Below are 62,215 nucleotides of genomic sequence, written 5' to 3' on the forward strand. Positions count from 1 at the left end.
CAAAACTCATTCATGACCCCTAAGTTTCTTTAGATGATGCAAGGGGATATTTATGGACCTATCCAACTAACATATGGACCGTTTAGATAATTTATGGTGTTGGTTGATGTGTCAACAAGATGATCACATGTTTGCCTATTGTCCACACGTAACGCTGCATTTGCTAAACTCCTAGCACAAATTATTAAGCTAAAGGCTATCCACCCTGATTATCCAATTAAGTCGATTCGACTGGATAACACTGGGGCGTTTACGTCACAAACTTTTGACTATTATTGCATGTCAGTAGGGATTAATGCGGAATATCCTGTACCCCATGTTCACACTCAAAATGGCCTGGAAGAAGCTTTCATAAAGGGTTTTTAATTGATAACTTAGACTTTGGTTATGAGAACCAAACTGCCAGTATCTGCCTAAGGCTATGCAATATTGCACACAACTATGTTGGTCCACCTAAGGCCCACTGCTACCTAACCACATTCACCGTTAAAGTTGGTTACTGGATACAAGCCTGACATTTCACATTTATGGGTGTTTGGGTGCACCATTTATATGTCAATAGCACCAGCACTGCGTACTAAAATGGGTTTATAGAGAAAAATAGGAATCTATATCGGTTATGATTCACCATTAGTTGTTAGCTATTTAGAACCCTTGATAGGAGATCTCTTTACCGCATGTTTTGTGGATTGTCACTTTGATGAGATAATCTTCCCGCCGTAGGGGAGATAAGCATGCTAATGTTCCTGGAGAAAGCCGCGAATTGTTGTGGTATGCTCCCACTATGCCTCATTCAGATCTTCGCACTGCTAAGTTTGAAACTGAGGTGTGCCGAATTATAGATCTTTAGAGCATTGCTCAGAGCATGCCAAATACTTTTACCGAGCTAACAAAGATGACAAAATCACCTATACCAGCTGCAAACGCACCTGCAAAGATAGATGTACCTCGCATACATCAATAACTCGCCTGGGAAGGCCGAACCGTCCTCGAAATTAGGGACGTCGCACCTTCCACGCTGCTGGTACATTGGTAGCTAGGCAATTACCTGCTCCAACCCTGAAGCGTGGTAGGCCACTTGGTTCAAATGATTCACAACCCCGGAAGAGAACCCTAATTTGAATTCAACCATCGCTTACTCATCCATTCCAACACATTAGGTTATTCTAGATTACGTCGATGTCTTAGACGAAACATGCCAGCATGTTGAGAATCGTGATATTTCGGTCCACTATGCAGTATTGGATGAGGTTTAGAATCGGAATGAGATAATCGTCGACGGTGCATTTGCGTACTCAGCAGCTACTGAAATTATGCTTAACAATGACATTGAACCATATTCCATTGATGAATGCCAATGTAAAACCGATTGGTCAAACTGGAAACAATTAATCCATGTTGAACTTGATTCGCTCGCGAAACGCAAAGTGTTTGGACGTATTGTTCCTACAACACCATACGTAAAGCCCGTTGGCTACAAGTGGGATTTTGTGAGGAAGCGTAATGAGAAGAATGAAATAGTACGATACAAAGCACGCCTCATAATGCAAGGATTCTCTTAACACCCTGGGATTGATTACAAAGCACGCCTTGTAATGGATGTTATAACGTTTTGCTACCTAATTAGTTTGGTAGTTTTCGAAAAAATGAATATGCAACTTATGGACGTGGTAACCGTGTGTCTCTATGGGGATCTAGATACGGAAATATACATGAAAGTTCCAGAAGGACTTCCATTGACTGGTTCAAATAGTTCTAGACCACGAAACATTCTCTCAATTAGGTTGAAGAGGTCACTCTACAGATTGAAACAATCTGGGCGGATGTGGTATAACCGTCTTGAGTGAATATTTGACAAGTCAAGGTTATGTGAACAACGACTTATGCCCATGCGTTTTCATAAAGAAGTCACATTCCGGATTTGCAATCGTTGCAATTTATGTCGATGACATGTACCTCATCGGAACTCTTACAGAGCTTGAGGAAATTACTGCGCACTTGAAATCGGAATTTGAGATGAAAGATCTTGGGAAAACTCGATACTGTCTCGGCTTAGAGATCGAGCATTGTTCGGGAATTCTAGTACATCAATCGGACTAGACCGAAAAGGTGTTGCGACGTTTTAATGAGGATAAAATGAAGCCTTCAAGTACACCTATGGTCGTTTGTACTCTAGATGCTAAACAAGATCCCTTCTGTCTAAAGGAGGATGAGGAAGAGATTTTGGAACCCGAAGTTCCTTACCTAAGTGCAATTGGGGGGTTTATTGTACTTGGCTCAATACACTAAATCAAACATCTCATTCGCGTTAATCTTTTGGCTAGATACAGCAATGCGCCCACACGCAAACACTGGAATAGTTTTAAAGACATTTTCTGCTACCTTAAGGGTACGACGGATTTGGGATTGTTCTATACTCGCAAATCTTTGAGTGTTGCCGCCTCCTATGGTTCTTGGATTGATTCTCGCCTTGTTGTTTACGCAGATGCTGGATATCTGTCTGACCCACATAGGGCTCGTTCTCAAATGGGTTATGTCATTACCATTAGAGACACTGCTATATCTTAGAGGTTTACCAAGAAAACGCTAGTTGCGCCTTCTTTAAACCATGCTGAAATTCTCACCCTGCATGAAGTATCGCGTGAGTGCTTTTGGCTAAGAGCATTCATGGAACATATTCGAAGCACTAGTGGTCTTACTTCAGCCGTTCACCTTCCTACGACGCTCTTTGAAGACAATGCAGCATGTATCGAGCAGTTAAAGAAGGGATATATTAAAGGAGACAACACTAAGCATATAGCGCTGAAGTTCTTTTATTCTCACACCAACAACAGTAACAATATCAGAACATTGGAGTCAAGCAAATCCGTTCCCAGGACAACCTGGCCGATCTCTTCACCAAGTCATTGCCCAAGTCTACTTTTGAGAAGCTCGTCCAATGAATCGGTATGCGTAAATTAGCTGAGTTGAATCGCTTATAGTTCTCTAATTTTGAAGTTATGTCTAACTCAGGGGTAGTATCTAGAAGCATACTTACTTGATCTTAATGTACTATTTTTCCTACGGTTAGGACCATTTTTCCCACTGGGTTTTTGCTACCTAACGAGGTTTTAATGAGGCACCCATCCTGGGATGATCATACTTCGTTAAGTTCAATACTTTCGTCCTATTTGATGTTTGTTTTAGACATTATGCATACTTCTCACTTTTTTCCTTAGTCTATGGGTTTTCTCTAGGCCTTGGGTTTTACCATAGCGAGGTTTTGTGAGTTTTACTACCAATGCAAACTTTCTTAAATTTAAAACTCGTGTTCGCCCATTGTGTCGATGACTTCATCAACTATTCTACCTTCTCTGCTGAAGATCTATTGTGATGGTTTGTTGAGTATTTACACACTCAAGGGGGAGTGTTGCAGTCATATTTAGAATAGGAATGTGATTGTGTAAATCCTAGTAGATCTAGGAATATCTCTTATATTCCTATTAGGAGTTGATTATTGATTAAGAGTTGTAATCCTAAAAGGGTAAGGTTTTTGCCTATCATACTACTATAAATAAAGGCACAATGGGGGTGATACAAACACACCTCACAATTAAATCACTCTCTCTTCCCTCTCAATACCGCCGCCCCCTCTCTCTCTAATCCCTTAGATTAGTTCGATCAAATAGGCCTACAATAGATTTTAAGTTTTTATTTTTATTTTTTATTTTTTAAGTTGGCTTTGCTATTTGTTAGGATAGACTATTTTATTTTTCTTTTATTTTGCACACCTTGAGGACAAAGAGTAATTTAAGTTGGGGTTGGAGGGTATTTTTAGGTTTTTAATTTTTGTGTCAGTAAAATTTTCAACAATTTGAGTTAATATTCATAGATTATTTTAGTTAGAACAAATGGACAGAGTGAAAGTTAATCCCCCATTCGAGTCTTTTTTATTTATTTTTGCTTAGACACTAGTTCAAGTGTTATATTTTGAAAATTTGCACATTCACACCAACATGGTTTGTGGGGAGTCGGATTAGAACCTGTATACCTTTTTTTTTGTTTGATTAATTTTTTAATTTTTGTTCTATATAAATTAATTTTTAAATTGACACACCCCGACCAAGAATATCCACTAGGACTTCGAATCGAGTTGTGTTGGCCGACACTTGGAAGGTGACGAAGTCATAAAGTATAGTGATGTGGAAAATGTAAATTTTAACCTAAAAGTTCCTAAAGACAAGAGTGCGCTGTGAGCGAGAATTGACCCATTTCAAGCGTGATGTTAGAGCATAAGTAAAGTATAGTAGTGTGGGTAAGGATCAGACCTTCAGAGGTAGTCACCTATACTGAGATTCGCCAAGAATCCTCGTCGATACGAACTTTCAGCAGCTAAAACCTGGAGGGGCGAAAAACAGAAGGGTGAGTGGGCAAAAACATAGCTTTAGAAAATACATTTCTCTTTTCTGAAAATAATAACCCTTCACTGTAAAACCCGTATAGTTTCTAAAAAATAATACTACGTATATAAAAATCTTGTTCAAAAGCAATGTAAAACAAAGTATATGCCATGTCAAGTATCTCATCAGTAAATATGTAAGCGAGGTGATATAAATCAATGTAAAAATGATATGCCAGCCGGAGTCACCTAATGTGACCTGTACGGCTTTAAACCTGCACACGAGTCGGAACCACCTAATGTGGTATGTACGACAGGCTGGGTGTAAATAAGTACACTCAAGTGCTATGATCACGTGAAGGCTGTGCAAAGTATCGCAAGTCACCTACGAGTCGGAACCACCTAATGTGGTATGTACGACAAGTTGGCACCTGCCTCGAATCCAAGGTGAGCTTACGGTGCAAGAGGTGAATTATCACATGAAGGCTAGGCCCTGGCCACGGGTGGAGCACTAACACCAGGGTGCAGGACAATGAGCTCTATGTGCATCAACTCATAACCAACTACCATGCAACCATACCATCAATATGTACTCACCTGAACTTACCTGGGCCTCTACAGTATCATGCAATGTTATGAACAACTATACTAATGCATATGCTAAAATGTAAAGCAATTATGACATGGCATTTTAAACGAAATTCCATTTAAAATAGTTTATGGGAAATGTATATAGAAAACCAAAAGCCCACTCACCTGGAGTCCGCGCTACAACTCCCTAGTACGAATATCGAGGCGTCACGAACGATCGCTGCCTAGAACAAATATTCAGTCACGTCTCAGAATTCTTATCGATAAAACACATAACTTACATAAAACACATCCCTAAGGACGTTCTAAAATGATTTGAGACTCATCGACCAAAAGTCAACCGTTGGTCAAAGATCGACTGTAGGGTCCACAACGCTACGTAACTCGATCCAGAAGATCTGCATCTCAGATTTTTGATCTGTGACTTCCAAAGATACACACTATGCTTCTACAACATCATATTAAAATTTCATTATGATCCAATGCTTGGATCTCTGTCAATTGCAAATTCAAGTGGCAGTTAACGTTTTATTTTATGAACTTACAAATCCAATTCAGGAAGATCCGTACATCGGATTCTTGATCCGTAAGTTCCTAATGTCCTCAAATATTACGTACTATAACGTATTAAAGTTTGGTATCAATCCAACGATCGGATCGTCACTTCAAATAATAATCAACTGATGTGCCATAATGAAACTAGGTTCACAATAATCAATTCACATCATATGGATATCAAATATGAACTTAGGACATTTAATAGGACTTAGAACGACATCATCAGTCCGTTAGCCACACTCCGCCGCGGGTGACGGTCGGCCATCCCATCTCACTGGAAAATTTAACTATTTCTAAAATTTCTCAAATTTCATAGAAATAAAGATGTCAATGAGTGGAGCAACTTTCATACCTGTGAGTCTGTGACTAAGTCCAATTTGGCAGGGAAAAGCCCCAATTCAACGAAAATCCGCTGGAAACCCTATAAAAGGTGTGCTTCGATTCGTCGATTCCAAAGCTCCACCGCCCCAACCACCGGTTGGGTCTTGTTCTTGGGTCCAAGGGAAGGCTAGTGATGGTGGTATTCGTAAGAAATAGTTGCTCAATTGGTGGATCTTAAGCAATGGCATCCGCGACACCCACGGTTATTTCCTTCATGAATCTCAACCAATTCGTGTCGATTTTAGCTAGTAATGGATGGTGGGGTGTGGTGCTGAAGTTTGGAGGTGGTGAACGAGTGAAAATCACTTGAAAATTTGATGGGTATCACCAGAAAACTTCACCAGTTTGAAACCCGGTTGTTGTGGGTGTACGGGTCGGATTGGTTGGGTGCTCTGCACCTTCATCCTTTCCCCTCATTTCCTTCTCTCTGGTTGGTCACTCATTCTTTCTCTTCTTTCTGATTGAGTGTCTCACCCCTCATTTTCCTCTTTTATTTTTCATCTCCATCGCCCATCCTTTCTTCCTTTTAATCTAGACCACACACGTGGCTTCCAGATTTTGCTTCAAAATTCTGGAGCTTTCTTGAAATTAATTAATTTACTAAAATGTCCCCAACTTTAAACGTTAATAACTCCTTCATTATAACTCCAAATTGCGTTCCGTTTGTGCCCACGTGTTCGTAACAACAAGTAATACGAGGATATGCCCAGAAAACGAGTCTTACGTGACACGACATGGCAGTCAACAAAAGTCAACACTTTGTCTCGAAGGGCATTTTCATAAATTCACTTTTTAAAATTATATAAACTGTAAAATTGGGAACGGGTCATTACAACCTACCCTCCTTTAAAAAAAATTCGTCCCCGAAATTTAAAATACTTGCTAAATGTAAAATACTTGAAAATAGGGAGAAAATATGTATGTAAATACATACACAAGGAAGAAATCGAGTTAGAGTGGCTGTATAAAGAGAATGCCATTCGGTCGCGATCGGATTGCAATTATTCCTCTTTTATGCCTCGAAGCTCATACCTTCTTCCTTATTCGATAATGTAGTAGTATAATACCGTATAAACCGTAAGGTTAAAAACACCAATTATTGCATATTAACATAAGAAAAAAAAAATATACATGTAATAAAATATCAAAAATAGAGTTATATATATATATATATATATATATATAAACGTACGATTCAAGTATTTGTGTTTAGTTTAAAACCAAGAGTGGAAATAATTCACCCAAAATTTGTAATAATAGAATTACCCATGTAAATAAAATAAAGTAGTAGAAAAATATATGCACGAGAAATCAAAACTCAAAATGAAAATGGACCTCGCCAAACATTCGTCGTGTCACAAACTTCGAGGATGAGTCCAAACCATAGCTAACTGGTAAATGTTGCTGTAGATGAGTTGTCTTGCCCACTTGCTTAGTGAATCCAACAATTAAGCCATCGATCTTACAATCTATAGTCTTTAATGCCGATAACTCATCGTCTTCTCAATAAGCTAGTGAGAAGTTCTCGAGGATGCCAAAATATGGTTTTGCTCCTCATGTGCGAATATGCCTAGATCGTCCGATTCATGCCTCAGTCGCGATACCGTACTATCCTAGAGCACACCAAACTAGTTGTTAGAAGTGTTTCAGCGTCCATGTTTCCACAACAATAAGACCCTAGAGTGAAGCAGTGGAAATATATGTAGAGACGAACACTTATCGCAAAATATTTCCTTCGTGACTAATCGCTGGAGTTGCTCTTCAAATTGAAAAGATTTAACCTCTGAAATCCTGAATTAGAGAAACCATATCTCTGACGACATCCTTCCAATGGTTCCTGCTAGCATCGATATGAAACTGGCGCACGCATCTGCCGAGTTGACCTATCGTGAATTCCTCATTGATTGAGCGAGAAATCATGTCGAGAAGGCTAAAAGAACACTCAAGAATTTGAGAGTCAAAGCAAGTTAAGTATATCTAGATTGATTGCCTACCATCACACTACAAAAACAACTTTTGGAATATTTAATCACCAACGGTAAAGATCCATTCAACAGAGTATTTGACGGGTGATTGAAGAATTAATGATCACAACTAGATTTCAATATCCAAGCAATTCTTCGGAACAGTCTACTTGTCTTTGAACTAATACAAACTGCAGTAGAGTTGACACGTACCCAAAGTTGACTAGAATGTCTTCCCAGCACAAAGGAGTGAATATGAAGTCACGGTCAGAAAAGATGCCGATCGAAATGCCAGAAAATCCGATAAATTCAAGAATGGGTAATTTTACCAAGTGGTCTAAAATGTAGTCCCTCTGAACCAACGAAAAATGGGTTGACTTGTCAAATCGATCTATAAACATCGAAACATTATTGTAATCTCCACATGTACAAGATACCTCGTACCAGGAGCTTACGGTGATATTTCCCATTTGCATTTGGATACAAAAAGTGATTGTAACCATTCAATGATTTCTTGATGGGTTAGAGGTAACGTCATATCAATACTCATGAACTTCAACTGGAATAGGATAAGGAAGACTGAAAATGTTTAGGGGTAAAAACAACTCTTACTACGATGCTTAATGATTACATTTGCATAACTAGGATCATCCACGATAGTGGAATCATAAACGTCGATTTAGTTCTTCCAATGCTACTGTTAGAAACTTAGATCTTTCCAAAAGTAAGTGAAATTGGGAAGTTCTAAGGTTAATAAAGATTTTGGACATATTTCTCCACAGAGAAGTACCATTCGGTTTTTCAGATGGAAATGACAATTGTTGACTCTAGGTCATATATATGATGGTTCATTTTGAACGATTCTACCGTTGGGAAATGTAAGCAATACTCTACCATACTGCCTCTGCACAGTTGAAATATCCAAGGAACACATCATCATGGATTTTCAAAATGATCAACGTCATTGAAAAGTGTAAGCGGTGGTGAGGTGAGAACAACAATTCGGTTGCTAGAAACTTTATTCATAATCAACACCCCAAGCTTAACTAACTTTCCTTGGCCGATAAGTGAAGAAAAACACTATAGCTGAAAATTGCTAACCAATTGTCGATAAACTCGACAAGACTAAAGATATCTCAAGTCTCACAACACTTTGTGAGAATTTCGACCTTCTTCCTCTAAACTCTTTTTGGAAAGAAAGAGTATCGTCTGCGAAGATCACATCTCCCAAGATAAGTATCAATCAAAACTAATGTTTGAGAAATTTAGTCACACTATCGAAGCAGATAAGGAAGTTGTCGAAAAGACTACTACGAAGTCGTCAGGTTATGGAAGAAAACTCAAGTTACAAAGGGTGGGTCAGCTACATCATCAGCTCGAGGTAGGGGATAACGGTTTTTAATCGTCACCCAAGGAAGTTACTAAAATCTAGGTATGATCCTAAGGTTCGAAGTTCCCTAGATAAGGAGCTTGGTTGAATAAATTCCTAATCGGTAAGCTTTAGTAACTAAGTTCTTCCAAACAATAGGAGTTGCTCGAAAAGATGCAAGGGAACTACTGTAGTATGAGAAAGTGGATCGATGATAATATCTCAGGTAAGACTTTGGGATATGACGCTTGAATGTACGTCCTCAAAACGTACCATAATACTTCCTTTCACTACGCCACGTACTAATAGGTATTCATAACTTCCTCGATATTCCATTCACTCTAACAATGAGACATTAACCCGTACTTCGTTGCTACTGTCTACTTGTGAAGGTGATCGAAAAGGTGGCTAGTCGGAGAGGTTATGTTTACCTAGATAGGTGATAAGGTAAAAACAATTAGGAGTTTACTATCCTAATACAATGTTTACTCATAACTTTCTGAGATTTAGTTTCTTCAGCTCCAGCAGTCACTTGTTAATTAGTCCATTAGTCGCGCGCTAATTAATGGATAGTCCGGCTAGCTAGTGAGCGGTTCTTTCGAGCGAGAAGCGGGCCGGGCCCCACGGGCGGGCATCTCCCGCAACGCTCCTCCTTGCCCCCATCCAAGGGTCACCTTTGGATGTTGTCGTGACGCTTTGGTTACGAAGGTTGCCGGGGTCTGGGGGAAGTGCGATAATCAAGGTAGAAACCTTGCTGTTAACTGGATGCCCTAGCCCAGCGACCAAAGACTTGCATGCGGAGCTCAAGAAAACAAGTAAACTAACTTCACGGGTAAGGATCGTCTGTGCTATGACTTTTTCTTACTCGATAGTGAACTGCGCCGGCCAAAGGTGAAGGAGATTGAGTGGTTCTTCCTTTCATTTATAAGTGTTAGTTCTTCCATATTTAGATATGGCCAGATGACCAGTGTCAAAAGCTTCTTCTTGTGCAAAAGTAAAGCAGCGGAGAAGATCTTATGACATTTTGATATTATTTGTTACCCTGAAACTGTGAACTGACATTCTGGTATAAAGGTATCACTCCCAGATACTAGCACCTGTGTCCTGTATCAGAAATCATACTGATTGAATACTGGTTGATAGTTCCTGGATAACGGACAATATCATCAATTAGTAACACCACCATAGGCTGATTACATGCTAGAGCTCGCTTGGGTGGGTTGTTTTGGACGACTAATAAGGAACTGGTCATGTGAGAGGGTTCCATTATTTTAGAGGGAATACTCACTACTTTGAAGATTTTGTACTAATCATAGGTATAATAACTCGTACTTCGGTGCCTATACTCATCAAAATGACGAGTACATCACCAAAAGAAGTTTGGAAACTAGTATTGGTTAAGATGTCCCAAAGCCGGAAAGAGGAATTTATTAATAATCTACTTTAGAACGGCTTAAATGGAAGTCAATCTTTCTCCTGAAGATCCGAAATGATAATTAGTGCGTTTAAGAAGGCTAGTATTATAGGAAACCATAAGTGACTATCCCCCAGATGCTCTTACATCAAGTGCTACCCTTTAAGCACCACATTGTCACTCAAGACAATTCTGGAATCTTGATGAAGTAACTCCATAGGAATCCTAATAAATGGTATGCTAACGATTACTGCCAAGGAATCAAAATCAGTTCTAGTTTCCTATCTCGAAAAGATTGATAATGATGGCGTGAAAATAATGATGGCATTGATTTACAGTTCCCTAGTGATCCACCGATATCGATACATTAGCCCTGCTTTAGGGCCATCAACTTGTCCTAAATCTACATCTTTCCTTGGTAGGGGAGTTCTTCACTTTAAGTCCAAAAACGTTTGCCAAAGTGATCTTCTAAAATATTGACAAGTCGACAAAACTGCCCAAAACCTAGGAAAAGCTAACATATTTTTCGTATTCAACGAGGTGGCAAAATTCGGAAATTAGGTTCAAAAATCAAGAATGTTTACATCACGCATGTGATGAACGCACTACTACCCAACTTATGCTCTGATACCAAACTGACACACCCCAACCTGGAATGTCCACTAGGACTCCGAATCGAGCTGTGCTGGCCGACACCTGGAAGGTGACGAAGCTATAAAGTATAGTGATGTGGAAAATTTGAATAAATTTTAACCTAAAAGTTCCTAAAGACAAGAATGCACTGTGAGCGGGAATGGACCCATTTTACGCGCGACGTTAGAGCATAAGTAAAGTACAGTAGTGTGGGTAAGGATCATACCCTCAAAGGTGGCCACCTATACTGAGATTCGCCAAGAATCCTTGTCGATATGAACTTTTAGCAGCTAAAACCTGGAAGGGCGAAAAACAGAAGGGTGAGTTTGCAAAAACAAAGCTTGAAAACACATTTCTCTTTTCTGAAAATAATAACCCCTCACTGTAAAACCCGTATAGTTTCCCGAAAATGGATGCAAAATCCAACAGAAAATGGATGCAGTGGCGGATATAGTAAGCGACAGAATTGCCAACGTCAAGAAATGAATTTTCCGATACAAAATATTCTAAAACCAACAGAAATTGTGTCGGATATAACTGACAGAGAATATACTAATAATAAATAAATAAAAGCATTTTTGTTGGCTAAAATCGATAAAAAATACTAAAACCGACAGAACTTGTGTCGGATATAACCGACAGAGAATTTGTTAATAAGAATAAATAAAAGCATTATTGTCGGATAAAACTGACAGAAAATATATTAATAATAAAAAAAATATAAACCACTTTCTGCATTTTCCATATCCTTCCATATTCACTGCATTCATTGCACTTTCTGCATTTTCAACCTGTTTGACAACATGTTTCAAATCCTTCCACATTCACTGCACTTTCTGCATTTTCCATATTCAACCTATTTTCACATCCTTCCTCTCTAATGACAACATGTTTGGCAGGGAAAGAATTTGTATGGACTATTTATCTTAAACAACATCCATTATTGTTTGCTTCTTACAGTTATCTTAAATAAATGTGCATGAACTCATGTCTAGCACACGCATATACCTTGAGCAACAATTTTCCGTCGCTTCCTCCTATACTTCGTGACCTCGCTGGCCGTATTTGAGGTGTCTCGAGCAGCATTAGCACCATAATGATGTGCTAACCGTTCTGAGCGACGACATCACTCGTAACACCACCGCCAACAGCATCCAACCCATTGAAACAAACAACACAAAATTATTCAAGTTTTTCAATCAGCTCTCGCCCGGGTAACTACTAACTACTAACAAATTTTAGCAAGTTTAAATTCGTACCCACAGTTCCCCATATGAGAGACCGAAAGAGAGAGAGACATAAAGACAACGAAAGTGTTACCTTCTTCTTGTCCGACAACGATAAGAATTGGAGTCATCGGAGCGCTTCGCCATATTCGAGATAGCTAAAGCTAGGGTTTCTGAACTTTGGTTGCAAGTGTTGAACTGGAAGTAAATGAAGAGAGAAGAGAAGGAGAAGGAAATTAGGAGAGGAGAAAAGGGGGATGAGAAGGGAGAAGGCACTGGCGCAAGGAAGAGATGGAGGGTTTTCTTTTGGAAAATTTCATTATTGTCGATTAAAATCGACAGAAACATTTTTTTAAAATATAAAAGCCACATAAACATTTTCATTATTGTCGGTTAAAACCGACAGAAAAAAAATAAAAAATAAAAAAAAACAAAAACAAGGCGGCAAAAATCCCCCAACATTCCCTCCCAATATTTTAAATTCCCTCCCAAAATTTTAATTTCCCCCCCCAAAATTTTGTTACGATTTTAAAAAATAAAATAATAATTGTTTGGTTTAATAAATAAATAAATAAATAAATAATATGTATTTAAATAGAATACATTTTAAAATATTAAATAAATAATTGTTTGGTTTAATAGATAATAACCCATGTAAAATATGCAATAAAGAAACAAAAAGATAATTGTACAATGAAAATGTAATCACACAAACTAAATATTGTCTAATCAATACTTGAAAAACATAAATAAAAATTTAGCACAAATTACTTTTCCCACTAAAAATTTAGGCAAATTTAATGGAGATATTCATTCTACGAAACTAGTTTCAATGATCGAACCGTCAAACTTGTTTGTAGATACTACAAGATCGCATACGTAAAAAATCGTAAAAAATAAACATTCAGAGATTATGTAACAGAACAAAAGTTTTCGACGACTATAAACGAAAAATCATAATTTAACGGTTATTTTAGCTCCAATTTTAATGAATTTTTTACAGATATACACCTCAACCCTATAAGAATGCAATGAATAAATTTGATCTTCAATTTAAAAAATTTACACTAGTGGATACCACAAAGCTTATTTTATACTTAATGGAAGTATAACATTAACTCTTAAGTGTTTATTTAATCTACTGTTTTGACACGATACACATACTACAAAACTTTTTTCAATGATCTAACCGTCAAACTTGTTTGTACACACTCCGAGATTGTCACATCCCGACCCGGGCGGGATCATTTCCCGAGCCCGCTCCACCACCGTAGCACGATATTGTCTGCTTTGAGCTTACCATTCCCTCACGGTTTTGTTTTTGGGAACTCACGAGCAACTTCCCAGTGGGTCACCCATCATGGATTGCTCTAGCCCCCTTCTCGCTTAACTTCGGAGTTCCAACGGAACCCGAAGCCAGTGAGCTCCCAAAATGCCTCGTGCTAGGTAGATATGGGAATATGCATATAAGGATCACTCCCCTGGGCGATGTGGGATCTTACAATCCACCCCCCTTAGGGGCGCGACGTCCTCGTCGGCACACCATAGCCAGGGTTAGGCTTTGATACCAAACTGTCATATCCCGACCCGAGACGGACCACTTCCCAGGCCCGCTCCACCACCGTAGCACGATATTGTCCGCTTTGGGCTTACCATTCCCTCACGGTTTTGTTTTTGGGAACTCATGAGCAACTTCCCAGTGGGTTACCCATCATGGGATTGCTCTAGCCTCCTTCTCATTTAACTTCGGAGTTCCAACAGAACCCGAAGCCAGTGAGCTCCCAAAAGGCCTCGTGTTAGGTAGGGATGGGAATATACATATAAGGATCACTCCCCTGGGCGATGTGGAATGTCACAATCCACCTCTCTTAAGGGCCCGACGTCCTCGTCGGCACACCACGGCCAAGGCTAGGCTCTGATACCAAATTGTCACATCCCGACCCGGGACGGATCACTTCCCTGGGCGATGTGGGATTTTACAGAGATCACATACGTAAAAAATCACAAAAAACAAACATTCAGAGATTAGGTAACAGAACAAAAGTTTTTGACGGTTATAAATGAAAAATCATAATTTAACGATTATTTTAACTTCAATTTTGATATTTTTTTACAGCTACACTCCTCGACCCTATAAGAATTCATTAAATGAATTCGATCTTCAATTTAAAATATTTACACTGGTGGATACCACAAGTCTTACTTTATACTTGATGGAAGTATAATATTAACTCTAAGTGTTTGTTTAATCTATTGTTTTGACGCGATATGCATTCTACAAAACTTTTTTCAATGATCCAAACGTCAAACTTATTTGTACACACTCTGAGATTGCATACGTAAAAAATTGTAAAAAACAAACATTCAGCGATTACGTAACGGAACAGAAGTTTTCGACGGTTATAAACAAAAAATCTCAATTTAACGGTTATTTTAACTCCGATTTTAATTATTTTTTACAGCTACACTCCTCGACCCTAGAAAAATGCAATGAATAAATTTGATCTTCAATTTAAAATATTTACACTAGTGGATACCACAAAAACTTATTTTATACTTAATAGAAGTATAATAACATTAACTCTTAAGTGTTTATTTAATCTACCGTTGTAACGCGATACACATTATACGAAACTTTTTTCAAGGATCTAACCATCAAATTTGTTTGTACACACTCTAAGAACGCATACGTAAAAAATCACAAAAAACAAACATTCAAAGATTAGGTAACAGAACAAAAGTTTTCGACGTTATAATCGAAAAATCACAATTTAACGGTTATTTTATCTCCGATTTTGATGATTTTTTTACAGCTACACTCCTTGACCCTATAAGAATGCATTGAACGAATTTGATCTTCAATTTAAAATATTTACACTGGTGGATACCACAAGTCTTACTTTATACTTGATGGAAGTATAATATTAACTTTAATTGTTTGTTTAATCTACCGTTTTGAAACGATATGCATTCTACAAAACTTTTTTCAACGATCAAACCATCAAACTTATTTGTACACACTCCAAGATTGCATACATAAAAAAATTGTAAAAAATAAACATTCAGAGATTACGTAACGGAACAAAAGTTTTCAACGGTTATAAACGAAAAATCACAATTTAACAGTTATTTTAGCTCCGATTTTAATGATTTTTTACAATTACACTCCTCAACCCTATAAGAATGCAATGAATAAATTTGATCTTCAATTTAAAATATTTACACCAGTGAATACCACAAAATCTTATTTTATACTTAATGGAAGTATAACATTAACTCTTAAGTGTTTATTTAATCTACTGTTTTGACACGATACACATTCTACGAAAACTTTTTTCAATGATTTAACCGTCAAACTTGTTTGTACACACTCCAAGATCGCATACGTAAAAAAATAAAAAACAACAAACATTCAGAGATTAGGTACCAGAACAAAAGTTTTTGACGATTATAAACGAAAAATCACAATTTAACGGTTATTTTAGCTCCGATTTTGATGATTTTTTACAGCTACACTCCTCGACCCTATAAGAATGCAATGAATAAATTCGATCTTCAATTTAAAATATTTATGCTAGTGGATAAATCTTATTTTATACTTAATGGAAGTATAACATTATCTCTTAAGTGTTTGTTAAATCTATCAATTTGATAGGATATGCATTCTACGAAACTAGTTTCAATGATCCAACCATCAGATATGATTGTATATACTCCGAGATAGCATGTGTAAAAAATCGCAAAAAAAAAAAAAAAAAAAACATTAAGAGATTATTTTGGCGGCCGTTCAAAATTTTGCTTTGTTCGTGTCGATTATATCCAACAGGGCCATAAGTGAAAAAAAAATTGTTCATGTGTGTTTATGTGCCAGACAATGTCCTTTATGACGCATTGAAAAAAATTGTTTGAATTTCTTTGTATCTTGTTGCTTGCCTGTGAGGGAGCATAATCCTTATTACAAAAATGATAGAGCTTCAGATTGTAGTCTGTTATTATTCTCTCAGAAAATTTATGACTTGTGGGAATTGGGTTTATTAGACTTTAGGGTCAAGAGTGAAAAAAAAATAATATTTAAAATATGTGTTTATTTATTTATTTTTAAAGTTGCATGTTTTAGGTGTATGTTATTGCTTGAACATCACGAGGAGAATATGCATTAAGAAAACTTAATTAACCCTTAAAGTTCCATGTTTTAACACATAAGTAATTCGTAGAACTGCATAGGATTGTTAATGGTGACGGCTAAACCCTAGTGCTTTTCACATTTGATTTCTCTCTGAAACTTTTTTTTATTTTATCTCTCATTGCCGATTTTTGTTAGTCAAATTTAATTATTTTATTTTTTGTTCTTTTACTTTAATTCACAATTTCAAATATTTTCCAAGATTTATGTTGTATACTTAACTAAGAATTGGTTTCAAACACAAATTATTCATATTGATCCTATAGAGAAGGACCTTACTTGAACTGTTTATACTATAATAACCTTGTTATCTTGCAAGTATTTTTATGTGTTTTAATTCCTACTTTTGCAAGTGGTGAAAATCCTACCACTCTTAACATCAGGATGTTTGAATATGAATTAGTTTGCTAGTCTAGTCTAATCTGTTCCTGTCCAGTCTAGTCTAGTTCGCTATAATTGCTGTTTTGCTTGAAAGCTCGATTGAATTGTCTAGCCTTATCGGCCTAATAGAGCTTGCATCCACATCTACTTGTTGGTAACTCATGTCATGTACCGCCATGAATTTGACACGGTGATGAGTCGATATTTTACTATATATTGTACCTTATTCTTAGTATTAATTTATTTGTTATTTTGGTAAAATTTGGATACTTTGATTTATATTCTTAATGTAGGACATTCGACTTCCTCTGGAGCAAAAAGTGATCAAACGGATGAATTTTGGAGTGATTCGAATTGGAGGATATTCGTGTGCCTTTCAAGATGATTATATTAAAATTCCAGATTTTTCTACCAAGCCGTTTGACCGTGGTGATGAAATTAAGGCACAGCGCGCAGCCTTCACAGAGTGATGTTTTTGGACATTTTGGGTATTTTGGAGGTCAAGATGGCATATTTTGAGGAAGATTTATTCTGAGGATTTGTAGGAGACATCTTCAGGTTTCAAAAGAGACATTCTGGGACCAAATCAGAGTTGATTTGGTCGGTCAAAAGTGTGATTGTCTGAGAAGTCCGAATTTAGTTCAAATAGGAAACCTTTTATTTTCTGTTTTATTATTTTATTATGTTTCCTAGTTTTATTCTAAGACCTTTTAGGGTTTTATTTTGTAGTAGTATAAATAAGATATTTAGCCATTAGGGTTAAAAAAGGAGAGGGGAGGAGGAGACGCTCAAACCTTTGACAATTCAAGTTTATTTTCTATCCTTATTCTTAATAATATTTTGTTTTATGATTGTTTGTAGCTAATTTCCTTTGCTAGGGCGAGGCTTTAAGCCTTAGCAAGAATATGTAGTTTCTTTTCAATTTACTGATGATATTATGCATGCATGTTTCAAATTATTAATCACTGTTTTAAACTATCTAATTGTCTTGATGATTGGCCACCATTAGGATCTTTAGAAAAGTAATTTGATGCAATTTTGGTCGGAAGGTTCCATGAAATTGGCGCTGGCTTCTGGTGATTAATAATTGTAATTTCACTTAGGATGAACATCATGTCTTAAGGGTTGCATGGTTTTTCAAAGGGTTTTCATAAAACATAATGAGTCTTTCATGTTCAAATTTGATCTGAATGTCCGGATAGGTTACATGCTAGATATATGTTCTATGTTGGAGGTTCCAAGTAGAATATATATTAGGAAAACCTAACCTTGAAAATATGCATGGGTAATTCATAAGTAATTAGAAGAACTATGTAGGATTGTTAAGGAGACGGCTGAACCCTAGGGCTTTTACAAATTGATTTTCTTGAAATTGGTTTCTAGTTAATTTATTTAATTGTTTTTAATTTAAATTCGTTTTTATTATTTTAAATTCCGAAATCATCCTTTTCACAATTTTGTTCTAAATAATTAGCTAAGAATTAGTATAAATACGGGTTATTCATTCAATGCTTGTGGAAAACAACCTTACTTGAGCTGCTATACTACGACAACCTTGTACTCTTGCAAGTATTTTTAAGTGTTTTTATCCCCACTTTTGCAGGTGGTAAAAATCCTATCACATTGGATGTTGGAATATTAGTTATTATTTGATTGTCTAGGTTTGGGTCACACCTATCTGACTAGGAGTTTTTTAGCTTCTGCATTCTATAAATATAGCTTGTAGTTTAGTATAAGTATTATGCTAGTCAAGATGTAGGGCTTAGTTTGCACCCGTCTCTGCATTCTTTTATTGTTTTCTTGTTAATAATATTCATAATTTATAAATTGTTGATCTTACGTTTGATGCTCTGATTTTTAACCGCATGTACATTCTCTACTGTGTACCTTGGTAGAGTAAATAGAGAAAAAGAGGAGCAGTTTTAGGATTTATATATAATGTACCAGCAGACCAAATTATGTATGTAAGCTACATAAGGCCTTTTATGGCCTAAAGCAGGCCTCTCGTTCCTAGTTTCAGAGGTTTAGTTCTTTTATTATCAATTTTGGTTTCCTTCAAAGCCGGGCTGATAATTCTGTGTTCGTTGTTATGGGTAGTGATCCCTCTGCTTTTCTTTCTAATTAAAAAATTAGGTGTTGAATTTGATTTAAAAGACTTGGGCAAGCTGCTATTTTCTTCGGATAAAAGTCTTTTTTATGAGGCCGGATATTCATCTCACCCAAACAAAGTACACATTGAACATTCTCAAGAAGCGAGACATGCTTAATTATAAACCTTGCTCAACTCTTGTTGCTCCTAAATTGTTTTGACACGTACATGTGGTACTGAGTTGGCTGGTCCATGTTTCTATCGCTATTGTGGTGGAGGTCTTCAATATCTCAACATGACATGCCCCGACCTCTCCTTTGCCGTTCATAACGTTGCTCAAATCATGGGTCGTCCTACTTCTTTGCATTTGGATGCAGTTAAATATATTTTGTGTTACTTAAAAGGTACTTATGGCATGGTTTGCCAATATGACGTTGTGATGCTTCTTCTTCTCTTTCAGTTTACCCTAACGCAGATTGGGCAGCTTGTTCGGACACCCGTCATTTTGTCACAGGTTTTTGTATCTTCCTGGGTTCTAACTTGATCACATGGTGTTATAAGAAACAACGAACAGCGTCTTGGTTAAGTACTGAAGCAAAGTATCGTGCCCTTGTTTATGGATGTGCAGATTCTATTTGGATATTTGGTCTTTTAAGTGAGGTTTGGGTTCCTTTTCCTCGTCCAATTTTTCTCTAATGTGATAACTGGCAGCGACACACACTCACACACATACATACATACATACATATCTCGCACTTAACATATTGCTCTTAATCATCACTTTGTGCGAGAACATATTGTTGCTCACACGCATTAGGTTCAGTTTGCTTCTTCCGAGGTGCAGTAGTCAGACGTGTTCACCAAAAGTCTTTCACAGTCGCACTTCTTGCTATTGACTTTCAAAATCGTCACCTCACATGTGCCTCGTTTGCCGGGGTAGTGCTATAGATACTGTTGTTTGAATTGTACTCCATTCATGTTTCGAATTGTACTATTGTGAAAGATTCGTATTAGTGTTGGACTATCAGAAACTTCACATGATGCACTTTTTTGGAAGAGATTTTGTAACAACAATTGTAGTAGTTTTCACGTATTCTTCATCTTTTAATTGGTCGAGTTTGGTGAATCAAGTATGGTTCACATGGAATCAAAGTGGAGCATGTCTACTAAGATACAAGCAAAAGGAATGTATGTCATCTATTCTCATGACAAAGTGGGCAAATTAATTAACTAACCAAAATGTTTCATTATAGTTGGTAATTTATATTGCATAATAAAGGTTGCAAGAGGAAACCAAATTTCATTAAAGTAGTTACAAGAGCAGTAATATATTACTGTATTTATATAATATATAGAATTATATAGGTAATCGATCATATTAGAAGCTGTTGACAACTAAGTTTCGACAGCTCTTATTTCAAGGAATTATCTAGGTCATATTGACTCAATTTTGACAGATAATTGGTGGAGGTGGTCACGAATTGTTCAAACATGGTGGTGGTGGTGGAGGAAGATTGTTTCGACCTGGGGATGGTGGTGGGGGATGATTTTTTTGACTTATTAAATGTGGTGGTGGAGGATTATTCAGATTTGGTGGAGGTGGTGGTGGATGGATGTTCTGAGGTAGTGGAACTTGTGGGGGATTGTTTCAACCACGTGATGGTTGTGGAGGACTGTTTTGACCAGGTAAACGTGGTGGCGGTGGATTATTCTTTGGTGGTGGTGGATTGTTCCGACTTGGTGGTGGTGGTGGATTGTTCCGACTCGGTGGTGGAGGTGGATTGTTCCGATTTGGTGGTGGTGGTGGATTGTTTGGATGGGGTGGCGGTGGATTGTTCTGACTTGGTGATGTTGGTGGCGGTGGATTGTTCCGACTTGGTGATGGTGGTGGCGGTGGATTATTATGAGGTGGTGGTGCTCGTTGAGGATTGTTTCAACCTGGCGAAGGTGCTAGGGCTGGGTTGCTCAAACTTGGTGATGGTGTTGGTGGTAGATTGTTCAAAGGTGGTGGCGCTTGTGGAGGATTATTTCGTCCTGGTGATGGGGCTAATGATGGAATTTTCTGAGGTGGTACTGCTTGCGGAGGATTGTTCTGTCCTGGTGGTGGCGTTGTCGTTGGTGTTGGTGTTGGCGTTGGCATTAACATTGGTGCTAGTGTTAGAGTTGGTGTTGGCGTTGGTGTTGGTGTCGGTGTCGGTGTTGGTGTTGGTGTTGGCGTTGGCGCTGGTGTTTGACTTGGTGTTGGTGGTGAATTCTTTCTAGGTGGTGTTGGTGTTGGTGTTGGTGTTAGTGTCGGTGTCGGTGGTGGCATTGACGTTGGTGTTGGCATTGGAGTTGGAGCTGGTGTTAGAGTTGGTGTTGGTATTGCTGGCGGATTCTTTCTAGGTGGTGTTGGTGTTGGCGGTTGATTTTTTTGAGGTGGTGGTGGCGGCGGCGGATTCTTCGGAAGTGGAGATGGGGGTGGATTTTTTTGAGGTGGCAGTGGTGGTGGATTCTTCTGAGGTGGGGGTGCTGGCAGATTCTTCAAAGGTGGTGGTGGTGGTCGTCTCACTACAATAGGAGGAAGAAATGGCGGCAGCCATGGCTTGGGAGGTGGGGGTGGTGGCAGATTCTTCGGAGCTGGCGGTGGCGGTGGCGGTCGTCTCACTACAATAGGAGGAAGAAATGGCGGCTTGTAAAATGGTGGTATAAACGTTGATGGCTTGTAAATTTCGTGTCTTATGGGAGTGACTTGTAGCTTGTCATCCTCATGGGCATTGGATGAAGTGTGATAAGAATAACCACTACAAGAAATAGCAAAATTATCGCGTCTGAGTGAAGCATAAGCTTTGTTTGTTTGGAAAGTCTATGAATGTTAATTAAAAATTAAAAATTAAAAACTTCTGTTATAATTCGAGCAGCATTTTGTTTGAATCGGATTTCAAACATTTGGCTTTTGTATTTAAATCCAATCAATTTTCTTTTCTTCTTAAATGTTTGGCCTTAAACTGTCATTTTCCTCTTAAACGGTCGTCCCTTTCTGTTCAACCTCTGTCTTTATGTAAATGGCAAGAGTTTGGCCACTTAGTAATTGTGGTATAGCCATTGACGCTTGGACATTTAAACTCTAAGCTTAGCATATATGGATGGGGTTAAGCATCCTATTCTTCTTCCCCATGCTAAATAAGTTGGCAGGGGATATGTAAAGACTAAGAAGCATTTGGTGTTGAGGATTGGATTGAAATGCATAAAATATTTCAAGGTGTGTTAAAAGAAATATTGAAAACATTGTGGCCAACTTGGAAGTAGGAATCAATAAGAAAACTTAGGGTTGGTTTGGGATTGTGGTACTTTATAAAAAATAAAAAAATAAAAAATAAAAATAAAAAAATAAACATATTAAAAAATTTAGAATATCAAATGTGTTTGGAAAAAAAAAAAAAAAAAAAAAAAAAAACTGATGTCAATAATAGTAGAAAAGCAGAAGTAGAGTCTACCATGCTTATAAAAAAAAACTGTTTTTTTTTTTAAAGTACAGTGATATAAGTACCAATTTAATGAAATTTTCAAATGGCAAGTATACCCCAAAAATTTTACAAAATCACAATCTTTATCTTTACATTATTCTTTTTGACAATCATTATATAACATTAAATATCATATCTTTTTCTAGTCATTTAGTATATTTACAACAATTTTATATAAAAATTTACCAAACACTTAGATTTTTATTTATTTATTTTTTTGTTAAAAGCACTTTTACCAAAAAAAAAGAAAAAGAAAAATGGTTTTCCAAACTTTTAACAATTTTATTTTACAACTGTTTATTCTCACCGCATTTTTTTTTTTTTTTTTGTTAAAGATAGCAATACCAAACTAGCTATTATTCTCTACAATCATTCCTAAAATGGTAGGATGGAAGGAAAAATTCCATTCATGTTTAGTCTTTAGTCTCCTTTAATCCGATCCACTACATGAAACGAGACCTTTATTCAAGATTGTAATAAATAAAATAGTTTCCGAAAAGCTATACAAATACAACCACTTGGATATATATATATATATATATATATATATATATATATATATATATATATATATATGGAGCACTTTAATTCAAATATTTTATACTAAATATGCCACTTAATATTACGATTTAGAGGTTTTTTTTTTTTACTTGTAAGTGAGACATCCCTTTTTTTTTTATATATATATATATATATTTTTAACAAATAATATTATCTACATTAAGGAGGTGAGGTAGTGCGCTAAGCCTCACAATGGGCTAGCAATAATGTAGTTCAAATTCGCATTTGGCAAGAATCGAACATAAGCCTCTTGAGTACCAAAATGTATTATAATGAACATAAATGTTTATAATGAAATGTTTGTACCAAATATCAGTACCAAAATGCAATATATTGTAATGTACCTAATTGTAATAACGAAATGTATGTATCAAAATGTATTACAAAGAATTAATGTACCTAAATGTATCTATGGACATACCAATATAAATTACTGAACTAATATACCTAAATGGAGGACACAAATTGTGTCAGGACACATTATATAAAAAAAAAAAATTAGTTTACCTAAATGTTTACAACAAAATATATTATGATGAATGGAATTAGAATTAAATGTAATTAATACATTACAATTATGAAGAAAATGAGAAATAAAACATAAAAATATAATTAATAAATGTGGTGGTTAAATACATCAAGGGACAAAAATTAGATTTTTAATCTTACACAAAGTTGTAGTCTAAAAGTCATATTTTCCAAGGTTTAAAATGAAGTTTTCTATTTACTTATTCTATCACCCCTTTGGGTGGCCTCGCTAAGGTAGAGTAGTTGGTGGTTTATTCTATTATTTTTGCTTCTTCTACACGAAATCCTTTCTTCTTCTATCTTGTGGGTGTATCAAGGTTACCCAGTTCTTCATTCTTCGCTCTGAATGTTTGTGCACACCAGGTGCTGGAGTCTTTTCCTTAGAGAGATTTCTCTACAATTTTCCGAAATGGTAACTGTGAATCAACTTCAAATCTTGCAATCATTGATCACTGGATTGATTTCATCCATTTCGACTTCTGTTACTGTGAAACTGGATGAGAACAATTATCTACAATGGCATTTTCAGATGCAGTTGATGCTTCAAGTCCATGGAATTATGCAGTTCATTGACGAATCAAATATGTGTCATACTTAGTTTTCTTCTACTTATTTAGGATATTTAGTGGTAACATGGCTGGGTTCCATTCGAAATGGTTCGATTTTTTGCCAAAATCGAAATTGAACCGAAATTTTAGTTCGGTTCAATTTTTTTTTTTTCGATTGTTTTCGGTTCAACATGGTTCGGGTTTTTTTTTTTTTTTTTTTTTTTTTTTTTTTTTTTTTTTTTTTTTTTTTTTTTCTCCTTCAATAGAAAAAAGATTCCTAAGAAAACATCATTCTTCCGAATTTCCAATAGAATCAAGGACAATGACAATTTGCTTGCTAACGCTTAGGCGGCCAAGGGGGTAACATAGCATCATTTTTTGAACTTCCACTTGTCGTTTCTACATACAAATAATAAAAGAAATTAATTAAAATGTTATTTAAAATAATCAAACTTTAACCACCGAAAGAGTTATCATCAGACAGGGCATATTTCTGATTCCCATTCCACATCACCCACATACATGTTTTACTTCTATCAGCATATGCACAATGAAATTCGTGTCACCTTGCTACCATTCCACATCACCAGCATACATATCCTACTCTTTCATAACATGGTTGTATTATCAACTTGCTACCATTCATTTTTTTTTTTCAAAAGCTTTCTGTATCTGTAGTCTTCTTCACTACATGCAAATTTTCAGTCAATCTTATTCTTAGGGTGCGTTTGTTTCCCCTCCTTAGGAGGGGCTGGCTTGGATTGCCTTAACTGGGATTATTATCCTACGTTTGATAAGGTCTTGGACTACAATAAATGGGACAAGCCTCAACTATAAGGCCCTCCCCGCTTCACTAAACCCTGTTATCTAGTTCCATACTTTCGCTTAGAATTAAGCGGGACTAAAAGAAAATTAAGGCCAAGATCCAGACCCCAGCTTTTGCTTGCTAAACAACGACATCCAATCATTAGGCTTCCTTCTTCTTCTACGGCGTCGTCACCATGGCCAGCAGTCAGCAGTGCTTGTTCTTCCTTTTTCCCAAAAAAATCCCAGATGGGCAGCTTTAGGGATGAACAGAAAATTTCCAGAAAACCCCTTGGCTTTGCTTTCTTCTTCTACCCATCTCTAAAAAAAACATTTTCTCTATTTCAAATAATGCTCAAAGCTTCTTTCTTTCTCGATCGACACTTTAACCAACTCGCTGGAAAAAGAAAATCAAGAAATTTGAAAAATCAATGGAGTCAGTTAGATGATTGATAGAGATGATGAATGATTGGTTGTATAGGTTATAGAGTTCAAAAGAAAGATGGGAAGGATCTGGGTTTTGCAGGAAAAAGAGAAAGAAAAAGAGATGAGACGGAGCTAAATAGGGAGAAGAGGAAAGAAATTTCCAGATGGGGGCAGTGTTTTTTAGAAAAAATAAAAAGAAAAAAAGATGTTGAATTAATAATAAAATATTATTAGAAATGTATTAAATAATATAATATTATAGTCTGTTAATTATCCTGTTTTTTAGTCGGATACTGCACCAAACGCTTAATTAAGTCTGTCCCTAAAGCTAGTTCAGTCCGAGATAGTCCGGTGCAACAAACGCACCCTTAATGTATTGCAGTACTAGGAAGATGAAATTAGAAAGGGAGAACTGGAGAAGGATACCGATAGAAAGATGAGAGAAAATAGAGCTCAACTGGATGCTGAAAGGGCTCGCAAGCTTGCCAACAAAATTATTGTTCTGAGAGAACTAGTAACATTCACTATCAGTAGTAGTAGAAGACTAGTAAGCATATGAAATATACAGAGTGAAATCATGCAGCAAACCTTTAATGGTAAATCACCCCAGCTATCAAGCACATTATTAAACTTAAGTCATGCTTAGTGCCTGCAATTACGACATACTTTACAATAGAACTAGTTTCAAAAGCAACACTAGTATAAAGCATTTTGTCTTCAGTCCGTGACAACGAACTTGGACCATTTGGTATTCCCCAATGTGGTAGCAATATCGGATCCTCTGGTTTATAATGTTTGCTATTCATGATAAAACGAATTTAAACCTTACCTGAACTAGAAAGTAAAAACTCAGATCCTCTGGTTTCTTCCAACTGTAAGTCTGTAAGACAAAATTGTGTGTTTATTTAGGTAGCATTTACAGGAAAAAATAGGAGTTCCATCCAACTGTAAGACAAAATTGTGTGTTTATTTATATAATTCCATCTCAGTGTTAAAACTTTTACAATCAGTAAGTGAATGATATATCCATATGTTGCATAAAGAAACCCAGAAAATGCAACGTATGAATCCCTCTAATCTTTGTTGATAGAAAATGCAAATTAATAATTAAAAATCTGTAAAGGCCACAATATGAATCATTCTCTAATCTTTGTCCAATCAGAACCAATTTGAACAGATGAATAGAACAAAAAATTAAACACAGAGAAGTGAGAGTGTGAGACTAACCTTTTGATGTCGAGACTCGAAACGGTAGAAGAAGCTGATGGCGAGATGACTGATGGCGAGGTATGATAGATTGAAGAATTGAAATTGATTTTCGGTTCAGTTTTTTTTTTGTTTTCGGTTTTTCCAACCCATCCCTAGTAACATCTAGTACTTCATCTTCAAGAATTGAAATTGATGAGTACAAAGTCTTGAAAATGCATAATCATGCCTTGATGTTGTTACTTACTACAACACTTCCTTCATCCGCTATTTCCTGTGTGATTGGTACCAAGAGTTCTTAAAAGATTTGGGTTCATCTTCAAAACCAGTTTTTCTTACCAAGTACAAAAACCAATATAATCAAATTACAGACTGATCTTTACAATATTAAGAAATGATCAAATTCATCAATATCTTTGAAGAATTAAAGAAGCAAGGGGATGGACTTTCTATTCTTGGTGTCACATTTGCTGATGAAGACTTTGTGATCATTACGTTGAATGGACTTCCTCCAAAATACAACACATTTAAATGTGTAATCAAAGGGTGTGAGAGTATCGTTTCACTCAAGGAATTTTGTGCACAATTGCTGGCTAAGGAAGCCATTGTGGATTGTGCTCTTGTGAAACCCCTTATGTCTGTTGTGGTAACTAAATTTGGTGAATGTAAGACAAACTGTTCTTTCTTTCCTCTCTTTAGCTCTTAATTTCATGCTGGTTTCAATGGTTGTTATCATGCTCAATCCAATTTTAGTTCATGCCAATCAAGCTATGGTAATAATGTTGATAGTTAATTATAATGGAATTCTTAGCTCACCTCCATCTCCATATCCTAGTTCTTTGCCACCTGAGTTTACATAAGGATCATCTTGTTGCCCATTGTTCTGCTCAAATACCAACTCATCTATTACCCGAGATCCAAACTTGCAGGATCAGCTTCGAGTTTTTAATTCAATGAAGTCAATTGAGAAGGACTTTATTATGGTCAATTCTTTTTCCCATTACCTTGACTCTATTATGGTCAGTTCTTTGACTCTATTATGGTACAATAATTTTTTGGTTAGTTTTGATGAATACATCCATGTATATATGTGTATATATGTATATATACACAATATATTGGAGAATATAATTTCTCTACTATTTTTTTAATCCCATAAATTTGGATTTTATTTAAAATCTCATTAATTAAATAACTACAAATTTTATTTTTAATTTAAAGAATATAATAACCTACTTAGAAATACATTATTACATTAATGTCAAGGACCTTAATAAAAAATTGAAAACCACAAAGGTTTTAGTCAATGAACATTGGTAGTTAGGGACCACATCCAAAGTCTCCCTTAAGTTTAAGTTTGTGAGAACAAATTTAAGGAGGATTAAGTTTACTAACACGTGTCAATACGATTAGAGGCCACATATATGTCACATGCAAAATGAGTGCAAAAGACTTGAACTCATACTGACATACATGTTAATTTGTCTTTTGGGTTTCCAAAAAAGCAACTCAACCAAAAAAGGTACCTAATTGGTATAATTTTTGCATATACTACTTTCACGTAGTGGTGGAAAGCAATCATGCTAATGCCCTGTGCGGATTTGATCCACGTCGATTATCCTCCCCTCTAACAACTTACTATTTAACCTACTAACGCTATCACTTACTTAAAAAAAAAAAAAAATTATTTTATTCCCACCAATTATTGTGAAAAGATTATTTTACTAGCACCAAGTGTCAATCTACAGTAGAATAATTCTTCGAGTTTTGGCCAAGACAAGGTTGTTATTTGCAATATCGACAAGTTATTATAGTTTAAACATAAAAATTAGAAATAAAAACAAAAGTAAAAAAGCAATAGTTTATTGGTGTTACTGTTGAGAATGAATCCCACACGTGAAAATTGATAGACATGGCATGTGCTTATAAGTAACTAGGCAACTCCTCATATTGCCAATTGGTTTTATGGTGGAACCTCAACTTTGTTCATGGTATCAGAGCAAGGTTGTCCCATGTGTGAAGTCCAACAGCTAAATGTTCCCCATATCATGCGATTGGTGTTGTCCAATTGTTAGAATTAAAAATTAACCACACATGAGGCGTGTTGAGAGTGAATCCCATATCGGAAAGAGGAGGGACCTTGCATGTACTTCTAAGTAATTGGACTACTTCCCACATTGCCAATTGGTTTCATGGTTGAAGCTCAAGTTTAGTTTTTTTTTTTTTTTTTTTTTTTTTTTTATTTTTTTATTTTATAAATATATATATATATATACACACACTCACACATTGACACATACATACATACATACATACATATATTTATTAAGGAAGGCTTTAGAGTTTGAAACTATTATAATAATTTACAAAAAAAGAAGTTTTGAACCCAGAACCTATATGTAAAAACGCAACACTCTATTAGCTAAAATATTTTACACATGCAAAATTTTATTTTACACTGATAGTCCATCACAAAAAGCCAAATTTCTGAACAATAATTAGCTACTGATGAGTAGATTTTATATTATATATTTAACCTTATTCTTAGTATATTTTGGTTATTATTTTGGAAGAATTTTGATACTTTGAGTTGTATTTTCAATATAGGACTTTCAACTTCCTCTGGAGCAAGGCGTGATCAAATGGATGAATTTTGGAGTAATTCTAGTTGGAGGATGTTCGTAAGTCACTTAGCTTGATTGTGTCAAAGTTTGGAATTTTTTACCAATCGGTGATTTTCTGATGATAGAATAAAGGAGTAGTGCATGGTGCTGGAAAAGTGACGTTTTGGGCTTGAATTGCGTTTTTGGAGCCCGGCCAAGATGACCGTGGCCTTCTAAAGATGTGTTCAGAACGTTCTAATCTTTAAAATGAGCTATTATGGGCCGGATTTGGAGGATATTTGAGGCTAAAATGTGGCTGGACAATTCCCTTGCAGATTCTCCTAGCTCAATTAGGACTTTATTTTCTAAGATATTTTTATTATTATTTAGTTTCCTAGTTGAGAAAAAAATACTATGTTTTAGGGATTATGCGATGGCATGGCAGTGGATATAAGGCTTTGCCGGTCTTAGTTTTTTAAAAAAGGTTTTTTTGATGCGACTTTGAAGACAAAAATTTGCTAGCGTTCTTGAAGGATTTCAGATTTTTACTTTAAGGTGTTGTCATTCCTATTCATTCTAATAATATTTTCCATGAATTTAATTATGAATATGCGTAGCTAATTCGTTTGCTAGGGCGAAGCCTTGAGTTTTAGCATGAATATGTAATTTTTATTTAATTGCTTATGGTTGATTGCTTGCATGCTTTGAATTATTGATCACAATTTTAAACTATATAATTGTCTTAATGCTTGATCACCATTAGGATCTTTAGAAAAGTGATTGGATGCAATTTTCGGAAGGTTCCCTGAAAATGAACATCGCGTCTTAAGGGTTGCATGGTCTTTCAAAGGGTTTTCATAAAACATAATGAGTCTCTCATGTTCATATTTGATCCGAACGTCCAGACGGATTGCATGTTTGATATACGTTATATATTGAAGGTTCCAAAAGTAGAGTATATATTACGAAAACCTAACCTTCAAAGTGGCATGTGTAGATCATAAGTAATTGGTAAAAATTCATAGGATTGCTAAGTGATTGGGGAACCCTAGTGCTTTTATAAATTGGTATTTAAAACTCTTTTCTTTTATCGTATTAAATTTGGGTGAATTTGCTATTTGTTTTTAATTAAAATTCGTTTTTCATATTACCCAAATTCAAAAACTCCTTTATCAATTTTCAATTTTAAGTAGTTAATTAGGATTTTTTTTTTTTACATAAACTATTAAAATAGTCGTTGTAGAGAACGACCTTACATGAGCATCTATACTACAACATTCTTGTATTCTTGCAAGTATTTTGTGTGATTTTAGCTACACCGAATGAGAATGAAATAAATTGAAAAGAGTGCATGGTTCATATTTAAATATTTATAATCAGAGCACAGATGACACTAGATGCTTTACATGAGAAGAGCATGCAACTCCATATCTTTGAGCTAATCCTTAACTGCTAGCTAGCCGAGCGCTAAATACCATGATGGTACCAAGTAGTACAAATAGCGGCATGCATGCAACTATGTACGTATGTAATAGTTGTAACAAATGATCACTCTTATTCTACATAATAATATATGGAACCGAGCCAGCAAGCTAGTCATCCATGCATGCATGCATCATTAGTTGGGAAATGGAGGCTTGTGTGGTGGTTTTTGAGGTGGCTTGACAGGGCGAGTTGGGGGCTTCTTTCCAGTACCAGTTGGGGGTTTTAGTTTCCGAGGTGGCTTGTGATATGAGTCTCTTCCCTCCTCCACCACATTCTCTTCAAGATGACGATCATGATGAGGTGGCTCATCTCCCTTACCCTTCGGTGGCTTATCTCCCTTACCCTTTGGAGGCTGCTCAACTGGCTTTGGTTTTGGGTTGTGTTCGGGGAATGGCTTGTGATCTCCATCGTCATTATGTTCAAGTGGGGTTGGTGGCTTGCCTTTTGGAGGTAGCTTTGGCTTCTTTCCCTTAGGAGGCAATTTCCCATCCAATGACTCTGCCTCTAATAAACGACGTCCGGTGTTTTGTTCATTGTGAGGCGGCTTGTGCTCCGGTGGTGGCTTCTTACCCTTGGGAGGTTCATCATGACCTGCGGTTCCTTTGTTCTTCAGTGGTGGCTTTTCTCCTTTTTGGGATTCCTGATCACCTGGGTGTCCTGGTTTGTGCTCGGGCGGTGGCTTCTCTCCTTTCTTCGGTGGCTCGTCACCTGGGTGTCCAATACCTGGGGTATGTCCTGGTGGTCCTCTCTTCGGTGGCTCATCACTTGGCTGTCCTGGTTTGTGCTCTGGTGGCGGTTTCTCAAACCCTGGATCCTCAGTGTGCTCTTGGGGTGCCTTTTTGTGCCCTTGTGGTGGCTTTTGTCCCTTTGGAGGCTGATTGTGCTCTTGTGGTGGCTTTTGTCCCTCGGGAATTTTGCCTTCCACCTCTAGCAAGTGGTGTTCATTGTGTGGTGGCTTGTGCTTGGGTGGAGGCTTCTCTCCTTTGCCCTTGAGGGGCTCGTTATGTTGGGTTGGGGGCTTCTTCTCTGGGAATGGGAAAGGCTCTTCCTTGTTAAGTGGGGTTGGAGTCTTGTGATTTGATGGGTTGTGGGAAGGAGGCTTGTGAATTGGGGGTTTCAGGGCAAGAGAAGGAGTTGAAGTGGTGAAAACCACCACTCCGACAAGAAAAACTAGCAAGTAATTGGGAGACATCTTTAGACTCTTATGTTCTAGGATGGTTCGAAACTAGTAGAAGTGAGTGGTTTTTTATAGTGATGGGGCAGCACTGTGGTCATGACACATGTCACCATGCACTTGGATTTTTTAAAACGAAATGTGTGTACTCGTTGAATTTTGTATGGTTTGGTTTTTATTTTGTTTGTACAATTTTATATATGAGGAGGGGTCCATTTAGGGTCCTATTTGAGTTGAAATGTTTGACAACTTTTACGTTCAAACCAGGTAGGGGACTTGCAGGAAAGCTAAACTACACGACTTAGTTTTCACAACTCACATGCAGTCAGTGACCTGGTACTCTAGCATTACTGATCGATATTATATTAGAGATAATGTTTTAACTTTAGAAAGAACAAGACAATAAGAAAATATAGCAAGTTGCTTTTGCACGTTTTTCTTTTAAACAAGATGGAGAGATTTTTCGGTGCGATCGTCATACGAGATGGTACATCACGTGTTGTTATATAAATGATGGGATATGTGTGTTAAAAAGTTAATAACTTAAGAAATAAAATTTTCCACCACTTACATAAAAATACGTGGTGTACTGTTCGTGTTTTCGTCACAACTAAAAATTTCTCCACAAGATGGAGAAAACAATGTTACTTTCTTTTCGAAATAAGTTCGAACTAAATGGCCGTCTATATTCCTGCATATATAGCCGACTGTATATGCACAAGTATTTTTCAAGTTTTCTTTTCCATAACTAGAAATATTGACTCAAATATTTTACGTTAATGCTATAAAAATATTGAGCTAATGATTTAGTAAAACAAACAATCCTTTGTAAAGTTATTCACATACAAATTATATATTAGTACATCGAATTGCAGCATATATCTCGAATATAAAAGAGATTCACTTCAGCAAATTTAGAGACTTATACCATGTTAACAGACTATAGCGTAGACCAAATTGTTGTAAGAAATGGAACTCACTTGTGCATCAAATAAATATGGTACACAAGACATTACTCTTTCTTTTTGTTCTATTCCAACGATATATATAATTTTACTTAATCTAAACGACAGAGAGGTGAAATCGAGTGTGAAACACAAAACATATTCTTCCTTTTTCAAGTTGAAGCTCAATTGATTGGATGATAATTAGTGCCGCCTTCAATGGTTTAAAGACATGGTTTATCAAGCTGTGACAAGATTGAGTGTGGCTTTAGGTTCTTTTTCACGTAGTGATTCATGATGCTGTCTTATTATATGCTATCCAACATTTAGCGGCTCCCATAATCACTTTAAGGAAATAAATTATGGAAACTAAATTCTCTTTTGGAAAAAGCTAGCATGATGAAATTAATTGGATAAATCCATCAGTCCACAGATTTTGCTTGTTTCTACGAAGATCTTGTGTATCCGGTGGAAAGATGGACAATATTTTACCGACTATATATTTTATTTGTTTTAAATTTTTTTTTTTTTTTGTTAATTACTACTAATCCCTATATCAGCGAGCCCGCAATGGTCTTTCTCCTTTTCCCACTTAGGATGACGACCTGTATTTAATGTTGATATAAACGACACTAAATCGCAAGTTGTTTTGGTGCATAGTTTATGTGGCTAGAAAGCAGCTATCTAGTTAAGCAGAGGCTAGCAAGATTTCACGTAAACGACATTAATCACTTTCAAGAACCGATGTCAAGATTATAAGAGTTGAGCGTATCTGTGGTATTTAAGTGTTTTACAAGTTTTGTCAAGAGCATTGAAATCTTTTCTTTTCTGTTATGTGAATTGTGAATGACTGAAGAGAGAAACTCTTAGTACCCATTTGAATGGAGGAATTCCAAATCTATGGATTTTTTGATAAAATTATAAGATTAAATTGGTTGTTTCAACTATTACAATCATTATATGCGACTAAGTAAAGGAAGAAAACAAGTGAGTTTCAAATAATTCCTTGCATATTGTTATTTCAAATTCATTTAAACGTACTACTTTGTGTGTAGTTGTAATCTTATTTGTCAATTCCAAAACGTTTCTCTTAACTTCTTCCATGCAAAAAGAGAGCATTTAATTTGATACTTCTCTTCCATTCTTAAAAGGTTTCCGCAACTCGAAGCCTCTGGGCCAGTCAAAAAATGCAGAGAACTTAAAAGTCAAATGGTACATATATCTTCCTTGATACAGTTGCAACATGAACGAATTTTCCTTTTGTTTGTTTTCGGGTTTATTTGGGTGCGTTTGCATGTGCATGCATATATATGTTGTCCGTGTAGTGAAATTGTGTGAAGGCATGAAAGCAGTTGTATGAGTCATGTGGCTGCTTTTGCTACAGGATCTGAAGAAAATTCTCAGTCACCTCGCCATGTAAGGTTACTAATTTATTTATGCTATAACATTTATGTACTTATTCAAAATTATATTCTCTAGGTCCCTAATATTCATCAATTATGTTATTCATGTAGATGGTTTAGTAACACATTGGGATAGTGTCACACTAGGGTTTCGTAGCACATTGGGATAGTGTCACACTCTGGTTTAGTAGCACATTAGGATAGTGTCACACTAGGGTTTAGTAGCACAGTGTTATTCATGTAGATGGTTTAGTAGCACAATGGGATAGTGTCACACCACAAAGTTCATGATGAAGAGATTTTTTATTTGACGTCGCTTCACCTAAAGGTCACAAATCAACTCATTAGGTTATTAATGGATACTCATTAAGACTGATTTAGTTTAATTTCACCTTACATTATCGTCACCACTGCCTATCTCACCTCTATATTATAATGATATCAAATTAAATAGCTCTTAATGGGTACCCGTTAACAATCTAATGGATTGATTAGCCGCCTCTAACTTCACCAAGTAGCTAGAGTTGTCATTACTTACAACTATAACACATACATACTTCTTTATTAAGGAAAACTAATGAAAATGGGCTTAAAAACTTTGAGTTTTAATCAAAATGACAAAAAAGTATTGTACGTGTATAGTACCATGAGTGACTTTTTAGAGTGAAAATGTCATTTTCGTTAAAAGTAAACAATACCGGAAGTGTTTCATTAAAACTCCATATTTATTATATTGATCTTAAGTTTCAAATTAATCATTTATCATGTTATTTATACAGCCTACAAAATTACATGAATTAGTAACATGGTAACTGTACAAAGTTTCTGAAGATTCTCTTCGGCAATTTTGTACCTCAGCCATTCAACTTGTGGGACGTCCTGTTGACTCTTGGTATAACTACCCTAGTCAGTGAGACAAAGTAAGCCAGATTTTTATGCATTTCACAACATAAAGCGTAACACAGTATCAAGGCATGCATGTGGACACAATTAAATATTCCGTCATATTTTGCAGGTGGTTCTGTACTGGTCCTTGCATACATGTTCACGAGCAGTATAAGAAGTCGATATTATGATGAGATCCCTGGTTGATCTCCGCGGCTCTGCCGACATGTTCTTCACAGCTTAGGGTATTGACAGAGATAAACAGAGATAAAATATAGTTGTTTTTCTTTATTTTTATACACGCACTAGTGTGGTGAAATTGAACTCAACACATTCGATACATATGAAATATTTTTAACCAATTGAGTTACAAAATTTTTATAATATTATTATATATTGTCAAAATTTTAGAAAGGCGAGCCTAATAGTTCAACAATAATATTGTTCCCAAGTTAACCATTTGTAGCTTAAGAGTTGTGAGATTTTTTCCTCAAGACCTTGGCATATTTAGGATAAAACTATTTGTATATAACTTGTAATATTTTGTCAAACCTCCAATGTGGGATTTCTGCACTACCTCACATGGAACCATATCTTTAGTCGGCCACACGTGAAGAGAAACAGAAAGTATGCATTGGTGGTAAAACTCACAAAATCTCGGTGTGGTAAAACTCAAGGCATGGGGAAAACCCATAGACTAAGGAGAAAAGTGAGAAGTATGCATAATGTCCAAAACATACGTCAAAAATGACGAAAGTAGTGAACTCAACAGAGTATGATCATCCCAGGATGCATGGGTGTCTCGTCAAAACCTCGTTTGGTAGCAAAAACCCAGTGGGAAAAATGCACCTAATCGTAGGAAAAAGAGTATATTAAGATCAAGTGAGTATGCTTTAGGATACTCCCTCTGAGTTAGACATAACTTCCAAATAAGAGAATTGCAAGTGATTCAACTTAGATAATTTACGCATACTGATTCCTTGGACGAGCTTCTGAAAAATAGACTTAGGCAATGACTTGGTGAAGAGATCGGCCAGGTTGTCCTGGCAACGGATTTGTTTGACTTCAATGTTCTGATGTTGTTATTGCTAGTGAGAGTAAAAAAACTTCGGCACTATATGCTTGGTTTTGTCTCCCTTGATGTATCCATTCCTTAACTGCTCGATACATGTTGCATTGTCTTCAAAGATCGTCGTATGAAGGTCAACGATGAAAGTAAGACCACTAGTGCTTCGAATATGTTCCATAACTGCTTTCAGCCAAAAACACTCACGCGATGCTTCATGTAGGGCGAGAATCTCAGTATGGTTCTAAGAAGTCACAACTAGCGTTTGCTTGGTAGACCTCCAAAATATAGCAGTGTCTCCAACGATAAAGACATAGCCCGTTTGAGAATGTGCCCAATATGGATTAGACAGATATCCAACATCTGTGTAACCAACAAGGCGAGAATCAATCTGAAAACCATAGGGGGAGGTAACACTCGAAGATTCACGAGTATAGAACAAGCCCAAATCCATCGTACCCTTGAGGTAGTGGAAAATGTCTTTAACACCATTCCAGTGCCTGCGTGTGGGCGCATTGCTGTATCTAGCCAAAAGATTAATAGCGAAAGAGATGTCAGGTCTAGTGCATTAAGCTAAGTACAATAAAGCCCCAATTGCACATAGGTATGGAACTTCGGGTTCCAAAATCTCTTCCTCATCCTCCTTTGGATGGAAGGGATCTCGTTTAGCATTTAGAGTCCGGACGACCATAGGTGTACTCGAAGGCTTCGCTTTGTCCTCATTAAAATGTCGCAACAATTTTTGGGTGTAGTTCGATTAATGTACTAAGATTCCATCCGAACAATGCTCGATCTCCAGGCCAAGGCAATATCGAGTTTTCCCAAGATTTTTCATCTCGAATTCCAATTTCAAGTGTGTAGCAATTTCCTCAAGCTCTGTGGGAGTTCCACAGAGGTTCATGTCGTCAACATAAACTGCAACAATTGTAAATCCGGAATGTGGCTTCTTTATGAACACGCATGGGCATAATTCGTTATTCACATAACCTTGACTTGTCAATTATTCACTCTGACGGTTATACCACATCCATCCGAATTGTTTCAATCCGTAGAGTGACCTCCTCAACCTAATTGAGAGAGTGTTTAGTGGTCTAGAATTATTTGAACCAGTCAATGAAAGTCCTTATGAAACTTTAATGTATATTTTCGTATCTAGATCCCCATTGAGATATGCGGTTACCAAGTCCATCAGCTACATATTCAATTTTTTGGAAACTACTAAACTGATAAGGTAGCGGAACGTTATAACATCCATCACATAGGAATACGTCTTCTCCTAATCAATCCCAAGACGCTGAGAGAAGCCTTATGCTACGAGGCGTGCTTTGTTTCGCATTATTTCATTATTCTCATTACGCTTCCTCACGAAAACCCACTTGTAGCCAACAGGCTTCATGCGTGGTGGTGTAGGAACGATAAGCCCAAACACTTTACGTTTCGAAAGTGAATCGAGTTCGATCTGGATTTCTTATTTATAGTTTGACCAATCTGTTCTACGTTGACAATCATCAACGGAACGTGGTTCAATGTTATCGCTAAGCATGAAGTCAGTAGCTACTATGTACGCAAATGCATCATCGACGATCATCTCATTCCGATATTATATAGTCGACCAAAAATCTCACGATTCTCGGGAAGCTAGGTTGTCTCATCTAAGATATCGTCGTAATCTAGAATAACCTCATGCGTTGGAACGGATGAGTGAGCGATGGTCGAATTCAAACTAGGGTCACTAGTTGGTGTTATTTTCCTCTTCCAGGGTTGTGAATCCTTTGAACTAAGGGGTCTGGCCACGCTTTAGGGTCGGAGCAGATGATTGGCTAGCCACCAATGTACGAGAAAATGTGGAAGGTGTGGCCTCCCTACCTTCGGGGACGATCTGGCCTTGCCAGGCGGGTTGTTGACGTACGCGGAGTACATCTATCCTTACAAGTGGGTTTGCAGCAGGTATATGTGATCTTGTCACCTTAGCTTGATCATTAAAAATATCTGGCATGCTTTGAAGATTTATAATTCGTCACACATCAGTTTCAGACTGGGCAGTACGGGGATCTAACATAGTGGAAGCATACCACGACAATTCGTGGTGTTCTCTAGGAATTTTAGCATGCTTATCTCCCCCTAACGATGGGAAGATTGTCTCATGAAAGTGATAATCCGCAAAACGTGAGGTAAAGAGATCTCCTGTCAAGAGTTCTAAATAGCAAACAATTGATGGTGAATCATAATCGACATAGATTCTCATTTTTCTCTGAGGACCTATTTTGGTACGTAGTGGCGGTGCTATTAGCACACAAATGGTGCACCCAAACACCCATAAATGCGAGATGTCAAGCTCATATCTAATAACCAACTGTAACGATGAATGAGGTTGGGTAGTGATGGGCCTCAGACGAACCAACATAGCTGCATGCAATATTGTATAGCCCCAGGTAGATATCGGCAGTTTGGTTCTTATAACCAAAGTCCAAGCTATCAATTGAAGGTGCTTTATGAAAGCTTCTGCCAGGCCGTTTTGAGTGTGAACATGGGGTACATGATGTTCCACATCAATTCCTACTGACATGCAATAATCGTCAAAAGTCTGTGAAGTAAACTCTTTAGCGTTCTGCAGTCGAATCGACTTAATCGGATAATCAGGGTGGTCAGCCCTTAGCTAAATAATTTGTGCTAGGAGTTTAGCAAATGCAACATTGCGTGCGGACAACAGGCAAACATGTGACCATTGTGTCGATGCATCAACCAACATCATAAAGTATCTAAGTGGTCCGCATGTTGGTTGGATAGGTCCATAAATATCCCCTTGAATCCTTTGAAGAAATTTGGGGGGGGGGGGTCTTGAATGATTTTTCATAATCGAGAGTTGAGTATTCAACTTCCCCAGAGAACACGCTTTGCATGGCGGGAATCTAACATAGAAAGGTAACCGATGCCCATATGATGATTTGAGGATATGGCACACCATGTCACGTCCGGGATGTTCCAAACGGTTATGCCAAAGCAGTAAAGTACTTTAGAAGTTAGGCATAGGGCCAGCCACATGATGGGCTTTTATCCCTCGAATGGTTGTGATGTGTAACCCACTCGGGAAACGTTCCAACTTCTCGTGAATACACTTCTGGCCATATTCGTATGAAGTAATACAAAGAAATTCAGAACCATTAATACAAAGAAATTCAAAACCATATTCGCATGAATATCTCTAAAACTCAACAACGTTCTTTCGGAACGTGGAGAATAGAGTGCATCTTTAATGGTTAAGACTGTACCATTGGACAACATGATACGTGCCTTTCCGCATCCTTCAATCAGGTTGGATGAGCCTGAAAGAGTTGTCAGATGTGCTTTCTTGGGTATTAAGTTAGTAAAATAATGTCGCTCACGCAAGATGGTATGCATGGTAGCACTATCAGCCAGACAATTAACTTACCCATTAGACATACCTAAAAATAAATTGATTTAATTGGTCACATGCATAAATATAATTCCATTCATTCAATTAAGCAATTCGAGAAATAATAACCATCAAATAATAATCCATAATTGAAAACAAACCAAAACCAAACAAATTATTCTAAAAACTTAGAAAAATTGTTCAAAATTAAACCATAAACCTAAAAAAATAGGGGAGAGGGGCCGGGCACTCCTTGTGGGTTCGGCCACTAGGGGTAAACACCTTAAAAACATAACTAATTTATCCTTCCATAGGCGTTAACACCTCATGAAAATCTGATATCTCCACTAATGTAGTAGCATCTTTCGAATGTTCCACATGTGCAAAGTTAGCCTCACAACAGGAATGATACTTGACAATAGCCTCAGGGTTAGCTCGGCATACGCGTGACCAATGATCCTTTGATCCATAACGATAACACATATCCATTTCAGTAGAAGCTGATTGAGCGGAGCTTTTCCCTTCTTCTTGAAGTTCGGGGCCTTAGGGGCAGGGGGTGGATGTTGTTGGGTCACATTTCCTCCCTTGGGGCTGACACTCTATTGACCTTGGGCTCGTGGTTGGGCTTCATGCCCATTGCCATGACATTTTTTTGTCATTTGTGGCTACTAGAATTAATCACATGCGCTTGAAACATAGTATTCGAGCCAGTCGGTCAAGCTTGATGATTCTTTATCAAAAGATGGTTCTGCTTTTCAGTGAGAAGTAGTACAGAGATCAAATCCGAAAATTTGGTGAATTTATGTGCCATATATTGTTGCTGCAGGACAATATTGATGGCATGGAAGGTCGAATAGGTCTTTTCCAGAAGATCTGATTCAGTTGGTTCGACTTTACAAAATTTCAGCAGTGATCGAATTCTACAAACTTCAGAGTTGTATTCATTCACGAACTTAGAGTCTTGGAAGCGAAGATGCTGCCAGTCGTGTCTTGCTTCAAGCAAGTATATGTTTTTCTAGTGATCCAAACTGTCGACCAGAGTACGCCAGATGGTGCGTGGGTCCTCCTCAACAAGGTACTTGATCTACAAAGCATTATGAATGTGTCTTCGAATGAAGATCATTGCAATAACTTTCTGAGCTTCGCCGATAGGTTTGTTGTCGGTAAGTGCCTTGATGGTGGCTCTAATGCCCTTTGCGGTGAGATGGTGCTTCACGTCTTGAATCTTCTTCAAGTAGTTTCTTTCGGAGACTTCCAGAGCGGTAAAATCGAGTTTGTTCAAGTTCGACATGTCCGTAAAGTAGAGGATACAAAACAAAAGGTGATTAGTCATAAGATGATCCATAGACATATATCGTAGAACATTTCTGGTTCTATAGACATGTATTGGTTTAATTTATGCATGCAAACTACAGGTTTCATGTGGTAAGTTTTGATTGAAAACTTCGGGTTTCAAAGGCATTAAATATGAAACTACAGGTTCAATTTAGTTTTATGAACGATTAGTTCTTAAAGGAAAGGTTCTTGCAAGAAACACAGAATGCAATATGTTGATTTAAGTGTAATGGATTTGAGGTTCTTTGGGAACTCAAGTATGAGAGCTTCGTTACTACAAAACTGTGTTAATGGTTCAAAGTATAAAAATAAATTATTGAATCGTTAATGTCCAAATGTGATCTTCAGGTCAATAATTTTGGATTCATTATCAAATTAATGGACTGCATGTTAATTTTAATTAATTACCTAAATCGGGACCAAACGGGGTCTATTGTGGAAGCAAAATAATATGGGAGAGGGGACCTGCAGGTTCGGTTGCAAGCATATGGGCTTTGAGGAAGGCTGCAGGCCTCAGGCCGAGAGGGTGTGGAGAGCTTAGCAGTTAAGGCAAGCTTTGGGTCGAAATTGGGACACGGGGCAGGCCCAGCAAAAGCTGGCCTTTAAATTGATCTGGGGAAACTCAGCAAGGTTGGGTTTCATGTTTTGGGTTCGGGGTAAATTAAGCCCGGCATCATAAGGCTGCTGGCAAGCGGGCCAAGATTGGGATGAAGCCAGGTGAGCATATGGACTGCTTTAGGTGAGTCGGGTCATGGGCAACAAAGAAGCCCAGCAACTCTAGGCTGTTAGGCTAAATGACTCGAGACAACGGGCCAAGAAAAAGTTTGTAGGTTTTCTTGGTTGGGCTTAGGGACTGCAGGCCCTATAAAACTGAGTAGGCCGAAAGCTTAGGGTTTGGGCCAATGTAGCAATGCCCAAAGGGCTGCTGCCGTAAGGTCTAAGGTGTCAAACGACACCGTGCTATGTCATGCTCCACACGGCTGGGCTTCAGGTCAGCGGCGGTGGCTCGACGGAGCCACAGTGGTGGTACGGCGGCTAAACCGCATGGTTCCCAATAAGTTTTAATTTTTTTTTTTCTTTTGACATTCCTAGGGTTTCAAAAACCCGAAATTGCTTCTAATTTATTAATATGCTTGGACTCATAATTCCACATAGCAATTTAATTGCGTAATGTATGAAACAAACATATATTGACAAATATATAAACATATACCATATATCGTATCGCAAGGAAAATATAAAAATAGAAGGGTTCATGCATCATAGGGAATGTTTTCATGCTTCGTGGACGTTTCAAATATCTTCCTTTATTTTAAGCGTACCTGATTGGCAGAAAGCAAAGAAGAGCCTCTGAATTTTGTGGAAGATAGCCTCCTCCTACGTTTCGTCAAATCCTCAGCTTCTGGTAAGAGCGTGCTGCTAACGTGTCTAAGGGATTAAACAGAGAGGGGGCCGATGGTAGCAAGAAGGAAGAGAGAGATTTAATTGTGAGGTGTGTGTTGTATCACCCTCATTGTGCCTTTATTTATAATAGTATGATAGGCAAAAACCTTACCCTTTTAGGATTACAACTCTTAATAGGTAATCAACTTCTAATAGGAATATAAGAGATATTCCTAGATCTACTAGGATTTACACAATCACATTCCTATTCTAAATATGACTGCAACACAAACCAAATATTTGGGCCTAGAAAAACAACTCTAATATCATATTAAAGTTTCAGAGAGATGAGTAGAATGGCCCTACATCAATATTGACTCTAACTTAACCACTTGTTGTTCAATAGGTGTGAGGTCTTATCCTAAAAGACTTTAATGTAAAATGAAATCATTTGTATATAATCATAATATGTTTTGTCAAACCTCCAATTCGTGATTTCCAACATATAGTCCGATACATCAAAGATTTCCACCATGTAACTAAGAAGAAAAATAATGCATTAGCTATTAATTGGACGACATACCACACACAAGTTTACCATAATATACTAAAAATTTTAAGTACATCCATATATAAAGCCAATGGAAAGGTGAATAGTGATTTTGGTGTTGCCATGCTTCAACAAAAATATTTGGAAAAAATGCCCCGAAGGCATAAAACTTGAAAGGCATCCCAAAATAATGCTTCAAATAAAGCAAGGGCATTTTTGTCATTTTAATAGTAATTTTTTTTATAATTAAAATTTTTTTGTGCTTTTTTTAATTTTTAATTTTTTTTAATTAGTGTCTCACAATAAGTTAGTAATAATGTGATTCAATTTTTCTATTTTTAAACACATTCAAAACATCTTAAGAGGTGTGTAATGCTGGTTATGAAAAAAGGTCTTTCGCGGATAATAATATGATTAAATTAGTTGTCAATTTTTCTTTTTTTAACAAACGATATTATCTATACTAAGGGGGAGGGGGTGGACTTAGTCTCACAATGGGCTTGCAATAATGTGATTAAATTAGTTGTCAAATGATTTTTTTTTTTTTTTTTTTTAACAAACGATATTATCTATACTAAGGGGAGAGGGTGGGCTTAGCCCCACAATGGACTAGCAATAATGTGATTCAATCAATTGTTCATTAAATATTATTTTCTCTATTTTTAAACATGTTCAAAACATCTAAAGAGGAGTGTAATGCTGGTTATAAAAAAGGTCTTTCGCACGCGGATAATAATATGATTAAATTAGTTGTCAAATGATTGTTTTTTTTTTTTTAACAAACGATATTATCTACACTTAGGGGGAGGAGGTAGGCTTACCCTCACAATGGGCTAGCAATAATATGATTCAATCAATTGTTTATTAAATATTATTTTCTCTATTCTTATCGTAAATTCTATAGAGACCTATTTTATTATGTGAATTCAGCTGTTTTAATTGGTTTATGAGAGGTTTATTCTAGCATGATCTAAGATTATTCATTTACTTCAAATATTTGACTTTCCATATGTCAATTTACGCATATAAATACATTTAAAACGTGTAAGTCGTGTGTAACATCCCACATCGCCCAGGGGAGTGAATCATGTAAGCCTTATATGTATATTCCTATCTCTACCTAGCACGAGGCCTTTTGGGAGCTCACTGGTTTCGGGTTCCATTGGAACTCCAAAGTTAAGCGAGTTGGAGGCAAGAGCATTCCCATGATGGGTGACCCACTAGGAAGTTCTCGTGTGAGTTCCCAGAAACAAAATCGTGAAGGCGTGGTTGGGGCCCAAAGCAGATAATATCCTGCTACGGTGGAGTCGAGCCCGGGATGTGGTGGGGGCCCGGGCCGGGATGTGACAATTTGGTATCAGAGCCTAACCCTAGCCGTGGTGTGCCGACGAGGACGTCGAGTCCCTAAGGGGGGTGGATTGTAACATCTCATATCGCCCAAGGGAGTGAATCTTGTAAGTCATATATGTATATTCTCATCTCTACCTAGCATAAGGCCTTTTGGGATCTCACTGGTTTCGAGTTCCATCGAAACTCCGAAGTTAAGCGAGTTGGGGGTGAGAGCATTCCCATGATAGGTGACCCACTGGGAAGTTCTCGTGTGAGTTCCCAGAAACAAAACCGTGAAGGCGTGGTCGGGGCCCAAAGCGGACAATATCGTGCTACGATGGAGTTGAACCCGAGACGTGGTGGGGGCCCGGGGCGAGATGTGACATCGCGCGTAGCACGCCATGATTTAAAAAATATCTTATGTACACACTGCATCCCAAAATAATGTATCAAATAAGACAGGGGCATTTTCATCATTTTAACAGTATTTTTTTTATAATTAATTTTTTTATGTTGTTGTTTTTTTTTTTAATTTTATTTATTAGTGTCTCATAATAGGCTAGTAATAATGTGATTCAATTTCTCTATTTTTAAATACATTCAAAACATCTTAAGAGGCGTGTAATGCTGGTTATAAAAAAGGGTCTTTAACGGATAATAATGTGATTAAATTAGTTGTCAATTTTTTTTTTTTTTAACAAACGATATTATTTATACTAAAGGGAAGAGGGGTTGGGCTTAGCCTCACAATAGGCTAGCAATAATGTGATTAAATTAGTTGTCAAATGATTGTTTTATTTTCTTTTATTTTTTTTTAACAAATGATGTTATCTATACTAAGGGAGAAGGGGGGGATTAGCCTCACAATAGGGTAGTAATAATGTGATTCAATGAGTTGTTCATTCAATATTATTTTCTCCATTTTTCTATATGTTATACATAGCAGGTTTGCGAAATTCCAAGTTAATCTTTTTTTTTTCTTTTTTATCGTGTTCCTTTAACATGGGACCAATGACGCAGATTTCAAATTGCAGCTATGGCTGTCTATTCTGATCACAACCACGATTAGAATAACTACAAAAGTGGCCCTCTTGTTGCGACCCCAACTTTTTTAGAGGATGATTCTCTTCCCTCTTAATTTATTTTTCTTTTCTTTCCTCTTACTTGAAAGGTTATGATTAAACCACATTAATCTCTTATATTGATTTCTTTTTTCGGTAACAATATATTGATTTCTTTAAAGAAATAATAAGATAAAAAAATAAAATGTGAGAGGAGGATAAGGAAGAGAATAAGAATGGAACGAGAGAAAATCTTACTCTAACTTTTTGTTATGCAAATTTGTCTGATGCCCAATCAAAAAATTCCGTTCATACTTTTTATGAAATCTAGCCCCTCATCTTCTGCATCGCGAGCACATGCCACTTCAGCAAAGGATTGTCGCGGACAGAGGCGATGGGACAAAGGGACCAGCATTGGCCCAAGCTTGCCCTCATTTTTATTCAAGAAAAAAGTAGACTAGTGTTATTAGGGCCCCTAAGAGCAACTCCACCATGGGAAAGCCCCCCCAGGCTATTCACTATTTAATTCACTCAGTGAACAGTAACTACCATTTAATGAACAGTAACAGCCTTTTACATCTCCAACCCTACACTGAATAGCCTTGGCTATTGGCAATAAAATATTAGTATTTTTTTTATTTATAAAATAATACAAAATAATTTTATTTGTAATTTCGGATAAGATTTTTAATCTTTCTCGTTGCGTCACGTGTCATTATCCGAAAAGATAATTATTGGTGATGGATTTCGATAAGATTTTTATCCAATGTCATCGTGCCACATGTCATTACCTTTTCAGAATCGTTAAGGATAGATTTCTGATAAGATTTTTAACTAATCACGTCGAGCCATGTGTCACAATCTGTTTACAATATTTGAGGATAGATTTCGAACAAATTTTTAACGAATGATGGCATGCCACGTATCATTATCTACAACCTGATCCTTTTTTAATCCTCCATATAATCCACCATCCATCCTCAGAAATCTCACACCAATTTTCTGAAGATCTCTATTATTATTCATAGTTTCTACTTCTTTCTTCACCAAAATCAAAATCTATATCATTATTCATAGTTTTTACTTCCTTCTTACAATGTCTTCTTCTTCAAGGATGATGTGGGAAATCGATCAGCAAGAGGAAGAATTGTTTAACCAATCAAAGGGAATGTTCAATATCCAGGTGGCCCAAAATGAGAGGGAAGAAGATGAGAAGCGTAGAAGGAGAGATGACGAAGCAAGAATGGGCAGAGCCTTACATTCCCGTCGAGTCATGATTTTGATGAAGCAAGAATGGGCAGAGCCTTACGTTCCGGAAACCTTGATAGAAGGAGGCAACGACGAGGTACAAAACTCTTGCACGATTATTTTGTCCGTAATAGTGCATTCCCTAATACGTACTTTAGACGTCGTTTTAGAATGGAACGACATTTGTTCAACAAAATCATGATTGTTGTTTGCAACCATGATTCTTACTTTGTGCAAAAGAAAGATGTTTTTGGTGCTATGGGTCTCATTCTTGTGCAAAAAATTACTGCTACCTTGCGGATGCTTGCATATAGAGTATCTGCCGACCAAGTGGATAAGATAGCAAGGATGGGGAAATCAACCATTCTTGAGTCTCTGATGAGGTTTTGCGGAGCAATCAAATCTATCTACACTGCAGAGTACCTCCAGAGACCTACTGACATGAACTTGCAAAGACTTCTGAACAAGGGCAAGATACGAGGTTTTCATGGGATAATTAGAAGCATCGATTGTATGCATTGGACCTGGAAAAAATGTCCAAGTGTATGGCAAGGCACTTATGGGGATAGAAAAGGAGAAAAAAGTATCATTTTGGAGGCGGTGGCATCTTTTGATACATGGATTTAGCATACATTTTTCGGGGTTCCGGGAGCTCAAAATGACCTCAATGTCCTTACCCAATCCCTAGTGTTCAACTATGTCCTATAAGGAAAGGCACCAAAAGTCACGTATTGGGTCAACGAACGTAAGTACGACGGGCCATACTACCTAGCAGACGACATTTACCCAAGGTGGTCATCGTTTGTCAAAATAGTGCCACGTCCGTGAAACACTTTGCAAGCTGTCAAGAGGGTTGTAGGAAGGATGTAGAGCGTTGTTTTGGTATCCTCCAAGCTCGATGGGCGATTGTTAGGGGTGCTGCCAGAATGTTTGATGTAGAGTCGCTTCAATCCATCATGATGACGTGCATCATTCTTCACAACATGATTGTGGAAGATGAGTACAATTATGATGTCGTTGATGAATATGAGCCAAACATGATGAACAATTCTAGAAACAAATATATTGTGCTCATGATGCCACCGAAGAACTTGTGCAACACGAGCCATTAGAAAAGGATGGACGTTACAATGAAAAGCTCATTCAACGATGTATTGCACTTCAAATGCCATATATGCACAATGCCCGACAAATTGACTTGATAGAGCACTAGTGGGTATTGAAACAAGCTCAAGATACTTAAGTTCATTTAGTGAGTTTTTTATTATTTGGTATGTTTATGTAATTTTATTCGGTGTGTTTTTTTTTTTTTAGTTCATTTAGTGAGTTTTTTATTATTTGGTATGTTTATGTAATTTTATTTGGTGTGTTTATGTCATTTGAATAAAGATTCGCTTAGTATAGATAAATTACCAAATTAAATAAATTTACCCTTACTTTAAATAAAGTACTAAATTAAATAAATTGGAAACAACATAAATTACTCTATTGAATAAATAATAAATTACAACCCAAAGTGATTGGAAAATTATGGGCTCCAATTACAAACAAAGTATTGAAAAATTATGGGGTCATGAATTCATCATCTTCACCTAACCAATTTGTGGTGCTAGGATGATCTTCTCTTGTCGTACTAGGACCATCTCCACTTGCTCTCGCTTCTCTTGCACGCCTCCTTCGCACCATGTCTGCTTTCTCCGATTTCCAAAAATATTTAGAATTTGGAGACTTCCCTTCTAAAGGCGTGTTCATAATGTCACGATCTCGTTGAGCCAATCTTTCTTCTCTAACCTGTTCCCTTTCTTGCCTAAGTAGCTCTCCTTCTCTCTCATTAGCTTGAAATTCTCTTTCAATAGTAGCAGCTTTTGCCTCCTCTCTAGCCTTATCAGCCTCAAATTTAGCCATTTCCCACGCCAAACTCAATTCACCTTGGCGAGCAAGTTCTTCCATATACTTTGTATAATGATTCTTGGAAGCACTCCCTTTTCTCTTTGAAGCCTTCTTACCTTGAGGTCTAATTGGATAACGGGTGGATCCCAACTCTTGTTCAGGGGGCGTTTCGGGCGTTTCTTCTACGTCATCTTCATGAACATACGAGGAATGATTGGGCGTAGAGTGTAGAGGGGTGCTGTTCATGAAAACCTCAGGACCAACAAGCACAAACTCTAAATTTAGGACAATCTTTGACAATATTCCAACATTCCCACCAGTTGAATGATTGCTTGTGGTTTTTGGATTTGGCAATATACCAAGATTGTGCTTGAAGTGTCTACATAATCCGGGAGAAGAAATAATTATAATGAAAGTAGGTAACAAATAAACAATACAAACAAATAATTATAATGAAAGTAGCTAACAAATAAATAATACAAACAAATAATTATAATGAAAGTAGCTAAAAAATATATAATACAATTAATAATTATAGTCAAAGTAGCTAACAAATAAATAATACAAACAAATAATTATAATGTAAATTTGGGTATAGTACAAACAAATAAATAATATATTGTTACCTGATCCGCTAAATTTTCCCCACTTCGAAGATTACTACTAGCTTGTGCCAATGCGTCTCTCCACGTACTAAACAATTGGCTAAGTAGTTTCTTACGACTAGACATCAATTCTTTGGTTCTTTTCCCACCAATTTTTTTTAATAAAACTAGTATGAATAAGACTCCACATTTCTCGCAACTGCATCTCATTACCCGCAAGAGAATCATGAGTGACTTCAACCCAGCTAGTACACAACGCAACATCTTCAAAAAGCGTTCAATTCGTACCTGCATCAGTAGTCATTTTGTTGGAAAAAAAAATGGATTCAAACTTTGAGAGAAAGATAGGAATGTGGTTGAAAGTAGTTGAGAAAATATGAAAATGTGATGTAAGGTAGAAGATAATGAGAAGGTATTTATAGAAAAGTAAAATCAATTTTTTTTTTTTTAATTTTTCAATTTTTTTTTTTTTTTTTTTTTTTTTGGATTTTTATTAATTTTTTACATTTTTTTAAAATTTTTATTCACATAATTAATCTCTATCGTTGGATTAAAAAAATTTGAATTCCAACACTCCAGATTGTGCCATGTGGCACAACGGTAACATTTCAGAATTTTAAACTGTTTTTTTTTTAATTTATAAAGACGAATAATATGAACCGTTGATCTCAGATCCAACGGCTAAAATTAAATAAGGTTTTTAAAATTTTGTTACCATTGGAAATCCAACGGTCCACAAATTGTTGCTATTGAAATCCAACGGACAAGGGGAAGCCACGTGGCTTCCCAACGATAACATTTTCAGACTGCGCCACGGGCCCCGCTTCTGAAATCCTGCCGGATGACGTGCAACAACGCTCGCTTGAAGCCCACGCGCTTGAGAGAAAATAAAATAAAAAAAGTAGCTAACATCTGGGCGACGTCAACCTTGCATCAGGTTGCCTTCGAGCTCTCGAGCTGAAAACTCGTGACAAGCCTCTCCCTCAGGCTGCCACACGCTGGAGCAAGTCTGCCGGGCTATCTGGCCCCTGTTCCATCATCAGTTCATCGGGCTAAACACCACGATGGAACTGCTCTACCATTTGCCCAGCCAGGCCAACCCTTTCTGACTTCTCAACAGAGCAGCCGCTTTATTAGACAAGACAAGACCTCTGCTAGACTGCAAAGTTGCCAAATCAACAAAGGCTTTATCTTCTCTCATCTTTTTTTAATTTTTTATTTTTGGTCAATATCTTCTCTCTTCTAAAAAAAAATTAGGCAATTGAGATTTAACAGGGTCCCATTGTCCGCACATTTATTTTTGTATTTCATATATCTCCTTTAATTTTTAACTTAAATTATTCTAGATTCTTTTTTTTATGTCGTTACCGACTAAAGATCAAACATGATCGGTTGGAAAGATCAGAATGCCTTCATAAATTACATAGCTATGCGAGGGTTCAAGTTTCGGTCGATATTTACATAATTGATTATACTTCTTGAAAACAAAGATTTGAAGTGGTCTATAATTTACTGGGTATTCAGTATAATTCACACATTTGTGTACAAATCAGTGCAGACGAAGTACCACGAATGTTTCTAGTAATTAGTCTATTTCTATCAACCGGTCAGTAAAAGTGAGAGATTTGAGATATGTTTGCTGTTTCTTCCATCAATCTTAAAAATATAATAAATTAAATATGATCAATAGATAGAAATTATAAAAATATGTAATAATTAACAATTTGGCAAATATTCTTGTTTATTATATTATTTAATATGTGGTTACAGATACTCTTGTCAATATCATACTCTTGTGTTAATTGCCGAATTGAGCTTTATCTTCTCTTTTGTTATATTATTTTATATGTTGATACCCTTGTTTTATGCAAGGTTCAATGAGATCTAATCCCGAAACCCACGTCTTGAGGCAAGTGGCCCTTGTGGCGTCATATTCTTAGGCCATCTCTAACTGAATAGTCCAGAGGGTCAGAGGGTTGAAAAACGTCCGAAAATCGTCTTCAACCGAGAGCTAGGTCAGAAGGCTCGTAAGCTCCACGGAATCTAAAAGAGCCAAAGGGCCAAAGGGTTGGCCCAACCCAGCCAGCCAAACCGGGGCTGGCCAGAAATGTGAGCATTCTTATCGGATATAACCGACATGAATGCTAGGCCAAATTTTCAAATGTAACGGCTAACTTAAGTTAGCTAGCCCTTCTTTTTTTTTTTTTTTTTTTTTTTTACTACAGTTTTTTTTTTTATTATTTACAAAAAAAAATTTCCTATAACTTCTATTTTAAAATTCTATAACCTACTATAACTTCTATTTTACAAAATTTGTTTCATATATTTTTTTTAATTCCATTTTTTTCCTATAACTTCTATTTTACAAAATTTGTTTCATATATTTTTTTTAATTCCATTTTTTTCCTATAACTTCTATTTTACAAAATTTATTTCATGTTTTTTTTAAATTCTATTTTTTCCTATAACTTCATAAGCCATTATACAATATTAAATTAAATTAACATGAAACATCATTAAATTTAAATAATAAATTATGTTTGGCCCTATGGCTCTTTGGCTCTCAGTTGGAGACAATTTTTTGTGACAAGGCTAAAATGAGCCCTATGGCCCTTTGGCCCTCGGTTGGAGATGGAAACAAATATGGCCCTGTACTGTTCATTAAAATATTAATATCTTGGAGGGCCAGATGGTTAAAACGAGCTATTTGGCCAGCCCTCAGATGGAGATGGCCTTATGGCCCCTAACATGATTTTTGTGTGTACCAAGTAAAAGCAATGTTCTAAAAAAACGCTAGGCGCTAGTGAGACAATAGGCTAGCACCTATCACCTAGCGCCTAGGCGGCTAGGCGGGGCCTAGGCAGATTTAGGTAAATTTTTTGTATATCTTGTAAATAAGTGCATATTGGCACTTACAAAAAAATTATACCTGTATGAAATCCATGGATACGATAATAAAAGAATGATAAAATGTAAAAAGAATATCCAACAAGTCCAAAATTTAAAAACACATTAAGCACATATGCCATATAACCATATTGAGGAGTACTTTAGGATGACACATGTACAACAAGTTTACAATTTAACACAACATAAAATGCAAAATAGGAGGAAAATCAGGAAATATAGTAATGTAAGACACTAGGCAATTTTTTAGAACATTGCTTGTATAGGAAATTTGAGAAAGATAAAATGAAAAATAAAAGAATACATAAATAAATATTTATTATAAAAAATGAGTATTATGTAAAATTTTAAAAATTTTCTAGGATCATCGGGCCTCACAAGACTTTTAATAAAAGAAACCCTTTGTTAAAAATAAAAAAATAATAAAAAAATAAAAAAAATAAAAGAAACCCTAACCACAAATCAATAGCCGTCAGCCGCCCACCTCACTTTTCTCTCAAATGGCTAAATTTTCTAGATGATTGGGCCAAAGAAATAGTTAATTAATAAGTTTTTAAATATTTTTGCTTTTACCCGGCATGGGAGACTAAGAGCAACTCCACCCTTATCCACTTTGCGCCAGCACCCAGCCCATTTATCCACTTAATTGAACAGTAATAGACCCAATGAACAGTAATAGGCCAAAGCATCTCCACCCCAAAAAAAATGTGCTGGCACCTAGTTTAAAAATGCGCTGGCACCTAGTCTAAAAAATGCGCTGGCACAAACGATCTCCACCCCTACAAAATGCGCCGGCACCCAGTCCATTTAAAATATTAAATAATTTTTTTATAAAATAATAAAAAAAAATAGTTTTAATTTCGGATAGGATTTTTAACCAATCTCGTCACGCCACGTGTCATTATCCGAACGTACTATTTTTTGAATAGATTTCCGCTAAGATTTTCAACCAATCCCGACAACCCACGTGTCACTTCCTGTTTACAATAATTTAGGCAAGATTTCGATAAGATTTTTAACCAATCTCGTCACGCCACGTGTCATTATCCGAACGTACTATTTTTTTAATAGATTTCCGCTAAGATTTTCAACCAATCACGTAGTGCCACGTGGCATTGTCCAGAACCTCATCTTCTTTTTTTTTGTCCATATAAACCCTACATCCCTACATCCATCCTCACACTAAACTCAATCCTTTTTTTTAGCTCAGAATTCTTCTTTATCGTTTTCAAATCTTGAGTTCTTACAATGTCTTCTTCAAGGAGAGCGTATAAACAGTTGCAAGAGCAGCAGAAAAGGTTGTTGGCATAACAGGAAGAATTGGTCAATCTTGACCAAGGTGGAGGTGGAGATGAGGCCTTCGCAATGGAGGAGGATGAGGATGATCACTATAGAAGGCGGAGGGCTTCACATTCCCGCCGTATCATGGAAGATATGGGTCAGATAGCCAAACCCGGACGTGCGGCAAACATCGATAGAAGAAGGGAAAGACGAGGTAAAGATCTCTTGGAAGATTATTTTATTCCCAACAGCGTTTACCCTGATCATGTTTTTAGACGTCGGTTTAGAATGCAACGAAGTTTGTTCGCTAAAATCATGAATGATGTTTGCAACCATGATCCATATTTTGTGCAAAAAGAGGATGTTTTTCATGTTCTAGGTCTTCTTCCTGAGCAAAAAATTACGACTGCCTTGCGAATGCTTGCATATGGAGCATCTGCAGATCAAGTGGATGAGATCGCAAGGATGGGAAAAACAACAGTTCTGGAGTCCCTGATGCGGTTTTGCTCTGCAATTGAAGCCCTCTACACCAATGAGTACCTTCGGCAACCCACGACAAGGGACATGCGAAGGCTTCTGAGGAAGGGTGAGATGCGAGGCTTCCCTGGCATGATTGGAAGCATTGACTGCATGCACTGGACATGGAAAAACTGTTCAAGTGCATGGCAAGGAGCTTATGGCGACAGAAAAGGAGCCAAAAGCATCATTCTGGAAGCGGTGGCTTCTTTTGATACATGGATTTGGCATGCTTTTTTTGGTGTTCCAGGAGCTCAGAATGACCTAAACGTCCTTGCCCAGGGCTGCAGCTAGAATGTTTGATGTCGAGGCTCTTCGATCCATCATGATGACGTGTATTATTCTCCACAACATGATTGTTGAAGACGAGTATGATTATGATGCCGTCGATGAATACGAGCCGGATCCGATGAACAACTCAAGAACACAAATCTACTATGCTCATGACCGGACCGAAGATCCCGTGCAACACGAGCCATTGGAACGGGATGGACGTTACAATGAATTGATCGTTCAACGATACACTTCATTGCAAGAGCCATACTAGCACATAGCCCGCCAGAATGACTTGATTGACCATCAGTGGAGATTGCACGAAGGCGAAGATAATTAAAATAAGGCTTGTGGTTGAAGAATAAAGTGTATTGTTTTTTAAGTAATCTTATTTAGTGTGTTTGCTTTTTTTTTAAAGTTTAAATGGTGAGGTTATGTAATTTTATTTGGTGTTTTAAGTTTAAATGGTGTTTTATGTAATTTTATTTGGTGTTTTAAGTTTAAATGGTGTTTTAAGTTCCTCCATATATTTAGTGTAGTCATTTTTGGAAGAACTACCTTTTTTCTTTGATGCCTTTTTACCTTGAGGCCTGAGGGACTGACGAGTCGGTTGGGTCTCTGGCACTTGTTCAGGCATCCCTTCCGTGTCTTCAAATGTGTTGGCTTCTTGTTCGGCTGTGTCTGCTTCTGGCGAACTGTGTAGACCCATACCGTGCATGACAACTTCTGGACCGGTTGCCACAATTTTGTATCTAGGGCAATCTTTGACAATTTGCCAACATTCCCATTTGTTGAATGATTTGTTATGGTTCTTTGCATTGTAGAATGCTTGTGCTTGTAGTGTCTATAAAAATTACATAAAAATTACATAAGAATTGTGGAATGCATAAAAATTATATAAAAATTACATAAAAATTACATAAAAATTACATAAGTATTGTGGAATGCATATTACATAAAAATTACATAAGAAATTAAATAAATTAAAATATTGATGTGGGTGGAATGCATATAAATAAATAAAAATATTGTTACGTCATCCGCTAAACTTGTCCCACTACGCAAATTACCAGAAGCATGAGAAAGGATGTTTTTCCAACAAGTAAAGGATGCGTTGAGTTTTTTCCAACGACCTTGAAGACCTTGACTAGATCTTGCATCTTTTCCATGTACATCTTTTCCATGTACATCGTTGAACGATTTCGTAATTTTACTCCACATTTCTCGCTTATCCATCTCATTACCCGTAATCGGGTCATGAGTAGTGCGAACCCAACATTCACACAACGTAACATCTTCACTGAGCTTCCACGAAGTCATTTTTTTCTCTCAAAGTGTACAAAATATTCAAATGTAGAAAGTGTAGAAAGTGTAGAAAATATTGAAATGTGGTGTAAGGTGGAAGATGAGGGTTAGGTATTTATAGAAAAAAAAAATTAATTTTTTAAAATTTTTCTGTATTTTTTAAAAAAAATTTGACATTTTTTAATTAATTTTTAATAAATTTTAATGTTGTAATTAATCTGGACCGTTGGATTTGAAAAATAATCAAATCCAACAGCCAACACGATGCCACGTGGCCAACGGTCAAATTTCTGACCTTTGGGCCTTTTTTTTTTTTTTTTAATTTTTGGTGAAATAAACGTGGACCGTTGATCTGTGATCGGACGGTCCAATTTAAAATTTAAATTTAAATTTTTTTTACCGTTGGAAATCCAACGGCCTACAAAAACTAGCCGTTGGAAATCCAACGGCTCTGAGGAGGGCCACGTAGCCCTTACCCGGATGACTGCAAGTGGACCTGCACGCGGGCCCCAGCGCCTGCAAAGCCTGTCGGCTACTCGCCTGGGCACCCGCGTGTTGTGCACGCGCCAAGAAGAAAGCCCGACTCCTGGGTCTGTCCATTTTGGGCTGGGCTGTTGACTGGCACGGGCTGGGTGCCAGTCAATTGTGCGGGCTGGAGCTCATTCCTTACATGCCGGGCTATTTTCTTCACTTGGTGCCAGTCAAATAATGCTGGGCTGGAGTTGCTCTAAGATTCACCCACCAACTCCTTAATCCTTGTCCATCTAATAGCTTTAATATAATAGGGTCTCTCTGCAAATCGTGAACTCTCTCTCATCTCACTCTCTGCAATTTACTCTCATCCTCCTCTCTAATTCTGTCTATGCATAAACCACCTTCACTCCCATCCTCCTCCACTGAGGTTTGTGCAGAACCCACCTTCAGAACCACCTTATGTAGAACCCATCCTTCACTTAGCAAAGCATAACGATAAGTTTGAGGTTGTTGAAAATTGCATATGCGAGTTGCAGATGGTGAATCAGTTGTAGATGGTGACGAATCGAAAATTGCAAAACCCGCCTAGACTACTGCCTAGGGCCGCCCAGACCGCTTGGAGCGCCTACTGAGCGCCTAGGCGGCCGCCTAATCCTCTCTGCTTTTTGTGAACGTCCTGACTAGAATCGAAGTGGGACTCCACCGTTAAGCGCCTAGGCGTCGCCTACAGCGATTTTTAAAACATTGAGTAAAAGTGTAATGTTAAAAAGATAAAATTTAAATAAATGATATGTCACCAATAAGAATGAACACGTTTATCAATGTTTAAATAATAATTCAATTATCAAATTTCATGTCATTTAGTTTACAAAATTTAATCTTCCTAACATTATCTTAGGTAAAATTACACATGAATTTCTTGGTGTATCTTACAATATTTGGTTTCTAACTTTCTAAGACGATGATTGGTTGGTAAGCAACGAGGATACCTCTATTACCTTGTGGCATTGGTTTTTAACACTTAAGGAAAACCAGCATGTCACTTTCTCATAGCCTCACTGGACTTTGGCATTGCCGTGCAGGTCATCCTTCCTCAGCCGTTTACAATTTGTATCTAACAATTTTTTTAATTATCATTTTAATTCGAGTCATGTGTGTGATGTTTCTCATTGGAAAGACAAATTCGCCAACCTTTTGAAATTGGGTAAACTAGGAAAATTAAATTTGGAGACTTAATTTGTAAATTAAATGATGTGTCACTAATAAGAATAAGCACGTTTATCAACATGTAAGTAATAAATCAATCATCAACTTTTATATCCTTTAATTTTTAAAACTTTGTCTACAAATTTAGTCTTTCTAACATTATTCTTTGAAATTAGTTCTATTTCAACAAGACCATTTGCACTTTTACATTGTGACATTTGAGGTTCTAATAAAAACTCCTCTTACTTGGGCTTATTGTTTTCTATCTATTTTCTTTGACTTTTTTCACCTAAATTTTCTTATTATGCGACACAAACATGAAAAACAATTCACATTGCAATCTTTTTTTTGTCTATGTTGAAACACAATTTCATATTAAAGTCCAACAAATACGTGTGAATAATGGGAAGAATTTTTTTTCCCAAGTTCTTTTCCAATAACGGCAAAATTATCAACATTCTTGTATCTCTAGATATTTTTTTAACAAATAATATTATCTACATTAAGGAGGTGTTGGGGAGTGACTTAAGCCTCACAATGGACTAGTAATAATGTGGTTCAAATTCGCCTTCGGCGAGGATTGAACTTAAAGACTTTTCACTTACAAGTAAAAAGATATACCACTAGACTATAATAATATGTGGCTTACATCTCTAAATGCTAGAATTCCCTTATTTTACAAGAACTATTCATGTATATATTTTTATCGTATCAATGAGAATTATTCATTCAAGCCAAATATATTTTTTCTACAACATCCAGGGCATTTTCTATCTATGATTCTATATAACTGGTGAAACAAAAGAAATCCAATAATGATTGTTTATTTATTTTTATTTTTTAAAATCAATGGAAAAGCTGATAAAAATGAGAGACCAAATCCCACCAACTAACATGATCAATCAATTCACATCCTCAATCTGATTACCTCGCAAAGGGCCTATATTTCGTCAACGTTGATGTACACCAGCATTTACATTTAAGGGTTTTTATCACAAATGATCCTTAAAATTAACTTTCATCATCAAGATGATTCTTAAAATTAAAAATCAATCAATGTAGTTCCTGAAAATAAGTGTTGTAAATCAATGTGGTCATTTCGTTACAATTCTGTTAAAGATTCCGTTAATTGTTGATGTGACACATAAATGGGTCCCACAAGATTTATAGATTTTTATCACAAATGGTTCCTGAAATTGACTCACACCATCAACATGGTCCTTGAAATTAACCAACACCATCAATATGGTCCCTGAAATTGAAAATCAATCAATGTAGTCATTGAAAATAGGTGTTGCAAATCAATATGATCATTCCATCACAATTCTGCAAAAAAAATTTGTTATGTGTTGATGTGGGTTTAATAATTAATTAAAAAAGTTGTTTAAATACCTTTTTGCGCAATGAAATCTTTTTTCTTATAATAGGGCCTACTCCGAAGAGAGCTCTCTTCCATAAATTCTAAAGGGCACAAGACTTAACCCAGGCCTAAGGGAGGATGTGAAAATAGTTTTCAACCAACAATAGACGCACCTCAGCTATAACCTCATTATCTCAAGGCAGACCTCGTCGTTCTTTGCATCACCAGACCACCAGGGAAGTGCTGAACAAGCTCTCCAAGATTAAGGTTGTGAGGATGTTGATCGCGTAAGTGTTAATGGTGATGTCCCATAAGGTCATCTCCAACCGAAGGGCCCAGAAGGCCAGAGGGCCAAAAATAGCCCGAAAACCATCTACAACCGAGGGCTCGTGGGCCCCACAGAATCTGAAAGGGTCAAAGGGCTGGCCCAATCCAACTAGCCCCGGGTTGGGCCAAAAGGCTGAGTAGTCCTGTCCAACATAACCGACAGTATTGTTAATGATTCCTATCAGTTATATCCGACATGAATGCTAGGCCAAATTTCAAATACAACGGCTTGCTGATGTCAGCTAACCGTTATTTTTTAATTTTTTTTCTTCTATTTTTTCCTATAACTTCCTAAGCCATTATACAACATTAAATTAAATTAAGTAACATTAAACAACATTAAATTAAATTAAGTAACATGAAACAACATTAAATTAAATTAAGTAACATGAAACAACATTAAATAACATTAAATTTAAATAATAAATTATGTTTGGCTCTATGGCCCTTTGACCCTCGGTTGGAGATGACTTTTTGTGACAGGGCTAAAACGACCCCTATGGCCTTTTGGCCCTCAATTGGAGATGAAAGCAAATATGGTCTTGTATTGTTCATTAAAATATTAATTTCTTGGAAGGCCAAAGGGCTAAAACAAGCCCTCTGGCCAGCCTTCGGTTGGAGATGGCCTAAGTCGTTACCAATGGGCCAAGCCGTCACCGAAGGTGATCTCGATCCAAGTTCAATTTGGTGAGGGGTGTCGAAGTGTGTAAAGATGAGTGTATTGAGATTTCTTTATAGAGAATAGAGAGCAAAGGAGGTATAGAAATGTGGAATGGGATCGAAGGTAATTTCAGTACTAGGTTTTTGGGTTAACAATTTTTTATTAACTACTAAATTATTAAGCCTATTTGTAAGTTTTTTTTAAAATTTAATTAGACTTGTGTGACCCATTTATGTGTCACATTAGCACATAACATAATTTTTGACATAATTGTGATGGAAGGACAACATTGATTTGAGACACTTACTTGAGGGACTACATTGATCAATTTTCAATTTTAAGGACTATTTTGATGTCACGAGTTAATTTCAGAGACCATTTTGATGTCATGAGTCAATTTCAAAGAACATTTGTGAGAAAAAAGGACTTATGGGGCCCATTTATGTGTCACATTAGCACTTAACAGATTTTTTAACAGAATTGTGACGGAAGGACCACATTGATTTGCGACACCTATTTTCAGGAACTACATTTGTGATAAAAAAAACCCTTCCATTTAATGATTAATCTATCTCCTTTACAGAAAGGAAAAATGAGACCAACTCCAACCCTTGGAGTAAGTACTAAAAGGGGTTAAGTCTTAAAACTAAAAAAGAAGGCCAGATTCCAGCCAAGATTTAGGCGAAAGAAAATTGTGGAGCCCATAAGTGAGAGTGGAACAAGGGAGGTAAAGTGGACTTGCCCAACATAGACGCATGCATGGCTAGCATGCGCTTGATAGCATCAGGTTCTCTGGCCCACCCACGTGGGGTTGTCGGGCAGTTGTCCCGTGACACTAGCCCAATGGCTCTTTTTGGTGATCCGACAGCCAGAATTCAAATGTATCTTGGAAATCCAACAGTCCACTTTAATTTATTTAACTTTTAGTTTTATATTTATATATTTATTGAATCCAACTGCTGAGATCGAATATAATCAAATCCAACAATATAAAAAAAGATCTAACAACCCAAATTTAAATTCAACAGCTAAAATTATTTAAAAAATTATTTAACTTAAAATTCACCCAAATTTAGTGATTTTTCAATATTTATCAGAATTTAAATATTTTTAGGTTAAAATATTCATAAAATTAAATTAAAATAGTGTAATAATTTTTTATTCTTTAATAACCCTGTGCTAAAAAATTTAGGCCATAAGGATTAGAGTAGAAAAGTTGTTTTTGGATTAAAGCCTAAATTTTCTGGGCTAAAAATTTTAAGTTTTATTTGAAAGCTTGGACATGATCTGATAATTTTTTATTTAAGCATTTCGGCAATGCAAAACTGTTCGGACCTAATTTTGCACCATTGATCCGTTTAATTGGGGTCGTTAGATTATTAATATTTTTTTTAGATATTACTACAGATATTAATCGCTGTAGTAATTATCTTGGAGATATAGATATATATATATATATATATGAGAGTCGGATAAATCCAATTTGGAATTGTGCGTCCACGTGAGAGAAGACGAAGATATTTGGTATTCACCATATTATGAAGATCCGGACGGAATAACAGTGGAATATATATTTTTAGATTCCTGACGCCATACGAAAATGGGAAGAGTTGGATTGATGACAAAACTTGATGTGACATGGTACTGGGGATAGTGATTATCATCTTTGAAGAGATGATTTGCATGCCGTGATGCCTTGGTGGAAACGCATGGCTAGAAGATAAATTGCATGATAATTACTTGAAGTTAGCCGTGGTCTTGATTTCCACAAGATGAGGGGATAAAATGGAAAAAGTTCAGCTTACACTCTGCACCTATATATTTTTAATTAAAGAATTAAATTTTTTTTTAAATTCAAATTTATTATTTAAATTACATTTACAAATCCAATAAAATCTCAAATTGAATAATTTGATCAAGTTTCTAATTATTTATGGGAATGAAAGCTTTTCAAACTTCAACTTCTGAGAACAAGGTGAATAATTTGGTGAAGTTTCAACTTATTTATGAATCTTACTTGTAAACGTTATATATGCATCCAAAAGTCTAAAAAGTAAAACTTGCTTGTGAGTCTGTGACACAAGAAAGAAAACCCTTCCTATACTCTCTACTTGCTGCAATGACTAGGCCAATCTAGACACTGCCAAAGACAACACTAAAGGCCTCCCTAATCTCGTCAAACACTTTTATAGTTTGTATTAGACATCATTGTGTTTAGCAACCTCGTTAAGTGCATCTTATAGTTTGTATCGGACAACACAGTGCTCGACAACTGGCAACATCGTATAGTTTATATCGGCCAAACGCTGGCTCCATAGAGTCAAACGGTCGTGGAGCATCTTACAATTTGTATTGGACATCACTACTCCAAGTTCGGCTGACTATCTATCCAAGTCTCTATCAACAAGGGTTCTTGAGTCCTTGTTGGAAGATGTCACTTCATTAGCTTTTTTGGTGAAGTGAGAAGTTACCAGGTTACATCGGTTGGCACATTTAAAACCGAACCCGTTTTATGATTGGATATTCACAAGTACATTTTAAAGGCACATCGGCAACCGAACACATTTACAATCAAGACACTTATCTCCTTTGAGTATTTGTGTCCGTATAGTCTGGTACTGATTCAGCGCACTTATATTTGCACAAATATAATTGAAGCAGTCGAGCCTGATGCTGATGATTTGTGAACTTCAAAGTAACTAGCAACCTTGTCTTTGGGCTCTAAAACCTAGAGGCCGAGACGAGTTCTTTCTTTGACTGCAATCATAAGATACATAAATTAGCAATGACACACCCCGACCGAG

At 36.7% G+C, this 62,215-nt stretch overlaps 3 protein-coding genes across 3 annotated transcripts; 2 read left to right on the forward strand and 1 right to left on the reverse strand.

Moving 5' to 3' along the window:
- The first annotated feature begins 20,658 nt into the window (after window positions 1-20,658).
- Window positions 20,659-21,575, forward strand: LOC137732739 (uncharacterized). Its single transcript, XM_068472020.1, has 2 exons — window positions 20,659-21,407; window positions 21,458-21,575. Exons 1-2 carry the CDS (start codon window positions 20,659-20,661, stop codon window positions 21,573-21,575), a joined length of 867 nt encoding a protein of 288 aa, XP_068328121.1.
- A 9,108-nt stretch (window positions 21,576-30,683) lies between these two features.
- Window positions 30,684-32,036, reverse strand: LOC137732219 (early nodulin-75-like). The gene has a single exon (XM_068471519.1). It carries the CDS (start codon window positions 32,024-32,026, stop codon window positions 30,968-30,970), a length of 1,059 nt encoding a protein of 352 aa, XP_068327620.1. The 5' UTR covers window positions 32,027-32,036; the 3' UTR covers window positions 30,684-30,967.
- A 14,418-nt stretch (window positions 32,037-46,454) lies between these two features.
- Window positions 46,455-47,233, forward strand: LOC137732740 (uncharacterized). Its single transcript, XM_068472021.1, has 2 exons — window positions 46,455-46,703; window positions 46,847-47,233. The coding sequence occupies exons 1-2, from the start codon at window positions 46,455-46,457 to the stop codon at window positions 47,231-47,233; spliced, it is 636 nt and encodes a 211-aa protein (XP_068328122.1).
- The last annotated feature ends 14,982 nt before the right edge of the window (window positions 47,234-62,215 follow it).

This window comes from Pyrus communis, chromosome 4 (assembly GCF_963583255.1).
Source record: "Pyrus communis chromosome 4, drPyrComm1.1, whole genome shotgun sequence".
Lineage (NCBI taxonomy): Eukaryota > Viridiplantae > Streptophyta > Magnoliopsida > Rosales > Rosaceae > Pyrus > Pyrus communis.

Coding starts and splice junctions, on each gene's coding strand:
- LOC137732739 (XM_068472020.1), top strand. CDS start 20,659: ATGGTGGTGGTGGTGGAGGAAGATTGTTTCGACCTGGGGATGGTGGTG. Junction 21,408..21,457: donor GCGCTGGTGTTTGACTTGGT/GTTGGTGGTGAA, acceptor TGTTGGTGTTAG/TGTCGGTGTCGGTGGTGGCA.
- LOC137732219 (XM_068471519.1), bottom strand. CDS start 32,026: ATGTCTCCCAATTACTTGCTAGTTTTTCTTGTCGGAGTGGTGGTTTTC.
- LOC137732740 (XM_068472021.1), top strand. CDS start 46,455: ATGTCTTCTTCTTCAAGGATGATGTGGGAAATCGATCAGCAAGAGGAA. Junction 46,704..46,846: donor TAGAAGGAGGCAACGACGAG/GTACAAAACTCT, acceptor TTTGTGCAAAAG/AAAGATGTTTTTGGTGCTAT.